This window comes from Dipodomys spectabilis, unplaced genomic scaffold, assembly GCF_019054845.1.
Source record: "Dipodomys spectabilis isolate Male_0828 unplaced genomic scaffold, ASM1905484v1 ptg000295l, whole genome shotgun sequence".
NCBI classification, from domain to species: Eukaryota; Metazoa; Chordata; class Mammalia; order Rodentia; family Heteromyidae; genus Dipodomys; species Dipodomys spectabilis.
The window spans coordinates 5,054,710-5,126,798 of record NW_024870972.1 but is presented as its reverse complement, the minus strand read 5'-3'; the positions used below and the strand labels follow the sequence as shown (position 1 = coordinate 5,126,798).

Here is a 72,089-nt window from a genome sequence, read left to right as displayed (position 1 = left end):
TGACAAGTTTCTAATGAACTTCTTTTTCAAGAGAAGGCTGTTTTAATTTTTGACTTGTACTTAGCAGCGGTCTGGAATTTACAAGATAAATGGAGTGCCTAATGCCAGCCTTTGGATTTCCCTATCTTGTCTTACAGCTAACATTTCAAATATGTGTTCGACAGTAATAATGACTTGCAGGGAAACCTACGCTCACATCCGACACGCACTGTATCACATCCTTGCGCTCAGGGGAGCTCCAGATGGACCCTTACACTAGATTGGACAGCATGGACTGATGGACTTGTTCCAAAGCACTTAAGCCACCATCTGCAGCCTTCTGTTAATTCCCTCCATCTCATCTGTCCCATTCTTAAATCTTTTTATATACCCATTGCACCAATAACCAAGATTTGTCCTGCACCTAGCTCCTTCCCATAAGGCAGAAATAAATATAATATTAACTTATTCTCAACTAAACGATGTTTTCACATTATTCTTTAAATCCTAAAACATTACTCTGTATTTAACAGCAAAAGTACCATGCAAGGCACTTTAGAGTACAATACTCAGTCACTAATAACACAGGAACTTGTCATGAAACGGTGAGAAAATTATCATTTTAGGCCATCTTTGTTCTGCTGCTAGGCTTGGCTCTCTCCTGGTTCTATTCCCAATTCAAGCCACGATCTGTTGTGTGAGCTGTACATTAAACCCAAATTATTTCTAACATCTTTTCTGTCTCTTACTGTCTGCCGGACTCCAGAATGTGCTGGAGTTGCCTGTACACAATAAAGAGCATTCAACGTCAAGTGAGAGTCCAGCAATGATGTCACTGTATGAGCAACCCCAGAGCTGGGGGCAGAGATGGGATGTAGGGCTACTCAGTCCATCAGGACAACCTCAAGTTTTCAAAGACTGCCTAGGCTACACCATAAGATACTGTTTCAGATAAAATCAATCAATAAATATATACAACCTGCAGTTCCTTGTGGTTTTTGTTGTTTTTCTGTGTATGCATGTGCACACCAGCACATACAAGCACACATGTGCATTATCAATACTGGGGCTTGAACTCAGGGGCTCACAACTGGCGTTCTAACACTTGAGACAAACCTCCACTTTCGGCTTTTTGCCTATTATATGGAAATAGAACTCTAACAGATTAGTCTGCCTGGGCTGACTTGGAACCATAATCCTCAGATCTCAGCCTGCTGAGTAGCTAGGATTATAGGCAGGCATGAGTCACCAGGGCCCAGCTATTGCTTCTTGCTTTGAGACAAGGTCTCATTACATGGACTAGAATTCACTATGTAGTATACTAGGTGAAGCTCATACTCACCACCCTCCTGCCTCAACTTCCCTAGTAACTGCTGGGATCACAGACATATACCTACACCCACAGTGATCACAGCTCTGCTTTTAGGAAATTATTTCTTTCACTTTTTCATTCATTCATTCAGTCAGTCAGTAAATATTTTCTGAGTCAACGTACAGAGAAGATGACAGACAGATCCTGTGGATATAAGTGTGAAGGAGATAAGATCCCTGCTGATAGGACCCATATTATTAGAGAACCATTTTCGAGAGAAAACAGACAAACTGAAGAGAAAAAGCAGGAAGAAATGAGTTGGCAAAACAGGGCGAAGGTGACATGTGAATGTTATTTTAAGCCTGGTGACCATAAATAAGAGATATCAGTAATGACTGAAGCTTACAGGTGGGAAATACTATTCTCTTCATTTACTTATAATTTTTTATGGTGATGGGAGTAGGGATTGAATTCAAAGGCCTCATGCTTGCCAGGCAGGTATACTAGCTTCCACATCTCAGTCTTTTTTCATTTGTGCTAGTTATATCTGGTTCTTGCTTGCTGCCTGGTTTTGTACCTGGGCCCCAATAGTACTGCACTAACTGGGAGATGATGTGTACCACCAACACACAGCTTCTTCAGGTGAATTAAGAAAGCTGGGTTGGATTCCTCAGCACCACACACACAGAAAAAGTGGGACGTGGCACTGTGGCTCAAGTGGTAGAGAGCTAGCCTTGAGCAAAAGCAGCTCAGGGACAGTGCTTAGGCCCTGAGTTCAAGCCCCAGGACTGATGATTATGATGATGGTGATGATGATGATGATGATGATGATGATGATGATGATGATGATGATGATAATGCAATTAGATTGTATAAATTGCTTGGAGCAGTTCTAGAGATTCACATTCTAACCAAACTCCAGACAGGAGTATTGTAGAACAGGGTTTCTCAAGCTCATCACTGCTGCCATTTGAGTCAGAGTTCTAAGTTTTGGAGGGCTGCCTTATGGACTGTAAGATATCTGGCACTACCCCTGGCCTCTGTTATCAGCACACACAGACTTTTCCAGAGTGAGAAAAATACTCCTGCCTCTAGACGGTGCCAGTCACCTTTTGTCTGTACTTCTGTCAGAAGAGACCTGGCTTCTCTGTATCTTGATAGCCCATCTATATGAAACAAAGGCTGGCTGATTTTATGGCAAGGTCATCTTACACCCAGACAACTTCCATTCTCAAAGCCCAGCCCAGATTTTGCTCAGCACATTATCTGTGCCTTTTACAGCTTAGGGCCTTTCCCTTTCATCAATTACTAGCACCTGAAGGACTGTATGCAGTTTTACGTTTGTATTATTTGTGGACTTATATTTCCTATGATGCTTCCCTTTAAACCATATGAAACATCCCCCACATACACACAGCAGCAACCAGCTAGGAAAGGGCACACAGTTCTGTACTTGTTTGTATGCCCAGTCCTTGGGCTTGAATTCAAGGCCTGTTGTCCTTCAGCTATTTTTTGTTTTTGTTTTTGTTTTTGTTTTTTGGTCGGCCATGGGGCTTGAACTCTGGGCCTGGGCATTGCCCCTCAGCTCTTCAACTCAAGGCTAGCGCTCTACCACTTGAGCCACAGTGCCACTTGTGGCTTTTTCTGTGTATGTGGTACTGAGGGATCAAACCTGGAGCTTCATTCATGCTAAGCAAGCACTCTACCACTAGGTCACATTCCCAGCCCTGTCCTTGAGCTTTTTGTGCTCAAGGCTAGTGCTGCTCTACCACTTGAGCCACAGCTCCTCTCTTGGCTTGTTCTGGTAGTTAACTGGAGATAAGAGTCTCATGGATTTTCCTGCCCCGGCTGGCTTCAGGAAGGGGACCCTACAATTGAACTCTTCAGTCTGCCAAAATGCTAACTACGTAGGAAATGGAACAAATGGTTTTTTGGGAAAAGAAAAAGTTGAACACCCTCCCAAACTTGCTCCCAGAGTGAGTTCTTTCCAAAGAGAAGTTTTAGCCCTCCCCTCCTTTCCTCTGGTGCCACAGTGACTCAAATACCCTTCTGCAAGTCATCTTTGACCCCTCAATGCCCAATGGCTGTTTTCCACTGTCTTTCTCCTGTGTCTCTCTTATTACTCAGCAATACCAATCCTGTGATGGGGAGCAGAATCACTTTTTTTTTTTTGGTTGGTCGTGGGGCTTGAACTCTGGTCCTGGGCGCTGTCCCTACGTTTTTCAGCTCAAGGCGAGCACTCTACCGCTTGAGCCACAGCACCACTTCCAGTTTTCCAGTGGTTTATTGGAGATGAGAGTCTCACGGACTTTCCTGCCGGGCCGTGATCCTCAGATCTCAGCCTCCTGAGTAACTAGGATTACAGGCATGAGACACCGGAGCCCAGCAGAATTGCTCTTATCTGAATACTAACTGACTTCCATCACTGAGCCGCCACACCTACCAGGAGCTTAGGGATAGAGGAGAATCTGCAGTGATTACTGACATTATTTGCAGCCAGAAAAATCATACTTAATACAATTCTGAGTTCAATGTGCACAGGGTCAATCATCTAGTTCTACCCAGTGTTTCAATGGCAAATGACCTTTCCTACTATGACGATCTTCTTTCACTCTGTTCCGGCCCAGCAACCAGTGCTAGATTTAACCTACACACAGGGCACATAAGAGTTCTTAGTCTAGAACTTTAAAAGTTTTCCCACTACCTGAAGAAACATGACTAACAGCGAGTTGATATGCAAGGCTTACTACAGCAATGCCTCCATGGTCTCTCTCTCGACCTCTTTTTCTACTGGTTTGTATAAGGAAATAACTCTGATCCAGCCAGCTTTGCTAACTTGAACACCATGAACTCCTGAGTCCCGGAAGCTCTTCACTCATCATCATTGCCTCCCCCTGAGCTTTATAGATATAACATGGGTTTTCTACTATATTGTAACAGACCCTTCTTGATAAATTTCCCAAGGCAACGGTAATAATCCGTACAACTTTAGCATTAATAATGAAAAGAATGGAAAAGAGAAAGATTTTTTTGGGGGGGTCCGGTTGTGGGGCCTGAACTCTGGGCCTGGGCGCTGTCCCTCAGCTCTTCAGCTCAAGGCTAGCGCTCTACCACTTGAGCCACAGTGCCACTTCCGGCTTTTTTCTTTTTGCTTATGTGGTGCTGAAGAATCGAACCCACAGCCTCATGCATTGTAAGGCAAGCGCTCTACCACTGAGCCACCTTCCCAGCCCAAGAGAAAGATTTTTTAATTCCATTTTTACTTTAAAAAGCTGCATATTGGCTGGGAAGGTGGCTCAGTGGTTAGAGTGTTTGCCTAGCATGCATGAAGCCTGGGGTTTGATTCCTCAGTACCACATACACAGAAAAAGCTGGAAGTGGTGCCATGGCTCAAGTGGTAGAGTGTTAGCCTTGAGCAAAAAAAAAAAAAAAAAAAAAAAGCTCAGGGACAGTGCCCAGGCCCTCAAGTCAAGCCCCAGAACTGATCCCCCCTTCCCCCCCCCAAAAAAAAGTTGCATATTACAGAAATGGAAGTACAGCAATAAAGATGGTATCTGTCCATCACTAATGTGAAAAATCCAGTCAGGAGGCTGTCAAGTATATCCTTTTCCCTCCTGATCCCAGCATGATGCAAGCTGGTCTGTGTGCTCTTTGTAACACACGGGGATTGAGAAGAAAGGTCCGAAACAATAGATAAAAATCAGTACATGTGTAAGATACTCACTCAAATCAATACCAGTCTAGGAGTGGGAAACTTCTCATTATGGCAACCTGAGAAATCTTCTTTGAACACCTTTCCCTCCGTAAAGGTGTACCAAACGACTCCAGGAAATAAAAAAATTCTTACCCATAAGTAGGATTATTTACAATCTTTCGGGAAAAGAGAACACACAATGGAAATGGAAGAAAGGATTTAAAGTAGATCTGTTAATTTAACAGACTTTGTCAAGCAAATCCACCATCCCTAATGTGCTATTTATTGTGCCTAATAGAACCAACACTCAGGGAAAAGGTAGTCATTAAAAAGGACTGGTCAGAAGGGGAAAAACACAGCAAACAAGCCAGCTTTAAAAGTTTCTCAATTTTAAGTGAGTTACTCTAAAGGAATTATCTGGAGGTGACTTTAAAGTGTAACATTAAAATATGAAGAAAGGATCATCATGGCCCCATGACTCCCCTATTTTCACTTTTTTTGGGTGTGGGGGGATGTTATGGATGGTCGGAGGGGCATGAAAGACCAGGCGCAGTCTGCTATCACATTAGGTTCAGGTTACCTACTGCCAAGTCACACAATTACTCCAGAAAACCTGCCTAAGGAATGCGGGCTGCCTGTCAAGGTTACAAGCTGTCCACTGCAGTGTAAGATTTACAAGAAAGTGACATCATGTAAACCTCATAAAGGTCGCATGGTGTCAGGAACTTTAAACGAGAAAATAAATACTATCCTCCATCTAGTTTTGTATACTAATTTCAGGTCAGCATACATAAATACCACACAGCACACAAGAGCATTACCTTAAGGGGTCACTTGCTCTGTGAAGAAAACACTGCTTTTGGCTGTGAAAGTAACTGATTTTACAAGAGGCTATTTACACAAATTCTAGGATTTTAGCACCTTAATGCAGGCCAGAACTCTACCCCTCCTCCACCAACCCCAGAGCAAGTCCCAGGACTTCAGAAGAAGAACACAACAATGGAGTGAAGAGAAAACAAAGGCAGGGGGTTCAGGACTTAACCCCAGCTGAGAGAGAGAGAACAGCATTGTGGCTCAGAGGGCGAATGCTTGCCTGGCAGTTGCAAGACCCTGGATTCAATACTCAGCACCAAGCCTTTGGCCTTCATCTGTAAGGACCAAATGAAATAGCCCAGACAAGACTTGGTGATAAAGACAAGAGCCACAGGTAAGAGGAAAACACTGCCTTGATGTTCTGTCCCTCAAGAATCTCAAACTCTTCGCACAAGTACACTAGGCTGCCTAGGTCGCCACCACAATGCCATCCTCTCTAGAAACCATCTACCCAGGGTAGATACCACCTTGGTATCTTTGCCTGGAAACCCAACGACATTCAAGAAATCATGAACGATTATTAGAGTTCTGTCATTTTGAAACTGATGGGAAAAGGAATGCGTTATGTGTCCGGAACACATATTATCACCACCACCACATGTGCGCACGCTTGCGCACGCGCACGCACACACGCACGCACACACACACACACTCCAACTCAAGTCCTGAACTTTTGACCTGGTTGCAGCTCAGCTGAGCCTCCTCCCAGGTCCACCAAGGCACCCGCTCCAGGGCTGACAAGAGTGCTGGCGGGCAATGGCCGCAAGGCCACAACAGCACAAAGCAGCCAGCCTGCCATGGAGGCCTTTATAGAAAGAGCCAGGCAGCTTCACATCTCCCTCCCTACTGCTCCTAAACATGCTTCTTTAATGATTCCCCAAGAAAGGAATAAAACCTAACATCTGTTTCCCAGGTTTACTGAACTGTACAACCGCTGACAGCATGCAAATCTGGAAGCCTCACAACTTCCTTCAATTTCTCTAAATGTGAATACTGAAGAGTTTGAATGGGGGGGGGGGTGGAAATCACTGTTTTGTAGTGTAGAGCCAGGAACACTCCTCGGTGTGCACCAGTCCCCTACCCCCGAGGACATCTCATGTTGGCATCTGGCTTGCTTTTACACAGATGTGAATTCTGTCTTGCTTAATTTTGTGGAACACTATCAGGACAGCCTAAAATACAACTGGGCGGCTCAGTACAAGCCACCATCTGCCCTGTGACCAGGTGAGGCTCAGGGCTAGATTCCTGGTGTGCTAAGGGTCCAGAATGAGGACTGGCCAAGCATAAGAAACACGCATGTGCAGCACAGAGACGCGGGGGAGGGAGGGGGGGCCCGCTGCCAGCCACCTCTGGCGGTGCTGCCAACTGGGTTTCCATCTAGCTGGTGACACACACCCTTTCTTTCAGGGCTCCCATCGCATATGCACCATTCTGCCACATGCCCTGTCCCTGAGCTCACTCTGAAAAGGAACCACAACTGGACTGCAGGTCATCTCTCTGCCACTGAGTCTGGGTTTCAGATGGCTCATTCGTGCAAGAATTTTATGTTAGATGAACTCTAGGTATTTCACAGACCCAAAATTCTGTGATTTTAGGAGTGTTTTTGAGCATGCATAACAAGCATGGTGGAGAACCCTGGTCAGGATCCGTACCACCAAGTAACGTTCTACCAAATGAAACCTACAAATCCATCCTCGGCGCGTCTGAACTAGGGATTTTTCTTCTTTCTGTTCAATGTCCAAATTACTTTTAAAATAGCTTCCGAGGCTTAAAGATTAACCTTTTCCTCAGACCTAAAATTGTGAGGAATTCTGGAGGACAAATGTCTTAAAACTATCTTTTGCCCTTCTTCACTCCTCTTTGTTCTGTTGTATTTGAGATCCTCGTACATAGAACCATGAATAAAACCCAGGTCTAGTTTGTGGCTTGCCTGTCCTCCATGCTGCAACCTCATGTATGAAACTGGGACCTCTCCAGAGAGCGGTGTCACCCACCCTCGTATTTTCATTTTTCACTGGGTGCTGTTCATTGCTTTTTTGTTGTTCTGTCTTCATATTAGCCTCTAGCAAACACTAGTCCACATCTGTCGAAAACATGGGCTCAGTGTCTTTCTCAGTAGTTCTTACTGTTAAATGAGCAATGGTCTAGGCCGAGGAGGTGGCTCAGTGGTAGAGTGCCTGCCTAGCATGCACGAAGCCCTGGGTTTCTCAGTACCACATACACAGAAAAGGCCAAAAATGGCTCTGTGTCTCAAGTAGCAGACAGCAGCTCAGGGACAGAGCCCAGGCCCTGAGTTCAAATCCTAGGACTGGCAAAAAAAATAAATAAATAAAAGGAACAGGCCCAGTATCTTTGTGATTTTTTCCTCAGCAATGCTAGTTTGGGCCAGATACACCTTTTAGTGAGGAGCAGCACCATAAATTAAACTACAGTGACTAAGGGATGGGCCTTGCTCCGTGTGCCCCACTGGGCTTTATTTCTTACAACCCATTGACAGACTTCATCCAGGACTTACTGATTTGCTTATTATCATTCCATGAAAAAGAAGGCAGTTATTTTTGTGTTGTGTTTACAAGTTTCACACCAGCACCTACTCAGCATGCCTAACACACAAAGGATGCTTTATAAATATTTGCTGAAAGAAACATCAACTCTCCCTGCTGTAATCCTAGCTACTCAGGAGTCAGAGGTCTGAAGATCACGGTTCAAAACCAGCCCAGGCAGGGAAGTCCATGAGACTTTTATTTTTACCAATCCTGGGACTTGAACTCAGGGACTGGACACTGTCCCTGAACTTCTTTGGCACAAGGCTAGCGCTCTACCACTTAAGCCACAGAGCCACTTCCAGCTTTTCTGTGTGTGGTACTGAGGAGGTGAACCAGGGCTTCATGCATGCTGGGCGAGCACTGTACCACTAAGCCACATTCCCAGCCCCCCCAAGAAACTCTGATCTCCAAGGAACCACCAGAAAACCTGGAAGTGGTGCTGTGGCTCAAGTGGTAAAATGCTCACCTTGAGCTGAAGATCTGAGACAGTGCCCCTGGCCCTGAGTTCAAGCCCCAAGACCAACCACAACAACAACCACCACCAAAGAAATAAGAACTCAGCTGGATGCTGGTGACTCATGCTTATCATCCTAGTTATTCAGAAATCTAAGACCTGAGGGTGGCAGTTCAAAGCTAGCCTCAGGCAGGAGAGTCCAGGAGACTTTTTTTTTTTTAATCAATTGTGAAGCTTCTTAACTCAGGGCCTCGGATACTGTCACGATCTTTTTTGCTCAAGGCTAGAGCTCTACCATTTTGAGCCACAGCACCTCTTCTGGTTTTCTGGTGGTTCACTGGAGGTAAGAGTCTCCCAGACTTTCCTGCCTAGGCTGGTTTCAAACCTTGATCCTCAGATCTCAACCTCCTGAGTATTACAGGTGTGAGCCACTAGCACCTTATGGAAGACAGCTAGCCTTGAGCAAAAGAGCTCACGATAGGGGGACAGGAGAGAGGGGAGGGGTCAGGGACATGAGGGGAGGGAGAGAGGAGGAGAGGGGAGGGAGGAAGAGAATGAGAATGAGAAAGAGAGGGAGAGAGAGAGAGAGAGAGAGAGAGAGAGCAGGAGCGCGAGGAAGCAAAAGAGAGAGAAGAAACATGATCTTGCTCCTGTACTCAGTTTCAAAAGAAGGCTTAAAAAAGATCTTCTGGCAAGGTACTGGTGGCTCATGCCTATAATCCTAGCTACCCATGAGGGTAAGGGCTGAGAATAATAGTTCAAAGCCAGCCAGGACAGGGAAGTCTGTGAGACCTATCTCCAATTAACTACCAAAAACCATGAAGTAGAGCTGTGCTCAAGTGGTAGAGTGCCAGCTGTGGCCAAAGACTAAGGGACAGTGCTCAAGCTCCAGTACCAGCATACACAAAAGAAAAAATGAAAGAAAGGGAGGAGAGGGGGAGAGAGGAAGGAAGGGAAGGAGGGAGGGAAGGAAGAGAGAGGGAGGGAAAAGAGGAAAGAGGAAAGAAAGGAGAAAGACAGAGACAAGACAGGACAGGACACCTGGGCTCTGGTAGCTCATGCCTGCAATCCTAGCTACAAAGCAGGCTGAGATCTGAGGATCATAGTTCAAAGTCAGCCCAGGCAGGAAAGTCTGTGAGGCTCAGGTGGTAGAGCACCGGCCTTGAGCAAGAAAAGCTCAGAGACAGCACCCAGCACCAGTACAAAAACAAAGGCCAGTATGTTTCAATTAAAATAGTTTCCTGGGAGTGCAGTTCAACAGTACAGCACCTGCCTGTCTAGTACACTAGAGACCTTCTTTCTTGATCCCTAGTCCTGCCAGGAAAAAAAAATACATGTTTCCTCGCTCAGTCCACTACATCTAGTCATCATGAAATGAATACCCTAATCAGGGCTAACTTATTATTTCCTGTAGTTGAGGCCTCTTAAACCTTTGATTGAAGAACCTCCTTCAGAATTAATTAAAATGTTAAACCACAAACACACTGCCAGCAGATTGTGTATAAGTATACGAACTCAAAAATCTACCGCCCATCCTTTGGCACCATGTTTAGGTACTGTTGATTGTATTTTTAAGTTCCTCTTAACTTTTAGTCTTTTTTTTGGAGGGGGCAAAAAGGGAGGAACCAGTCTTGGGGCTTGAACTCAAGAGCCTGAGCACTGTCCCTGAGCTGCTTTTGCTCTCTACCACTTGAGCCACAACACCACTTCTGGCTTTTTCTGTGTATGTGGAACTGAGGAGTGGAACCTAGAACTTCATGCACACTAGGCAAGCACTCTAACACTGAGCCACATTCAGTACTTATTTTAATGTGCAAATTCATGGCTTGTGCTCCCAGTAAGGAGTTAATCCAAGGAAACACCAAGTATAACATTCAAGACTCAGCATATTATGCCCAGGTGATCATGCAGGTTAGGTAAGGGACTTTAAACCACATAAAACCACAACCAGAGCCCAACACCAACCAGTGGCTCACAAATATAACCCTAGTTACTCAAAAAGCTGCCGGCTGAGAATCAAGGTTACAAGCTAACCAGATATACCAGCAGAAAAGTTCAAGAGACTTTTATCTCCAATTCACCAGCTCCACTGATAGAGAGCCAGCCATGAACAAAAAAGCCTAGTAAGATTCAAGGCCCAGACTTCAAGCCACAGTACTAACCAAAAAAGAAGAAAGAACTAGAAAGAGACACAGCAAAGCTAAAGATTAGGTTCTCAAAGGCAAGAAGCTCATTAAAAGATACAAGAAAGCAATCAATTAATTTTCATTATCCAGCTACCATAAGAACTACATAAATGATTCTACATGAACATTTCCAGTTCCCTTGGATCAGACCACTGAAAAATCTCCCTTATCAAGTAAGGCACTAGTTTCTGAGAAGACCACTTGGTTAGGGGAAAGCGCTAAATCTCTGAAGAAGAGACCAATTAACTTTTCTCTTTGGAGTCAACAAAAGTTAGCCAACCTAACCACTAAAATATCAAGCAATTACATAATGCTAGATTAAATAGTATACAAGCTGGGCAACATGCCGGGTGGCTCACGCCTATAATCCTAGCTCCTCAGAAGAATGAGATTTGAGGATCACAGTTTGAAGCCAGCCTAAGCAGAAAAGTCCATGCGACTCTAATCACCAATTAACCACCCCAAAATCAGAAGTAGAGCTGTGGCTCAAAGTGGTAGAGCACTAGCTTTGAGCACAAAAGCTCAGGGATATCACCCAAGTCCCATGAACAAAAAATAAACAAACAAACAATTGTGGCTCTGAGCTACTTTTTTCTTTTTCTGGTCGGCCTTGGGGCTTGAATTCTGGGTATGGGCGCTGTCCCTCAGCTCTTTAGCTCAAGCCAGCACTCTACCACTTGTTCTACAGCTCCACCTCCGGTTTTCTGGTGGTACACTGAAGGTAAGAGTCTCAGGGACTATCATGCCGGGACTGTCTTTGAATCGAGATCCACAGATCTCAGCCTCCAGAGTAGCTAGGATTATAGACATGAACCACCGGCATCCTGCTCTGAGCTACTTATTAACTGCCAATCTTCTGACAGGACAGTTATGAGCCTAACTGATACTATCTACTTCTATATAAAGCACATAGTAGGTACTTAATGATGCCAACGATTTAATTCTGTGTCACTAATCCACTGTCTTAACCACCCACATACTTCAGTCTCCTCTGAAAAAATCCCTACTATATGACACAAATACATTGTGAATATATTTAGAAACTTATAAATATGCAATAGGCTACAATGTTACAAGTTCTTAATCTCATGGGTGATAGTGGGTTATTTCCAATTTTTACGTTTTTTTGCTATAATGTTCAAGCTTTATATAATTTTATGCATTTGTATGTGTGCCCATACTGGGACTTGAACTCAAGGCCCAGGCAATTATCACTAACCTTCTTTTGCTTGAGGTCAGGACTCTTATTACTTGAGTCGAAGCTCTACTTCTAGCCTCTGCTCCCCTTTTCTAAAATAGTTTATTGGAGATAAGAGTTGCACGGACTTTCTACCCCAGCTGGCTTTGAATCACTATCCTCAGATCTCGGCCTCTTGAGTAGCTAGGATTACAGGCGTGAGCCACTACCACCTGGCAATTTTATGTTATTATTTTTTAAACCACAATTAAACAATGTAAAGGATCATTAACCGTACACTCACAGATTTCTGGACTGATGATTACAAACACTTTATTTAGGGCACAGAAACATTGAAGTCCTTAGATATATCTCCAAGATCTCCAAGCCAGGTGCTGGTGGCTCACGCCTGTAATCTTAGCTATTTAGGAGGCTGAGATCTGAGGATCACAGTTCAAAGCCAGCCTGAGCAGAAAAGTCTCTGAAACTCTTATCTCCAATTAACCACCAGAAAACAGGAAGTGGCGCTGTGGCTCAATGTGGTAGAGCGCTAGGCTTTAGCTCAGGGGCAGCACCCAGGCCCACAGTTCAAATCCCCATGATCTACCAAAAAAAAAATCTCCAAATGATAAGAGGCTAAGGAGTTTAATGGTAGAAGCCTTGCTAGCGTGAGACCATGTGTCCAATCTCCCAGCTCCCAGCACCAGGAAAAAAAAAGTATGTTGCCTTTGCTGAAGAAATCCTCTATATTCAAAGCTGCTAACGAAGTAAAAATATTTTTAGCATGCCAATATAAAAACATCAGCCCTTCAGGGCTGGGAAGGTGGCTCAGTGGTAGAGCGCTTGTCTTGCATGCCTGAGGCCCTGGGTTCTATTCCTCAGCACCACATAAGCAAAAAGAAAAAGGCCGGAAGTGGTGCTGTGGCTCAAGTGGTAGAGCGCTAGCCTTGAGCTGAAGAGCTGAGGGACAGCGCCTAGGCCCAGAGTTCAGGCCCCACGACTGGACCCCCCAAAAAAAGAAAAAAAAAGCTAATCAGGGCATGAAAGTCTGTAGGACTCTTACCTCCAATTAACCACCAAAAATCCTGAAGGGGAGCCTTGACTCGAGTGGCAGACTGCTAGCCTTGAGCACAAAAGTTCAGGGACAGCACCCAGGCCCTGAATTCAAACCACAAGAATGACACCAAAAAAAAATTTTAAAGCCAAGCTGGAGGCAGAGCTCAAATGTTAGAGCTCCAGCAGTGAACAAAGAAATTGAGAGGCTGTGAGTTCAAGCCCCCATTAGAGAAGAAATGATATCCAACTTCTACCTGGTATTATTCACCATTTCTATCTTTTTTTTGGGGGGGTCTGGTCATGGGGCCTGAACTCTGGGCCTGGGTGCTGTCCCTCAGCTCTTCAGCTCAAGGCTAGCGCTCTACCACTTGAGCCACAGCACCACTTCGGCTTTTTTCTTTTTGCTTATGTGGTGCTGAGGAATCGAACCCAGGGCCTCAAGCATGCAAGTCAAGTGCTCTACCTTGAGCCACCTTCCCAGCCCACCATTTCTATCTTTTCAAGTTGCGGTACATTACCACTGTAGGGCCTAGGACCTAACCTAGGAATCTTTTCTTTCTTTTTTTTTCTTTCCAGTTCTGGGGCTTGAACTCAGGGCCTGGGCACTGTCCCTGAGCTTCTTTTTGCTCAAGACTTAGCACTGTACCATTTGAGCCAAAGCACCACTTCCGGCTTTTTCTGTTTTATGTGGTGCTGAGGAATCTAACACAGGACTTCATGTATTCTAGGCAAGCACTCTACTACTAAGCCACATTTCCCAGCCAGATTTTTTTCTTAAACAGTCAGGCCAATAAACTATTTGATATTTTTTAATTACCTAAGAAAAATGAAAATCAATTATACTGAATCAAAACTGATTAGTGTCCTCAGTTCTTCACAGTTGAGTCAAGTTTGGTAGACAACTAATTCAACATTTCTCAATTTTTGAAAAAAATCTCTACTTAAAACATAGCCATATCACCCATCATCCTAGCTCCTCAGGTGGCTGAGATCTGAGGATCATGGTTTGAAGCAGCCTGGTCAGAAAAGTCTGTGAGAAGACTCTTATTTCCAATAAATACCAAAGTCAGAAATGGAGCTGTGGCTTAAGGGGTAGAATACAAGCCTTGAGCCAAAAAAAAAAAAAAGCAGCAGCTCAGGGGTGTGTGTGCACACGCACACATGCACACACGTACACGCACACACACAAAGGGGGGGGCATATCAAAATAAATACACATGATCTACGATAGAGATACAAGAACCAGAGCGTTAAGTAAGTAGGTTACCTAACTTCTCCAAAGAAAAAGAAGTGTGAAGAATACTTACAGGGCATACATGTTGGAATCTAAATAGGTATCTGAGGTGTTTTTCAAATTGCATATATTTTAAGTGAAAAGAAAAAAGTTACTCCCAAGGAAGACTAGAATTAGAAGACGGTCACTTCCGGTGTCTGCAACAGTCACTGTGTAAGCTACAATCACTTCTCATTTCTCCTTTAAATATATTTGACCTCTTCAAACAATCTGCATTTCTCTTTAGGAAGTGAGCCCGCTAACACTCAGAAGCCACACACGTGTAGGACCCAGGACAAATCATTCCCAGGCTGCTGGGAGCATGGCTGTCTTCAGGCTGAAATGAGCCAACCTCTCCTTTTCTATCTAAAAAACGGGCGCACGGGGGACCCGGGAACCCGGGCCGGTTCCCCCCAAAGGCTCTCCTGACCCAGCGTCCTCTCCAAGGTCCCTTGGAGCCCAAGGAGGGGGTATGGGGTGCGGGGCCTGGCGGCCACCATGGAGAGACGCAGCCCTGACTCGCTGGCCGTCGTCGGGGTGTTTTTTTCTGCTGACCCACTAAGAAAATTCAGAACATCCGGGAGTAACTGTCAGAAAACAAACCAACCATTCAACCATCCATCCATCCAACCATCCATCCATCCAACCAACCCTCCTGCGGACTTCAGGCTCGCGAGCCTCCGCTGCCCGGATTCTAGTGATGGGGCTCCCACCGAGAAGAGGGAAAGTCATTAGAGAAACACCCTGTACCGCAGCCCCTTCCCCTCCCCTCCCCCCCTCCTTCCTCCTCCTCCCTCTCTTCTTCCTCCTCCCCCTCCCCCTCCACCGGAGGCAGCCCACAACTTCCTCGCATTGTCCCATGCTCCATGGGAGCTCAGGCCAGCGCCAGGAGCACGGCTTCCCCACCAGGCCAGGGGGAGGGGGGGGAGGGGAGGGAACATCAACACAACAACATCAACAACACAACAACAACCACAACACAGAAGCCGCGCAAGTTTCCAGCCCCACGCCATCCCCACCGCCACCCCCCGTGTGGGACTGGGCCGGGCACCCCCCCTCCCCCCCCCCCCCCCCCCCCCGCCGGAGTTGGCGGCCGGGCACCGTCCCCTCCTGGGGGAGAGAGGGAGACGAGCTCCTGGCGGCCCCAGCCTGGCCCCAAGGAGGCTCGCGGCGCCACCCGCCCACCCGCCCGCCCGCCCGCCTGCCCGGCTCCCTGGCGGCCATGACAAAAGCAGTCTCGCCCCGGACCGCAAGCGGGCACCGCCGCTAGACATCCCTGCGGCACGCGAAGCGCCGCCAGCACTCGCCGGCGACCCCAGCCCCGGCCCCGGACCCCTCCCTCACGACGCCCTGGCCCCGCTCCCAACCTCTGACCCGGCCCCACTGCTCACCTCGATCTCGAAGTCCGGCAGGCGGAAGGCGGTGTGGAAGAGCAAGCAGAAGTGCGCGATGGCCAGCACCTCCCACCAGGAGCGGAGCTCGCCCAGCCCCGCCCCGCCATGCTCCTCCAGGCAAATCGCCGCGCCTGAGCCCACTCGCTCGCTAGATGGCCAGGTGGGCGCCCCGGCTGGGCCGGTCGAGCCTGCGCGCTGCTGGCTCCTGCTCCGCGGCTGCGCCTCAGCGCCTGGCACAGGCTCCCGCCTTGGCGCCCGCGGCTCCACACGACCTGCGGCTGAGGCGTGCGGCTCCGCCAGGCCGGAACGGACCGCTTCGCGGCGGGCTGGGGGGGTGGGGGGGCTGCGGCAAAGGCGGCGGGGCCGAGGCTCTGAGGCGGCCGCGGCTAAGGCTGTCGGCGGGGTCCTCGCTCGCCCTGTCCCGCGGCGGTGCTGCAGCCGCCCCTGGTCCCACCCCCCAGAATATAATCCACTCAGCGCAGGGGAAAACAGATGGGACAGGGGGCGGGGCCGCCACGTGGAGGGGCGGGGGTCTGCGGGCCACAACAACCCCGCCCACCCCTCCCCCTGCTTAGCTGGCGCTGTGTGTAGCACGCGAGGGAGGGTGGAGGGAAGGGAGGGGTGGGTCTGAGCAGGTCCCCCTCCCTGCTACCTCCCTGGAGGCGACCCCGAGGGTCGTCAGGGTGGGCCGGCTCTCTCGAGGCCCCGCGGGTTCTCCCCACTCCTCCCTCTGTCCCTGGCCACGCATGTGCGGGAGGGAGTGCGCCCAGGTCCGTGCAGGCCCCTGGACAGCGGGGTCCTGCCGAAAAGAGCAAGGCGTCAGACCTGGCCCGGACGCCGGGGGCCACGGCACCCACTGGGCCTGACCGCTGCCAGGCCCTGGCCTCTGCTCTGGCGCGCTTGCACCGCCCTCCTGTGGTGAAGTCCCAACCCCCCCCCCCCCACCATGGGCACTGCTAGCTGCTGTGACCAGCGCTGGGAGGGTGGGGTTTGAACTTAGGACCTCGAGCTTCCTGGGCGGGGCTCTAGATGCACGCACGTGCACCCTCAGGTCCACACAGGGTCCTCCATGTGCCCCAGCATGCGAAGGCAATCCTCCTACAAGCGCCTCCTTCCCTACCTCCGATGGTCCCTCAGTGGTAACAGCCACACCACCAACACACACGTGCGCTCACCACGCACAGATCTGCGTCTGCACATGTGCACAGTGGTAACAGCCACACCACCAACACACGCGTGCACACACCATACACAGATCTGTGTCTGCACATGTGCACAGTGGTAACAGCCACAGCCACACCACCAACACACGCACGCACACACCACACACAGATCTGTGTCAGTACATGTGCACAGTGGTAACAGCCACACCACCAACACATGCATGCACACAACAGGCACAGATCTGTGTCAGCACATGGCACAGTGGTAACAGCCACACCACCAAACACATGCATGCGCACACCACACACAGATCTGGAGTTCACAACTAGATCTTTTAGTGTAGAGAGAGAGGATGATTAACTAGGTCGTGAGCTGGAGTGTCTTTGATCTTCCATGCTTCTGCGGGCAAGAGTGTCACAAAAGGCATTTTGATGAGACTGTATAAGATCGAGAGAAATGAACTTTAAAATTCCCACAGATACTTAAAGTAATTCTTATGAGAAGTTAGAATTGAAGAGATGTAGGTATTAATGCCTACTGTCAGGAACCATCCCTGCTTAGGTGAAAGGCAAAGGAATATATAAAACACAATTATAGTCTCCAAATCTAGAAAATATTCCAGTTCCTCACCTAATGGTTGAGAAGCAAAGCAGCACAATATATAAATTATTTCAAGAAAATTAAAGAACACAAAGCAGCTATTCCCCTATGGTCAAACAAAACAATATTGGAAACAACCCCAAGAATACTAAAGGCAAATTTTAAGTGTTCAGCTTAAAACTTTCACAGTACTTAGTTGAATAATTTGAGTAAATATTTCTTCTCATATAAAAAGAAAACCTGAAACACAGAAAAACATTTTCCATTGCTAAATATCAGTATTATTTTTTAATTAATACATTAGGGAAAAATCATGTATCATAAATTAATTCCTATTTTGATAATTGAAAATCTGTAGCAGAATGGGAGAAAATCTCTTCATCTTTACATTAAGGAATCTTTGGATCTCATTTATGTTTTTGTCTTTTTTTTCTTTGACACATTTTAGATGTCCAAGAAATGGAGGTGGTGATTAAGACCTGCCAGGAAGGTCCAGATGAATGTCTGTGTGAAATAGCAGTCACAAATAGTAACCCAGTGGAAGAAAGAGTGAGATTGATAACAACTTTTAACTTGGGCTCAACTCATAAGCTTGAGCTGATGAGGAATAATGGGAACTCTTTAGGGATGAGCACTGAGGAGTTCATTGAGTGTCAGGACATGCTTCTCTATAGTGAGCCTGATGAGATGCATGCTGCATATACACCTGGTGTGTCTCCTGTAGTTGAACAATCCTTCAGATATTCTGAATATTTTAGTCAAAATTATGCGAGTCCAAATGGGCTGCAGTATTTTGAATTTGGTGGAGAAGGGAAGGTATTAAACTCAGAGACTATATTCTTTAGACATAATTGGGTCTGTATGGGAGAGACCTCTTATAACCACAGTGAATATAGAGAAGACTATGATAAGTCTGCTCTCCTTGCTCAAGAGATACTTCAAGGAGGGAGGAAAACACTTGAATGTACTTTATGTGGAAAAACATTCTACATAAGACGTGTAGTCACTAGACATCAGAAAATGTACAAAGGAGAGAATCCTTGTACATGTAATGAATGTGAGAAGTCTTTCAATAAGGAAATGCACATTAGAAAACCTGAGAGCAAATATCCACAGAAGTCCGATGAGTATAAGCAATATACAAAATCTCTCTCTAAGAAGTCAGACTTGACTTTCCAACCTCAATCACCTATAGATGAGAAACCCTTTGAATATGAGGAATGCAGGAAATTTTCCACCCAGAAGTCAGGTCTCAGCAGGCATCAGAGAACTCCCAAAGATGAGAAACGTCATGAATGCAACAAATATGGAAAATCTTTCATACAGAAGTCATACTTCACTTTGCTTCAGAGAACACATACAGGAGGGAAACCTTATGAATGTAACACATGTGGAAAATCTTTTGCCCGGAAGACACATCTTACTGTCCATCAGAGAACACACTCAGGAGAGAAACCTTATGAAAGTCTGACATGTGAAAAGTCCTTCACCCAGAAGGCAAACCTCCAGAGACACACGAGAATTCACACAGGTGAGAAACCTTTTGAATGTAACAAATGTGGAAAGACTTTCAGACCAAAGTCAGACCTCACTTTGCATGAGAGAAATCACACTGGAGAGAAACCTTATGAATGCAATAAATGTGGTAAGGCTTTCAGAGGGAAGTCACACCTCACTTTGCACCAAAGAACACATACAGGAGAGAAAACTTATGAATGCAACAAATGTGGAAAGACCTTCAAGTTGAGTTCACACTTTGGCACGCATAACAGAATTCACACTGGTGAGAAACCTTATGAATGTAACAAATGTGGAAAAACCTTCACCCAGAGTTCACACCTCAGCAAGCATAAGATAATTCACACAGGTGAGGAACTTTATGAATGTAACAAATATAGATCTTTCAGGCAGAAGTCTTCTTTCACTTTGCATCAGAGAACACACACAGGAGAGAAACTTTATGAATGTAACAAATGTGGAAAGACTTTGAGGCACAAATCAACCCTCACTTTGCATCAGAGAACACACACAGGAGAGAAACCTTATGAATGCAACAAATGTGGAAAGACCTTCAAGTGAAGTTCACACCTCAGTAGGCATAAGAGAATTCACACAGGTGAGAAACCTTATGAATGTAACAAATGTGGAAAGTCTTTCATCCAGAGTTCACATCTCAACAAGAATAAGAGAATTCACACTCATGAAAAATTTTATGAATAAAATAAATGGAAAGTTGTTCACCTGGAAGAAAACTCAGTTTGCATCAGAGAACCCACTCAGGAGAGAAACCTTATGAATGGAGCATATGTGCAGTCTTTCACCCAGAAGGCACAGCTTATGGCTCATCATTGAACACACATAGGAGAGAAATCTCATGAATAAAACAAATGTGGAAAAAATTATCAAGAAGTCACACCTCAATTTGCATTAGAGAACATACACAGGAGAGAAACCACATGAACATAACAAACGTGGAAAATTCTTCACCAAAAAGGCATGGGTTGGTGTTAATAGAACACACAGAAGAGAAATCTTATGAATGTTATAAATGTGGAAAGGTATGCCTTCACCTGGAAAGCATACCTCAGTGTTCATCAGAGAACTGAATCACACAGGAGAAAAGAAAACTAGTGAATACACCAAATGTGCAATGACTTTTAAGCAGGTGTCAGTCCTCAGTGCATCTGAGAACATATAAATAAATGAGAGAAATTCTCAGCATAATAAATGTAGAAAAACATTTAGCTGGAAGTCTTATCTCTACGGGTATCAGAGACCTGGTAAATGTAAACATTAGAGGAAATCTTTCAAGCAGAATTCAGGCTTTAGTAAGCATCAGCACTCACAGCAAAGAAACCCAATGCAGGAAAATACTTTTCAGGAACTGCTGCAAATTATACAGAGAAGCTCTTCATGGCAGAAGTAAGCTAGGTGTAATGGGAAACCATTCTTTCCTTTTTTTGGGGGGGGGTCTGGTTGTGGGGCCTGAACTCTGGGCCTGGGCACTGTCCCTCGTGTCTTCAGCTCAAGGCTAGTGCTCTACCACTTGAGCCACAGCGCCACTTCGGCTTTTTTCTTTTTTCTTATGTGATGCTGAGGAATCGAACTCAGGGCCGCAGGCATGCAAGGCAAGCTCTCTACCACTGAGCCAACTTCCCAGCCCAAAACCATTATTTCCTATTGGGAACTCGCTGAGCCAACATTTCTCATCCTCTTATTGTGATGAGTGTGGATGGTGTCCTTGAATGTTATTCAAAAGATTTGGACACAAGTGATGGGTGTTAATTTCTTCCAGGCTTGAGAAGTAATTAAGAGAGTGAAGTTGTTGACTTGTGTCTTTTATAATACAGAATAATTTGTCAAGGTGATTTTATAAAGTCAGAAATAAGAACTCTGGCCCTTTGAGATTGGACTCAGATCATCCTCCAAGGTGGTTTGGGGAGTCATAGATGGGAAAAGACTGTTATGATTTCAGACAAGGACATAAGAGCTTTGATTTCTCCACTGCTCTACTAAAGTATCCCACTGTATGTGCGCTCAATGCGTTATAACACAAGTGACTTACTATTTCCAGTTCAGTGTTTGAATAGAAGATCTGATGGAAGATGCCACTGTTTATTACAAAATGTGCACAGTTGTGAAATTTTTCTCTTCACCTTTTGTCCTCAAGTACATGAAACATTCAGAAAACATGGAAAGGCACACATTTGGGGATATATTTGCTTTTGGTATGGGTACAAGTCCTGTAGCTTGAGCTCAGAGCCTAGGCACTGTCCTTAAGCATTTTTGCTCAAGGCTAATGCTCTACTATTTGAGTCACAGCTTCATTTCTGGTTTCTTTGGTTGGTAAATAAAGACAAGAGTCTAAACCATTTGGTTTTGGATGAGTAACCCCAAAATAACTTCAGTGCTTCCTTTATATTGAATTCATCACTGGTAATGAGTCACTTGTGATTGATTCACCCTTAGTTCATTCTGTTGTTCTGTTGAGTGAGTTGTTATAATAAACCAGCGTGGATAATATGAAGAGCTTATGTTTTTTCACTTTTCTGGAGGCTGAAAGTGGAGTTCTGAGGATGAGTCTATCATCACTCCAATTTCTTTCTCAAGCTCCATTCAGATAATTGTACCAAAATACAATGAAGACATGGTTTTATTAAACTCAATTCTGGTAGTAAGGAAATAATTGGAAACATGGCAAAAATGAGGAACCAGAAGCTTGTTAGAAGGTGGTTGCCGAAATCCAAGGGATGAGAGAGACAGAGGTAGGACTGTGTTAGATATTCGGTAGGGTAAAATTCAGGTAAAAAGTCATCCTAATCACGTAATTCTCCCTAGGTATAGTCATACAATATATTGAAGCATAATACTATGTACTATGATTTCATTCTGCAGTGTTTCATATCCAACACCAAGAACACATGTATTTCTTTGTGATGAGAAGAATACTGTCATTTGTAATCTCAGGGAGGGCTATGGAAGATAGTATATTAAGTCAAATAACCAGGTATAGAAAGATACTGAGCAATCTCAACACAAAAAAGGAAATTAAGAAAAATAGAGACAAGGAAGTGGTGCTGTGGCTTAAGTGGTAGAGCGCTCGACTTGAGCTGAAGAGCGCCGGGAAAGCACCCAGGCCCAGAGTTCAAGCCCCATGACTGACCAAAAAAAGAAAAAAAAAAAAGAAAAATAGAGACAACTCACAGAGGTGGAGAATAGAATAGGTGACCATGTGACAATTAGTAATAACTTTTTCCCAATCAAACATTTCATTTGATTATACAGTGTGTTGTTCCGTGTTTCATTGAGCAATGGTTGCATATCCAACACCTGGAAAGCTTACATTTCTTTGTGATGAAAAGAAGGCTGTCAGCCGGGCGCTGGTGGCTCACACCTGTAATACTAGCTACTCAGGAGGCTGAGATCTTAGAATCGCGGTTCAAAGCCAGCCCGGGCAGGAGAGACCGTGAGACTCCTATCTCCAATAAACCATCAGAAAACCGGAAGTGGCACTGTAGCTCAAGTGGTAGAGCACTCGCCTTGAGCTGAAGAGCTGAGGGACAGCACCCAGGCCCAGAGTTCAAGCCCCATGACCGACCAAAAAAAAAAAAAAAAGAAGGCTGTCGTTTGTAATCTCATAAAGGGCTATGGGAGGTAATGTATTAAATGAAAGAACCACGCAGAGAAAGACACTGAGCAATCTCACACAAAAATGGAAGCTAACAAAAATAGAACCAACTTCTCACAGTTGAGAGTAGAATATTTGTTTCCAGAGGTATGGAGAGATTGGTCCATATTTTCAGGATCCTCTGTTCAAGATTTTGTCCTTTAATCAAATTGGTCTGACTCAGCATGGGCTTTTGAGGATTTTCCATTGTGTCATGTGCTTAAACATCCAAGAGTGATTATGTGGGCAAATGCCTTCAGTAAAAGGAGTTCACATAGGAAGAACAGATCAGACAGAAGATGGGGACAGAAATCACTGGCTGTAGCCTGATATCCTTGGTTTCTAATTGAATGTGGAATCTATGCAATATATAGATTACTCTGCCAAAGTTCCATATTTGGAGTTGTAGAAATGTTACCTATGTTCTTCAAATTGGCAAACCATGGGGAAAGAAAGTTGCACCTCAATTCTATTTCCTTTATGTGGTTAAATAATTTGTAGCTCAGATAAAATCTGCTGTTTCCTGTGATCTCAGTCCAGTCTTGAGGGAAGTACAGAGCAAGAATGGAAAGTTAGGGATTTTTTTGGAACACTTTCTCAGATTCCCAACACTGCTGAGTGATGGTAATGAGAAAAGAGTCTAATTGGGTGCTGGAGACAGAGCTCCCTCAACTCTTGATTCCCCTGCATGATGTCATGGAATCTAGATTCAAGAGCAAGTCTTAATCCTTTTTTTCTTTTTTTCTTAATCCCTTTCTTAAATACTTCTGCAACAAAGGGATGCTGGGAAGACTGATGCTCTAGGAGATAGCCTGAGCCAGGGGAAAGCTCATGAACCCATTCCTACTGCCTTACATTTCAGTTTTTGACCAAAAATAGGATATTTTCTAAATAGAATTTCTCTGAAGGACAAGAGGAAGAGCACATTTGTATAATCTTCTCTCAGTATCTTTTCATTGACCAAGGCCTCTCCAGAGCCTTCATGATCTGTAGGTGACACTCCCCCCCCCCCACCGCCGTGACCAGTGTTCTACTTGGCTCCTTAGATGGCTCAGAGTTCAGAACATCCTGAACCACTTGGCCTTGTGTCCTACTGAACTGATTCTTGGAGGATGGTGACAACTTTTTGCTGAGTACTGATCTGAGCCACAGAGTGAGCAAGGCAACAAAGTCAACTGAGATCATGTACTCTCCTGGTCAGGTCATACTTACCAAACATGGGTCTCAGTCAGCCTTAGCCTCACTAAGTGCTTCAGGACAAGATTCCCAGTCACTGCTCCAATCCCTAACTCACACAAACCACTCACTGAGGACCACCCAAGCCATTTTCCCTCCATCACCCAGTGTCCACTCCACTGTCCTGATGACACTACTTGTGAGCACTTCTGTAGCGCCCTAATACCAGGGGTTAACAGTATTCTCACAGCCACTATACCCTGAAAACCTACCTAAAATGTCTGGATTTCCATTTCTAGTATTCTTTATTTGGACATAAGAAGAAGATGATTTGTTTCATGAAACTCTATTACTATATTTACCTTTTTCTTTTGTTTTTGCCAGTAGTTAGCTTTAAGCTCATGGCATGTTAGTCTCCTTTGGCTTTTAAGGTCAAGCTTGGCATTCCTTGTGCCACATCTGTCATTGTTCTATTTCAGATCCCAAGTCCCCTCATCTGATGAAGGCAGTGAAGGTGTGGTCTCTTATTTTCTCTCTTCCAAGATGTTTTACAAAAACATTAGAAAAACTAGAATATTTTAAATTAGGGAAATATAAAGTTTCATAGCAAAATTTCTAATGAAAATTGAGTAGTTTAAAGGAATTTGGTAACATTTAAAAATATGTGAAGATGTTGCAGAATTTTTAAAAAGGTGAGGAATATAGATGAACACTGAGCAGTTCCATATGTAAAAGCAACATTCAGAAGCTCCATATGAATGTATCTCCAGAGCAACAGCACAGATTTCCCATTTCTCAGGACTTTAGATAGAAATATTCTGAGAATATTCCACCTATTCATACACATAAACCTCTTGGCTCTGGTGAAAGTGTGGAAAGCAAGACTGAATCATCTCATCATGTTGGTAAGAGGTCATCAGAATGTTCACATTGAAGACCTGCCATCACACTGTTTGCCATGGACACTATTGTTTCAAAAAACTACATGTTATACTAATATGTATGAAATAATTTTGAAATGACAAAAATTGAGCAGCATTTGAAAAGTACTTTCACTGATCATGAAAATTTCAGTGTGAATTGAGGATAAAGGTGATGTAAGAAAAATTAAAATCTACCTCAATTGCAACATCAACCTTACCAATTTCTACTTTTGTTGAGTTTTTAGTTTTTAGTTTTGTTGAGTTTATAGTTCTAACATAAAAATTTGCAATTATTTCAAAGACGTGTGTATACATATACATTATATATATATATATATATATATATATATACACATAATATACATACACTTTGGAATAAGTATATATACTGCTTTGGAATAAGCAGATTACATTTCATTCATTAGAAATGTTAAATCAGTGCTATTTGTAAATCAGTACAAACTTCTCCAGTCATTTGAATCCACCCAAACTCCTCCATAACACATTTCAACTTAGCAGATCTTTAGCACAATCATTGTCTCTCCCGAGGAAACCTATCTAAGGAGGAGCCATTGTGCAACAGGGCACAAGACCCATATCAGGCCCTTAAAAACAGGCACACAAATGAGGAAACCATTTACTGTGTGATCAATTCTCAAAGAATTTGTTATCTGTAAGATTAAATTATTTGGAATTGAAAACCAAAGAAATGAAGATCTCTACAAAGAAGGGGACTAAAAAGACAGGAATTTAGTTCATTCAAAAAAGCAGCTGGGCACCAGTGGCTCACACCTGTAATCCTAGCTACTCAGGAGGCTGAGGTCTGAGGATCCCGGTTCAAAGCCAGCCCGTGTAGGAAACTCCATGAAACTCTTATCTCCAATAAACCATCAGAAAACTGGAAGTGGCACTGTAGCTCAAATGGTGGAGCACTAGCCTCGAACTGAAGAACTGAGGGACAGCGCTCAGGCCCAGAGTTCAAGCCCACGACTGACAAAAAAAAATAAAAGCATAGTTCAGCTCACTACGAATAGATTTTTTCTGACACATTAGCACTCGAGCAAGGAGTCCTTGCTCAAATGGTGGAGTGCTAGCCTTGAGCTGAAGAGCTGAGGGACAGCGCCCAGGCCCAGAGTTCAAGCCCAACGACCAACCAAAAAAAAAGAAAAGATAGGCACACATTTATATGTGTACATAGCATATACACACATATAGCAAGTTAAATAATCATGTTCTCTTCTGAATCAGTCATTGGCTCACTAACAATGTAACTTTAAGGTTCTCCTGTTCCTTATTCTCACATTTAACTATGTAATTTTCTTAGAAAATCCTTTGGCTATACTAGGCCAAAACAAGAGAATCATAGAATAAGATTATTACATTATCTTGCAAACTCATTTATCACAGCTGTTAAGACCCAGCCAATATTTTTAGAACATTTCTTCTCATCACCTAATACTTTCTTTATACAAGTACTTAAAAATAGAAATATAAATAATTTTTTTTATTGTCACAATTAGTTTCTGAGTTGGCAGATAGTGAAATGGTCAGCCTAGAGGTTTCACTGAGCTACATAGAGCACACTATACAGGGCCAAGTAGCTCATTTCCCTTTCAGTGCATGCAGACCTTTCCAAGATAGATCTGATATGTTCACTTGTGTCCAAGCAAACATACACTATGTTGTTACCTGGTGGAAATGATCCATTGATCAATATCTATTATCTCTAAGATTAATATTCCAAAATTCATAGGAAACTGCGCAAGACACCCAGAATGACCAAAGCAAGCCAGATGTGGGGGGCAGTATTGGAAGTATCACAATTCTAGACTTACAATTTTGCTATCACTCTATAGTGACAGAAACAGCTTGGTAATGGCACAAAAATAGGCCTGGAGAACAATGGAACAGTCTAGAACACCCAGAGGTAACCTATATACTTACAGCCATCTAATACTTGACAAGGGATACAAAAATGTAAGTTGACAAAAAGATCATCTGTTCAAAAAATCAGACCAGGGAAATTGGATATCCATATGCAGAACTGAATGCCTCTGTCATTTTTTACTACTATCAATTCAAAAGGTATCAAAAACCTCAATGTAAGACCTGAAATCTTGAAATTACCTTACAAGGAGTAGGAGGAATATTTGAATTCATGGACATAGTGGAGAAATTTTTGAGTAGAAGTCAGGGGTTCAGGAAATCAGAGAGAGAAATGACACATAGGGTTACATCAAGCTAAAATGTTTCTGCACAAGAAAGGATGCACTTACTAAACTAAATGTTAGCCTATGGAATAGAAGAACTGTGTTAACTGTACAGCTGACAAGGACTTAATATTGAGAATATACAGAAAGGGCAAGAAATTAAACCCTCAAAAAAGAAATTATCTGATCCAATAAGTAAATGGGCAAACAAGCTAAATAGTTATCAGAAGTAACAATGGACAATAAATGTGTGAAAAAATGCTCAATATCTCTGGCTACAAAGGAAATGAAAACCAAAGCATCACTGAGATTCTGTCTCACCTCAATGGCAATTATGAAAAATAAAAACAACAACAGTTGCTTCTGGGGATGTAGGAGAAGAGAAACCCTATTACATTGTTGGTGAGAATTTAAACAGGTAAAGCTTTCTCTGGAAGTTTTTAGATTTTTCAAAAAACTAAACCTAGGGGCTGGGAATGTGGCTTAGTGGTAGAGTGCTTGCTTTGCATGCATGAAACCCTCGGCTCGATTCCTCAGAACCACATAAACAGAAAAAGATGGAAGTGGGTCTGTGGCTCAAGTGATGGAGTGCTAGCCTTGAGCAAAAAGAAGCTCAGGGACAGTGCCCAGGCCCCGAGTTCAAGCTCCAGGACTGGCAAAAAACAAAACAAAACAAAACAAAAGACAAAACCCTAAACCTAGAACTGCATTATGATCCAAATATCCCACTCTTGGGCATTTATCCAAAAATTACAAATCAGGGTACAGGAAAGTTATTTGCATACCTATTTCATTGCTAAACTATTCATCACAGACAAGTTATAGAAACTTCCCAGATGCCTCCAATGGACAAATGGATCAGAAATGTACTCATTATCTTGCCCATGTAATTGTACAGTATGTTCACAATAAAAAAAATAAAAAAAAGAAAATAGAACTTTTGGGAAATACATATTTCACACATATTTGCAGGGAAATGTGTGAACCTGGAAAAATATAGGTTTAGTGAAGTCAGTAAGGCACAGGAAGACAGCAAGGCTTAAATTACACACACACACCTACACACACACACACACACAAAATGAAGTATTGTATGTGCAGGGAAGGATTCTAATACTGCAACTCCACTGAACAACTAACAGTTTAACATAATGACAACTAGGAAGCTGCAATATGCCTTGGTAAGGGAAGGGACTGACATCAAGGGGAAAGGGTGAGACAAAGAGAGGAAGGGTGGGTTAATGAAGTCAATATTCAGTGAATGTAAATGATCAAGGTGAATTGGAATTGTTGTGGTTGGGAGAGATAGGGAGAATGATAAAAGGCGTGACACTGATGAAGATGCACTGTACTCACAAACTGACCTGTAGAATGGAAACCCTTCATACAAATTCTTAAGATAGTAAAAGGAAATGCTTTTGGATAAAACGATTTTGTAGGGTAAGCATTGTCCCAAAGGATTTTCCCTAAACAAAAGGATGACTGAGCACCAGTGGCTCATGTTTGTAATCTGAGCAACTCAGGAGGCTGAGAGCTGAGGATCTCGGTTTAAAGGCAGCCTAGGCAGGATGGATTTGGGCCTTTTATGTCCAATTAACTATCAAACAATCTAGAAGTGGAGCTGTGGAACAAGTGGTATATGGTTAGTGGTGAGCAAAAATGCTCCCCTCCCTCCCCCCCCACAGAGAATAGTATAGAACAAAAAGTTGCAATAAAAGTTACTAAGTTTTTTTTGTTTCTTTTTTTTTTTGGGTCCAGTCGTGGGGCCTGAACTCTGGGCCTGGGCATTGTCCCTCCCTCAGCTCTTCAGCTCAAGAATAGCGCTCTACCACTTGAGCCACAGTGCCACTTCCGGCTTTTTTCTTTTTGCTTATGTGGTGCTGAGGAATCGAACCCTGGGCCTCATGCATGCAAGGCAAGCACTCTACAACTTAGCCACCTTCCCAGCCCAAAAGTTACTAAGTTTTACAGTAAAGTGTAAGGAGCTCATAACATATTTGTGTGTGGTAAGCTATAATGCAAGAGTTATCAAAATGATATTTTAATTAACACCTCATTCTATTTTTCTATATCATAACATATTTGTGTGTGGTAAGCTATAATGCAAGAGTTATCAAAATGATATTTTAATTAACACCTCATTCTATTTTTCTATATCATAACATATTTGTGTGTGGTAAGCTATAATGCAAGAGTTATCAAAATGATATTTTAATTAACACCTCATTCTATTTTTCTATACTAATGAGGCTATCTGAAGAACACTGTTCTGCCATTAATAAATATTTTCTTAAGCAACTGATTTTAAGGAAGAGTTTTTTTACTTAAACAAAATAATTGTATCTTGTAACACGGTGAACAAACAACTATTATTTAAAGTGATTCTAACATACTTTGTGCCCTGTATGTCTGAGAAAAAAAATTGTAGAGTGATGTGCTAAATATTGCTTGCTCTCTTGTATGTTTAATGAATTTCTGTTCCCCAAGTTAATATAAGCCTTGTATGCAGGAATAAGGAAAATTCTTTTTTTTTTTTAATTTAATTTAATTTTATTTGAGAACATACTGTACAGAGGGGTTACAATTACATGGGCAGGATAATGCATACATTTCTTACCAAGCATTGCAGCCTCCTCTTTTGTTTACCCTTCAAAGGAAAATTCTTTATAAATCTACTACCTTCTGAGTTAAAGAGGTTAATGAACCTTGCTTCTTAAATTTCTATGCATTTATTTACTTTTATTAACTTACATATATAGGAGGAAAGGATTCATTGTTACTTTCCATGTAGGCTTATAATGTGTTTCATTAACCTTCCCCTTCCCCAACATGTATTCTTAACTGTAACAACAGGGAGATAAAAAAACCACCTTAAAAACTCTCCCTCTTTGCAGATAACATGATCCTGTATTTAAAGAATCTCATGGACTCCACTCCCAAATTACTCAAGGTGATTTGAAACTTTGGTAAAGTAGCAGGGTTTGAAATTAACCCTCAAGAACTCTACTGCATTGTTGGTGGGAATGTAAACTTGTTCAACCACTTTGGAAAGCAGTATGGAAGTTCCTCAAAAGACTCCACATAGGGCTGGGAAGGTGGCTCAGTGGTAGAGCGCTTGCCTTGCATGCATGAGGCCCTGGGTTCGATTCCTCAGCACCACATAAGCAAAAAGAAAAAAGCTGGAAGTGGTGCTGTGGCTCAAGTGGTAGAGTGCTAGCCTTGAGCTGAAGAGCTGAGGGACAGCGCCCAGGCTCAGAGTTCAGGCCTCACGACCGGACCCTCCCCCGCGCCAAAAAAAAAGAAGACTCCAGCTAGAGCTCCCCTATGACCCAGCAATCCCACTTTGGGGCATTTACCCAAACGATCACAAACAAAGCTATACTAAAGCTACCAGCACAACTATGTTTATCACAGCATTATTACCATAGTTAAGATGTAGAACCAATCCAGATGCCTCTCAGTAGATGAATGGATCAAGAAAATGTGTGTGATACACACACACACACACACACACACACACAATGGAATTCTATGCCTCCATCAGGAAGGACATTGCCCCATTTGTTAGGAAAGGGAAAGACTTAGAAAGAATTATATTAAGTGAAGTAAGTCAGGCCCAAAGAAACATAGGTCCCATGGTTTCCCTTATTTGCAATAAAAAAGTATGTCTAGGACAAGCAGAAAAAGTCAAAAGCTATGTACGTATGACCATATAAGATGATGTTAAGGGAAATGAACCCCAAGACAGGGACACAAAGGGTCTTTTCTTTCTTGCTATTGTTTTTAATGTATGTACGTATGACCATATAAGATGATGTTAAGGGAAATGAACCCCAAGACAGGGACACAAAGGGTCTTTTCTTTCTTGCTATTGTTTTTAATGTATTTAAAATGTACTTTTTTTTGTTGTTGTTGTTTCTTTGGTATGTTCCTCCCCCATGGTATAATCCCTGTTTTCACTGTATTTGATTCCAGTGACCTACATCTTGTATATACACTTTTCTGATCTGGGTAGGGGAAGGGAAAATAATGCTTAAATAAGGATACAGGTTGAGCCATTGTAACAATGAGATGTACAAGACACTATGTTGAAAATGAACTTTACAACTTCACCCAGCGGGGAGCCATGGTGGGGGGGGGGAGTAATTGTGGAGGTGGAAAGGAACGGATGGTAGAGGAAAAACAAAGAAGGAGTCAACACTGCTTGATAGGAAATGTACTCATTACCTTATTCATGTAACTGTAACCCCTCTGTAGTATTTTTACAATAAAAAAAGTATTTAAAGAAAACTACCCTAATAGACTTCAAGACTAGTATAAGAGACATTCCTTCTAAATTGTTTTTCTCCCAATTAGATCATAAGATGTCTTTTTAGCACCGAGTCCCTTCTAAACTGTCATTTCACTCCAACTTCGGATAAGAACTACTGGGACATCACATCCAGGCAACAAAAAAGGCCTCTAGGGACAAAGCTTATTCCAGTGATGAAGAACCATTCAGATTCTAATAGTATGGAAATAAGCATTGAGACAGGGGATGTTGTCAGATTCCAAATGGAGTCATTTCTGTCATACATTTCAAAAGTAATTAAGCCAAGAGATTGTAAAGAAATGGTTGATAAGCATGGTTTTCTGAAGCTAAAGCTTGTCGACCTTTCAACTAGCCAAAAATCAGAACTTTAGCTTTTTCTATCACCCACTATTTTGATGAGTACCAGATACCCCCACCTAGGTATGGATACACTCTGCTTCTTACGGACAGGATGGTGGTCCTACCTATGTTAATATGCCTAAAGATTGCATAAGGCATAAGGACAGAAATGGAAAATACAAATTTTTCCCATTTGATTTATAAAATCCTGTCACTTCAGGCAATTTGAAGGCAAGTTTTATGTTCTAGAATTAGGAAGTATTTCCATGAGAAGGCTTTGATTTTGAAAAATGGAAAAGAAGCTACAAAGAACATTTTCCACCTGTTTTCTTCAGGCACAATTATCTTGCATAGTCAATATATCAGACTGATATACTTTCAACTTCTTTACAGTAAAAATAAGAAACATTACATCTTTTCAGACAGAGGATGAGGAGGACTGCAACCCACAACTTCATCTTGGGAGTAACAGAGATTAGAAGAGTTATTGCCCATGAAAAGTTTGTTGTTGTTGTTTAGTTTTGGGTCTTAAACTCAAGGCCTAGGCATTGTCCCTGAGCCTATTTGTCCAAGGCTAGCACCCATGAGCATATTTGAATGCTAGTGTCAGGGCCCTGATTCAGTACTAATAAAATTCTGAGTTACAAAATGAGGACACCTGGATACAAATGCCTGAAAATCTTGATTCAGTAATTCTGTTGGGTCTGAGACTGCAGAAGTGGCTCTTATTGACTGGGATCAATTCCTACATTTCCTTCACTCCCAGAGACTTGCCCTCTCATCATTTGGAGGCCGCTGGACAAGGACTGATTTGCAAGATACTTGAGTCAGGCAAGTTCTATGCCTACTGTGTGAGCAGAAGGTACAAATTCAGCTAAGACATGAAGTGGAGCCAGAGGGTTTGCTTGGGATTATGTGCAGAAAGTACACAACTAAGGGCAGAAATAGAGAAGGGACAGGAAGTTTATGTACTGGAGGCCCCTCCTAAGGCACTGGATTTAGCCTCTTGGCAAAGACATGAAGGAGCTATGCAAGCCTGTTGGTTCAATCACTGGAAAAGAGGTTCCACACCTAGTGAGGTAGAATGTCTGAGTTGTGATAGTGGACAGTGTGAGAGATGTGAAGTCCCTTACAGTGCTGAGCAGAAATACTTCTGACAGGTAATGTTGGATTCCTGGATAAGAGAGGTGATTCTGAAGACAGCCTTGTGCATTGTGTGTTCATTGAGCAATACAAGTGTGATGGCCACCAACAGCTAGTTCTATAGGTCATGACCAGGTGAAGGTGCAGGTAAATATGTTTGAAAGAGTCAAGGATGAAAGGACTATGACATGATATAGTACACTGGTGTGGTATAATACAGAAACTATGTGAGTGACAAATGCAAATAGGATCCAGGACAACTTCCATTTGAATGGAGACAAAGTCAATTAATAAAACATAGCAACAACAGGACAAATCATGTCCCCTACTAAGGAGGACTGAATCTGTGTTGAGGTCCAAAGCCAAATCCTATGACTAAGTTTCCTACAGAGACCAATTTGTGCTGTTCAGATGAAAGGCTGCTCAGATGAAAAGCCCTTTGATAAATATCATGAAGAAAAGAAACAATGTTAATGTTTTCCTTTCTAACATTTTATTATTCAACATAAATATATAAGGAATGTAAACTTAAACATTACAAATAAAATTTTATGCCATCCTTATTTACTCATAGTCAATATTACAGTTTCATTATGCTAAACTCTTTTTGACTAGCACTTATGTAAAAAAAATTTTTTTTGGGTCCGGTCATGGGGCTTGAACTCTGGGCCTGGGCGCTGTCCCTCAGCTCTTCAGTTCAAGGCTAGCACTCTACCACTTGAGCCACAGCGCCACTTCCGGCTTTTTTCTTTTTGCTTATGTGGTGCTGAGGAATCGAACCCAGGGCCTCATGCATGCAAGGCAAGCGCTCTACCACTGAGCCACCTTCCCAGCCCACTTATGTAAAATTTCTATTTCTCATGAGAATGTAAAAAGTCAGTAACTTAATATTGATTTGATATAATTGAAAACTACAGTCACTTTCATGAAATGAAAGATCACAAATAATCTTACTAATGTATGACTTGTACCAGGAAATTTGGCTTCTCTAAATGTTGAGAATTTTTAGTGGTATTTCATGACTGTGACAACAATTAGTGAATTTCCTATTTTTAAAATGCGCATTTTATTATACCTTCGACTAAGAATCTGTTGAACACATTTCTAAAATGCATAACTCTCCAAAAATAAGTTTATGGAAGCATGGATACAATTTTCAAAATATTTAATCCTTAGCTAAGTCAATTCTACACAGAAAATTATATATTTTGAAGGAATATTAGATAATATTTTCATATTAAATATTTTGAAATGGTTACCACCATAAAGCTAACACACTTAACAAAGCACATACTTATATGCATGTGACGAGAACTCAGAAAATTCAAGAATGTATTTTAATACATTTTTATTGTAAAAATAGTGTACAGAGGTGTTATAGTTACATGAACAAGGTAATGAGTACATTTCCTATCAAGCATTGTTACCTCCTCCTTTGTTTTTCTCCTACCATCCCTTCCCTCCCACTTCCACAACTACCTCCACCCCCTACCCCCACCCACTTCCCTACTAAAATTGTAAAGTTCATTTTCAACATAGTATCTTGTACATCTCATTGTTACAATGGGTCAACTGTATCCCTATTTAAGCATTTTGGTTTTTCCCTTCTCCTCCCCAAATTAGAGAAGTGTATATACAAGATGCAAATACAGTGCAAATACAAATACAAATACAGTGAAAACAGAGGTTATACCATGGGGGAGGAACATACAAAGAAACAAAAAAAAATCACATGGTACATTATAAATATGTTAGAAACGATAGCAAGAAAGAAAAAACCACTTGTGTCCCTGTCTTGGGGTTCATTTAACTTAGCATCATCTTATATGGTCATATGTACATAGCTTTTGACCTTTTCAAGAATGCATTTTTGATGCCTTACTAAACAAATCAGTTGGGGAAAAGGAAATAAAAACAAATTATAAATTCTTGACAGTAGGTTAGACCATGCAGAAGATCTAATTTTGGGGACTGAAGATAGCCTAGATATTATAGCGAAAGAACATACCACTATCCAAGATATGATAGATCTATTCAACATTTGGAAGACACCATCAGAAGGCCTAATCTGAGGATAATTGGTGTAGGTGAGCATCTAGAGACAGAAGTTAATGGTCTAGGAAATTTATTTAACAGGATCCTAGCAGAGAACTTCCCAAACATGCAAAAAGATAAGCCTATACATATACAAGAAGCTTTTAGAACACAAAATAGACCAGAAAAGGACATCCTACCACATTAGAATCCACACAGGATAAATTCAGATAAAAAAGATTCTTAAAGGTGTCAAGGAGAAAAGATCAATGACATATAAAGGGAAACCAATTAGAATATCCTCAGATTTCTCAGCAGAGACAAAGTAAGAAGAGTGTGGAATAATGTATGTCATGCCTTAAAGACAAGCAACTATCAACCAAGAATGCTGTACCCAGCTAAACTCTCCTCATAACAGGAGGTCAGATGAAAATCTTCCATAGCAAAGAAAAACTGAAACTATATCTCCACCAATCCAGCCCTAAAAAAGCTACTTAAAAATGGTCTACACAGAGCCGGGTGCTGGTGGCTCACGCTTGTAATCCTAGCTACTCAGGAGGCTGAGATCTGAGGATCACGGTTCAAAGCCAGCCCGGGCAGGAGAGATCGTGAGACTCCTATCTCCAATAAACCACCAGAAAACCGGAAGTGGCACTGTAGCTCAAGTGGTAGAGCGCTCGCTTTGAGCTGAAGAGCTGAGGGACAGTGCCCAGGCCCAGAGTTCAAGCCCCATGGCCGACAAAAAAAAAAAAAATGTACTACACATAGAAAACCAACAAGACCACAATAAAGGCCAAGAAACCACACCCAAACACAGAATCCAAGAAATATAGGAAGAACCCAACTTTTATTTTTAAATTTTATTTTATTTTATTTGTGAACATACTGTACAGAGGGGTTACAATTACATGGGCAGGATAATGCATACATTTCTTAACAAGCATTGCAGCCTCCTCCTTTGTTTACCCTTCACATCCCTTTCCAGCCTTCCCCCTTCCAATCCCAATTCCAATCCCAAACCTTCCAATCCCCCCCACCCCTCCCACCCCCGCACCAACGTTGTAAAGCTCGTTTTGGACATGACAACTTGTACTTCTCATTGTTGCAACAGGTCCACCTGTATCCTTAAACGACTTGTTTTTCCCCATCTCCTCCACAAGTTATACTGACATCAAATATAGTGAAAGCAGGGGTTATACTGTGGGGGAGGGACATACAAAGCAACAAGGAAGTAATCTTATAAATGCGTTAGAAACACATGCATGAAAGAAAAAAAAAACATTAAAATACATATCTAAGGGTTCATTCTCTTAACATCACATTATCTGACCTTTTCCGCTTGACTCACAGATATACTAGATATTGCAAATAAGGGAAACCATGGGACCTATGTTTCTTTGGGCCTGGCTTACTTCACTTAATATAATTTTTTCCAAGTTTTTCCATTTCCTAACAAATGGGGCAATGTCATTCTTTCTGATGGAGGCATAGAATTCCATTGTGTATATATACCACATTTTCTTGATCCAGTCATCTGCTGAGGGGCATCTGGGTTGGTTCCATATCTTAGCTATGGTAAATAAGGCTGCAATAAACATAGTTGTGCTGGTAGCTTTAGTGTGGTCTTGTTTGTAAACATTTGGGTAAATGCCCAAAAGTGGGATTGCTGGGTCATAGGGGAGCTCTATGTGAAGTCTTTTGAGGAACCTCCATACTGCTTTCCAAAGTGGTTGAACAAGTTTACATTCCCACCAACAATGAAGTAAGGTTCCCTTCTGTCCACATCCCCTCCAGCATCTGTTGTTGTTAGAGTTCTTGATTTTTGCCATTCTAACTGGAGTGAGGTGGTATCTCGATGTTGTTTTGATTTGCATTTCTTTTATGGCTAGGGATGTTGAGCATTTCTTCATGTGTCTATTGGCCATCCTTCTTTCTTCTTCAGAGAAGTTTCTCTTTAAGTCTTTTGCCCACTTATTTATTGGGCAGTTGTTTCTTTGAGGATTTGTTGTTGGGTGGTTTAATTTTTTGAGTTCCAAGTATATTTTAGATATGAGACCCTTGTCTGTTGTATGGCTAGTGAAGATCTTCTCCCAATCCGTGGGCTTTCTATTGATCTTGTTAGCTATGTCCTTTGCCATGCAGAAGCTCTGCAACTTTATGCAATCCCATTTGTCCAACCTTTCTTTGATTTGTTGTGTTTCCAGGTCTCTATTCAGAAAATTTCGGCCTGAGCCAAGGAGACCTAGGGTTTCTCCTATTCCATCTTGTAATGTTTTCAGGGTGTCTGCTTTGACTTCAAGGCCTTTGATCCATTTGGAGTTGATTCTGATGCAGGGTGAGGAAGATCCCAACTTTTGCATCCCCCAAGAAGGTGGATAACATGTCAGGAACTCCCAAATATCACTCAGTCCTAACTCTCAACATTAATGGACTAAACTGTTGGTGGGGGGGGGGGGCTGGGGGGAGGGAGGAAGGAGAAGGATTGGGATTAGGGGGGGAGGGGGGAGGCTGGGAAGGGATGTGAAGGATAAACAAAGGAGGAGGCTGCAATGCTTGGTAAGAAATGTACACATTATCCTGCCCATGTAACTGTAACTCCTCTGTACAGTATGTTCACAAATAAAATTAAATTAAATTAAAAAAAAAAAAAAAACAACAAAAAAAAAAATTAGTGAGAAGAGATAAAGAAGGTCGCTACATACTAATTAAGGAATCTCTCCTTCAGGAAGATATTACAACTCTAAATATCTATTCACCAAACAATGGAGCACCCAAATTTATCCAAGAAACATACTTTCCCTCAAATCTCACATAAATCCAAAGACATTAATTGTTGGGGACTTTAACACACCATTATCCCCACTAGGGGATAAAACTCAACAGAGAAACTACAAATCTAAACAACTGTACAGATCAACTAGATTTAACAGGAATCTACCGAATATTTCTCCCAGTCCCATCAGAATACATGTTTTTCTTAGCAGCACATGGAACATTTTCCAAAATAGACCACATTTTAGGTCACAAAGCAAACCTGTCCAAATTTAGAAACATTGAAGTTATGCCCTGCATTCTCACAATGGAATAAAAGTAGAACTCAACACCAAAAGCCACCAAAGAAAACCTTGTAACACATGGAGGCTAAACAACACACTGTTGAATCACCAGTGGGTAACGGAAGAGATTAGAAAGGAAATTCAAATGTTCATGATATTCATCAAAATGAACACACAATTTACCAGCTCCTCTGGGACACAGCAAAGGCAGTACTCAGAGGCAAGTTTATAGCTCTGAGTTCCTACGTCAACAAATTGGAGAATCTGAAACCAACAATTTAATGAAACATCTGAACCTCCTTGAAAAAGAACAGCAAGAAAAAGGAAATCAAAACAGAACTTAGAGTGGAAAAACCTCCCATGCTCCTGGATTGGAAGGATCAACATCGTGAAAATGGCAATACTTCTCAAGGCTATCTACAAATTCAATGCGATACCTATCAATATTCCAACCTCATTCTTCAAGGAAATAGAAGAGGCAATTCAAAAATTCATATGGAACAACAAAAGACCCCAATAGCAAAAACGATCCTTAATAGAAAGAATGGTGCTGGAGGAATATCAATACCAAATTTCAAACTCTCCTACAAAGCCATAGTAATCAAAACAGCTTGGTACTGGCAAAAGAACAGATCTCAGGACCAATGGAATAGAATTGAAAACCCAGAAATGAAACCACAGAGCTATAGCCATCTAATCTTTGATAAGAGAGCTAAAAAAAATAGAATGGAAGAAAGACAGCCTCTTCAGTGCTGGCAAAATTGTTTAATCGCTTGCAGAAAACTAAAGCTAGATCCTTCCATATCACCCTGCACCAGAATCAACTCCAAATGGATCAAAGACCTCCAAGTCAAAGCAGACACCCTGAAAACATTACAGGATGGAGCAGAAGAAACCCTAGGTCTCCTTGGCACAGGCCAAATTTTCTTAAAAGAGACTCAGAAACACAGCAAATCAAAGAAAGGTTGGACAAATGGGATAGCATGAAATTGCAGAGCTTCTACATGGCAAAGGACGTAGCTAGCGAGATCAATAGAAAGCCCAAGGATTGGGAGAAGATCTTCACTAGTCATACAATGGACAAGGGTCTCATATCTAAAATATACCTGGAACTCAAAAAATTAAATCCCCCAACATCAAATCTTCAAAGAAACAACTGCCCGATAAATAAGTGGGCTAAAGTCTTAAAGAGAAACTTCTCTGAAGAGAAAAGAAGGATGGCCAATAGACACATGAAGAAATGCTCAATCTTCCTAGCCATAAAAGAAATGTAAATCAAAACAACATTGAGATACGACCTCACCCAATTAGAATGGCTATAATCAAGAACTCTAATAACAACAGATGCTGGAGTGGATGTGGACAGAAGGGAACCTTACTGAATTCTTGATTGGAGTGTAAACTTGTTCAACCACTTTGGAAAGTAGTATGGAGGTTCCTCAAAAGACTCCACATAGAGCTCCCTATGACCCAGTAATCCCACTTTTGGGCATTTACCCAAATGATCACAAACATGACCATCCTAAAGGTACCAGCGCAACTATGTTTATTGCAGCATTATTTACCATAGCTAAGATATGGAACCAATCCAGAAAAAATGATTAAAAAATAAAAAAATTAAAAAAGAGGGAATAAATTAAATCTGTAAAAAAAACTCATTGTTTCTTCTGAAAATATCTAAATATCTCAACCCCACACCTAGTGGACATTCTTAAAACAGACATGAAAATATTCAAGAATTACCTCCTAAAGGGTGAGATGACTTATGTGCAAAATCCCTTAGACCAGATTTTCTTTCAGTTTTGCCTTTTGATGTGTACACATGATGATATCCATGTTGGGTAGGGACAATATCTTTGGACTTTACAAACATTCACCTTCTGAAACTGTGTCTTGGGTAAAATTACCAATTCTGTGACTGAAAAAAATAAAAATCTTGGAAATAAATTGAGTATCTCTTGGGAATGTGATTCTTTAGAATGATACTAATTATAGAATTATATTTTCAAAATTAGAACATGGAGAAAAGAAAAACCTCATATACATAAGTACAATATTAAATGAGTATTTTAAATATCATTTATCTACCGATAACTAATAAGATCATATTTTCTATAATCTTCTATCATTTTCTTTAATTGGTATGTATTAGCAGTACACTATGTTTTTGTTGTACTGTCTTTATGCATACATAGAACATATCATTGCTGTTTAACCACTTTATTACTCTTTCCTATGTCATGTTCAGCTTTCTGTTTACAATTTTAATTGGCTTCATTTGTATACTTAGATATAGTATACTTTGTTCATATGTGTTTTCAACACTGTCTCCTTCCTCTTTCCTTGTATTAACCACCCTCAAATAGTCTTTTTATATTTGTATCATATATTTATCTCTCTAGTTCCACATATAAGAGGAAATATATTTATTTGGAATCTTGATCTATAGCTTTATATAATCAGACTCAAGTTTTATTTTCAAGAGTGATTATGTTCTGAACGGTGTGATATAAGACCACAAAAATAGAAACATGACATAAATACAGTTCATCAATTCTTGTCAAGGTTGTCTTACCAGTCAGTTTAGATGAAGTGACTTAAGTATACCACTATATACTAACTGCAAGAGATACTGACCAATATGTGTTAAATATTAAATTGGGTAACTTATCTTTACTGGTTGCCCTAGCATACATTTCCACTATTATTATTTTATGATGTCTTTTACTATATACTGTCCAGCATGTGTTGTAACTTCTTTTCTTTTTTTTTTTTTTTTGTCCAGTCGTGGGGCCTGAACTCTGGGCCTGAGTGCTGTCCCTCAGCTCTTCAGCTCAAGGCGAGGGCTCTACCACTTGAGCCACAACACCACTTCCGGCTTTTCTTTTTTTTTTTTTGCTTATGTGGTGCTGAGGAATCGAACCCAGGGCCTCAGGCATGCAAGGCAAGCGCTCTACCACTGAGCCACCTTCCCAGCCCGTAACTTATTTTCTTAATGCTTGCCAGTCTGATTGGGACTTAATGGAACCTTACTTTTAATATTTATTTAATTTACATTAATGTCTGTAATATGTTGTCAATTTCTTCACGTATTCACTATTTGTATTTTCTGAAACCTATCAACTCATTTACAAAACTCATTTACACATTTATGAATTACAATAGCTTTTAATTTGAGATCTATTTTTGAGCTTTGTGTGTTTTACATAAAATACTGAATAGCTACTGAATAGTTCTAATTTGATGCAGTCCTATTTTTAATTCTTGCTCTTATTTTTACTCAGTTAAACTTTTATATAATAAGTAGATACAAATGTCAATAACTTTCAAAGAGTTTCCTATGAGTTTTTTTTTTACCTCTAAAGCTATGCAGTTTAAAATTTTTGATATTGGCTTGAATTTTGTAGAGCCTAGGAGATTATGTCCTACTTTGTCTTCTTCATATAGAAAACCAGTTCAGTTTTTCCACCACCAATTTTTGAAAAGATTGTCTTGTCCATTGTATAATTTCCTCTCTTTTTTTTGGCGGGGGGGGGGGGGGTCTGGTCATGGGGCTTGAACTCTGGACCTGGGCACTGTCCCTCAGCTGTTCAGTTCAAGGTTAGCGCTCTACCACTTAAGCCACAGCACCACTTCTGGCTTTTTCTTTTTGCTTATGTGGTGCTGAGGAATCGAACCCAGGGCCTTATGCATGCAAGGCAAGCACTCTGCCACTGAGCCACCTTCCCAGCCCCAATTTTCTCTCTTTTTTCAAAGGTATATCTTGTCAAAAATATTTGTAATCTTTATATTATTTCTATTTTAAATATATGTGTTAAAAATTCACATCTGTGGTTCGTTTCTAGCTCTCTGCTCTCTCTCTTCTATTCTAGCTCTTTCTCTGTTCTTTTCTGCTCTCTCTCCTCTCTCTCCTCCCTCTCTTGCTGTTCTTTTCTAGCTCTCTCTGCTTTCTCTCTGCTCTAGCTCTTTCCTCTCTTTCCCAGCTTTCTCTCATTCCCAGGCCTTTCCCAGCAGCGTGGAGTGCCAACCTTGCCTGGTCCAGCAGGTCTATTGAATAAACCTACCCCTTACCTGAATACCACGTAAGTGCTGGTGCTGTTTTTACCAGGCTACCTCTTTTTAAAAACCTAACATAAATGGTGCCGAAACCCGGGATTTCTCTCTTTTTCCCCCTCTTTTTTCTTTTGTTTGTTCTTCCCTTTTTGCTCTGAGGAATACCCACAGTTCTGACGGTCTTCTGCGAACCAGTCTGTCTGCGGCGGAATCAGGGCATCGATACCAGTGCTCGCCTTCACATCCACGTCCACACCACTTCTCTACTCTGGTGAGTGAAACTATTCTCTACGGCTCTCTGTTGCTCAGTCTCTGTTCAGATGTGGTGCCATGCCAGAGAGCTCCTATGGCCTTTAGCTGAAAGGTCAGTCACCTCTGAAGCCGAGGACGCTTGGCTTTGGGGGCTTGGCCATTTCTCTCTAGAGGACTCTGGGGGAAGTCGGGATGCTGCTTCTGCCTGGTCAGCTCTCCTTCACTCACCAGACTGAATCTACTCATTTAATGGGGTGCTATGAATCACGCCTGAGCCGTGAAACCCCTTTGAAATGCCTCCTGCGCTCCCTGGAAAGCCAGAGAGCCTAATTTTATGCCATTCTCAGAAATACACAGTTTTTGCTACTGCAATGGTAAATGGTCAGAAGTCTGTTTAATTTCAGGCTCTCTTTGCTCTCTCTCTGCCATTCATGTCCAACTTTCTGTCCTTTTTTCTACAACTTTTTGGCTTGTGCCTTGAAGAGTGCGACGCAGGCTGGGTCCCAGGGACCCCCTCTAGGTTCCCTCTCAAAGGCTAGCCAATGTAGGCTTGATCTATTTGTTCAGTGTTTCTTTGCATTCATTCAGAAATTCGCCATCTTGAATTCGCCATCTTGGCCACGTGGTGGGTTAAGAGTTTGGCCCCATCTGACCCTTAACCTTCCACTAAGTTTACTACTCCATCTATTCCAAGGTGCCTTGCTAACAAGTAGCTCTTTTCACAGGCCCTGGTAACGGAGGCCCAACCATCTGATATGCTTTGTTAGCAAAGATGTCTAAACGTTGTTGAAATTTTAGGTTTTGAGTTTTGCCTTTTTTGTTTTGTGTTGTGTATTCTACTGACTACATGGTTCTAAAATACTGGGCATATCTGTGGTAAAATTCTCATCACATCTAATGAGTTTTGTCATTGCAGAATATTTGTCGGTCAATTCTTGATAAGAACCAGGTAAGCTCTACTTATTCTACTTGATCTCCTTGTTGCCTTAATTGGAAATAATAAAGGGCTTTTGTGGCAAAGATTGCAGTTCAAAGCCCGCCCGGGCTGAAAAATCCCTAAGACTCCATCTCCCAGCTGAACTCTGCAAGTGGTACTATAACTCAAAGTGGTTCAGTGCTAGCCTTGAGCAGAAGTGCTCAGGGACAGTGCCCAGGCCTTGAGTTCAAACCTCCTTGAATACTAGTGGAACTATAACTCAAAGTGGTTCAGTGCTAGCCTTGAGCAGAAGTGCTCAGGGACAGTGCCCAGGCCTTGAGTTCAAATCTTGAATACCAACTGGGACAAGCCATCCCAGCAATGAGCACCTAGACTCAGCCAGTCTGGGGAACAAGGGAACATGGAGAAGAGTAAGAGGAGATAATGTCACATCAGCTACTTTATGCCTGCCCTTTCAAAATTAACCAGAGCCAGGAGGTCAGTGGAAGTAAGAAGCCTACCCAGCCAATGTCTATACCTGTCTTCCTATTAACTGAACAGGAATTTATATTCTTGCTTTTGTCACCTGGTTTCTCTACCTAGTTGCCAGATGTCAGAAGTAGCTAGGGACATTTCTACCAACATTTTCAGCCCAAGTCCTTCCTCTTGCCATTTATTTGCTCTCTAGTATTTTTTTTCCAGCCCCTCAATGCTCATGAGACTTCTCCTGACTTCATCTAAGGATTCAACGCCACCAAGGGACAGCTGCTGCTCACTGCCTTCTCTGGGAGGAGACCAAATTCCAGCCTTTTACCCCTTTTGTCGACATCCCTTGTCAGCAGGAAGTAGCCAGAGAGAATCCTCACCCTATTTCATGATTATTAAAAGTCTGGAATGTAAGGTCCGCTCCTGGATGGCTAGCAGGCTCCACCATCCTCGCAGCAAAGTCTCCACCCAGTACCTGCCTTACCTAGGCAACTGGGACACCTGGAAGAGGTCACATCTGCATCCACTGAGGTCACATCTGAATTTGATGTGGCCACACCTTTTCCCCGCCCATACCCTAGATAAGGGCTAGCCCAGGCCGAGACTCTCTCTCTGTTGGTTTCTAGCTCTCTGCTCTCTCTGTTCTATTCTAGCTATTTTTCTGTTCTTTTCTGCTCTCTCTCTCTCCTCTCTCTCTCTCCCCTCTCTTGCTGTTCTTTTCTAGCTCTCTCTGCTTTCTCTCTGCTCTAGCTCTTTCCTCTCTCTTTCCCCTCTTTCCCAGCTTTCTCTCATTCCCAGACCTTTCCCAGCCACGTGGAGTGCCAACCTTGCCTGGTCCAGCAGGTCTACTGAATAAACCTACCCCCTTACCTGAAAAAAAAAATTCACATCTGTTTCAAAAAAGTATGAGTATATGATATTGAAAATGATTGTATCTTTGAAGATGAGCCCTAAATGGATTATGGCATATCCATAAAATGGAACTCTGAATAGGATTAAACTAAATAAAATAAAACTACAAATTTACAAAGATAAAAATTTAAAACATAAAACTGAATAATAAATTTAGGATAAAACAGGTATAAAAGTATATTTACAATAAAATTTAAAACTATGAAAAATAATAATCCATTTCACAATATATAGTAACAACAAATAATATAGGCAACAACTATATGTGGCCTATCCAATAGACACATGAAGAAATGCTCAACTTCTCTAACCATAAAAGAAATGCAAATCAAAACCACATTGAAATTCTACCTCACCCCAGTTAGAATGGCTATAATCAAGAAATCTAGTAACAACAGATGCTGGAAGGGGATGTGACAAAGGGGAACCCTACTACATTGTTGGTGGGAGTGCAAACTTGTTCACCCACTTTGGAAAGCAGTATGGGGGTTCCTCAAAAGACTCCACATAGAGCTATGACCCAGCAATCCCACTTTTGGGCATTTACCCAAACGATCACAAACAAGGTCATACCAAAGCCACCAGCACAGCTATGTTTATCGCAGCATTATTCATTATAACGAAGATATGGAACCAATCCAGATGCCCTTAGTAGATATATATATGTATACACACACACACACACACATAATGGAATTCTATGCCTCCATCAGAAAGAATGACACTGCATCATTTGTTAGGAAATGGAAAGACTTGGAAAAAGTTATATTAACTGAACTAAGTCAGGCCCAAAGAAACATAGGTCCCATGGTTTCCCTTGTTTGCAATGACTAGTACATGTTTAGGACAAGTAGAGAAAGTCAAAGGCTGTGTACATTTGACCATATAAGATGACGTTAAATGAAATATACACCAAGACAGAGACACAAGTGGTTTTGACTTTCTTGCTATTGTTTTTTAATGTACTTATAATGCACTATATGATTCTTTTGTTTATTTTTTATGTTCTTCCTCCACAATATAACACTTTTTTTTTTTTTGGCGGTTGTGGGGCTTGAACTCTGGGCCTGGGCGCTGTCCCTCAGCTCTTCAGCTCAAAGTGAGAACTCTACCACTTGAGCTACAACGCCATTTCCGGTTTTCTAGTTTTTTGGAGACAGGAGTCTCACGGTCTTTCCTGCCTAGGCTGGCTTTGAACCGCGATCCTCAGATCTCAGCCTCCTGAGTAGCTAGTATTATCGGCGTGAGCCACCAGCGCCCGGCTTAACACTTGTTTTCACTTTATTTGATTCCTGTGTTCTGTATCGTGTACATACACTTTTTGTAATTTGGGGAGTGGAAGGGATATAACGGAATGCTTAAATGGGGATTCAGGTTGATCCATTGTGAAGCTGAGATGTACAGAACACTATGTTGAAAACGAATTTTAAAATGTCAGGGGGTTGGGGAGGGAAGGGATGATAGGGGAAAAACAAAGGAGGAGGTAACAATGCTTAATAGGAAATGTACTCATTACCTTACTCATGTAACTGTAACCCCTCTGTACAGTATTTTTGCAATAAAAATATATATAAAATTTTAAATTAAAAATAAAAAATCTAGCATATCTATATCATCAAAAAAATAAGAATATGACCTATGTAGTTGGTAAATGTTCTGAAATGTAAATAGTTGTACTTGGGGGGCAGGGCAGGTTTTTCTCAAATCTCTAACAATGCACTTTTATAGTAAAAGATAAACTGAAACAAATGTGGGAAACTCTTCCAAGTTATTGAAGTGCTATGGTAGCTTTCATATTTAACTCTCTAATCAACATAGTTCATAGATAATGAATGCAAATGTATCTAGTAATCCTAGAAAACTATTTTCCATGAACCTCAATGTGATATTTGAAAGAAGAACTTAAAGTTTTACATGAACATATGACTAGAAACATACCTTTAAATTTCCTTTAGCTTTAATTAGTGTGGCAGGCACATTGCCTTAGAGGCAGGAAACAATAATGGTGGCTGGAAATCTGCAAGGGCCACCTAGTCATGATGTCCAAGGACCACACATCTAAATTAACATTTAGTACAAGTTAAGCTTTCCTCAATGTAACTTAACTAGCTTACATATTTTCTGTTTTGTTGTGATTTGAATTCAGAAATCCATAGAAGCTACTTTCTATGCAATTCTCATGCATATCAATCACTCATGAATATGATCATTGTCCCAGCTCACTAATAATCTTTCCACATTATCATGTTCAGCATGTAATTGTAATTGTCCATATTTGAGTTTAGAATAATTAACACTTAAAAAAAATTTAACTTTCTAAAAATCTTTAATTGCAAAAATGTGCTTTACTGTGATACTTACAATTTGGATATTATGTTTTTTGATCAAATTTGTTACTCAACCCCCTTTCTTCCTCATTAAAATTATTTTTTCACTAGATTCAATTTGGTATTATATAGATACACATATATTTATGCAGACACATATATATGTATGTGTGTATATGTATATATGTACATATATATATTATATATATATATATATATATATATATCTTCTACAATATTCATCCACCCCTGTCACACCTTTCTTTCTGTTTCCATTCCTACATTTTTCCCATAAAGGAACTACTTTAAAATCCAAAGTTAGATTCATAGTTAAAAATAAACACACACACACACACACACACACACACACACACACACACACCAAACTCATTTTCTATTTCTCTCTTTCTTTCTTTCCCTTTCTCCCTCTCTCCCTTTCTTTTGTTTTGGCCAGTCATGGGCTTGAACTTGGGGTATAGATGTTGTCCCTGAGCTCTCTTGCTCAAGGGTACTGCTCTACCACTTGAGCTATAGCACCATTTCCAGTTTTCTGGTGGTTAATTGGAGATAAGAGTTTAATGGACTGTCCTGCCCAGGCTGGCTTCAAACTGTGATCCTCAGGTTAAAGCCTCACGAATATGTAGGATTACAGGGATGAGCCGTGAGCACCTATTTTTTTAAAAAAAACTATTATTTCTTTTTATTTAAAAAGGATACTTTAAGAAATTTCTAGATTTCTAAATATAAAGAACAATTTCTGTATCCCTCTATCACATTAAAAAAAGTACAAATGAATTTCTGTGAATATAACTTTCAGTTGCACCATGAATGTTATACAAATACAATAAGAATATATACTTGAAAATTTCAGCATACAATATAATTATTTTAAAAAAATCTATAAAACAAAACAAAACAAAGAACTGGCAACCTAATTTCAAATGTAATTTACAGGATTTTTCACTAAAAGTCTTCATCTTCACTCTTCTCTATGAGGTTTGTCTGGAGCTCACATGTCTTGTCCTCAATCTGCTCATGGCTGATTTCATCTCGTGATTCCTCAGAGTGTAAATAACGGGATTTAGTAAGGGAGTGATAACTGAATAAAATACAGAAAGAAATTGGTCCACTAAGAAGCTACTAAATGGCCAAATGTAAATGAAAATGCAGGGCCCAAAGAACAGAGTCACCACTGTGATGTGAGCAGACAGTGTAGACAGAGCCTTGGAGAGTCCTGCTGAGGAGCGATGGCACACAGTTACCAGAATGATAGTGTAGGAAATGAGCAAGAGTATGAAGCAGATGAAAGACAACAGATCGCTGTCAGCAATAACCAGCAACTCCAGAACATAGGTCTCAGTGCAGGCAAGCTTCAATACTAGGGGAAGGTCACACAATATGTCATCCACTACATTGGGGCCACAGAATGGCAAGGTGACAGTGAAGACCATCTGGCTCATTGTATGCACAAAACCAACAACCCAGGACAGCAGCACAGATCCCATCAGCACCCTGTGGTTCATGATGGTTGTATAGTAAAGAGGTTTGCATATCGCAATGTACCTATCAACAGCCATGACTATGAGAAGAGTCATCTCACTTCCCCCTAGGAAGTGGAGGAAGAACATCTGAGTCATACAACCCCAGAAGGAGATAGTTTTAGTCTCCCTGAGGAAATCTGTCACCATCTTAGGGGTTGTTATTGTAGAAAGAGACATGTCAAGAAAGGAGAGATTTCCCAGGAGGAAGTACATTGGTATTGAATGGAGCTGGGAGTCAAAGGTTACAGTGATAACAATGAGTAGATTCCCTGCCATGATTGCTGCATAGGCCACCAAAAATATGCAAAAAAAGAAAATTTCAAGTTTCCAACTGCTGGTGAGCCCTAACAAAACAAACTCTGCTATCATTGAGTTGTTTTTTCTATCCATCTAGATGCTGTTTTTCAAAGAGCCTTTAAAGAAAGAAAATCTGGAAAACAAGATAAGTTAATAAGTAGTAGGTTTCAAACTATGGACATACAGAAAGAGAACATTTTTGCTACAGAAAGAGAAATTGGACATTTATGCAGAATAATACCATTTAATTAGTGAAAATCACATTGGCAGTACTACACTTTTTCTGTCAGAAAGGCATAAAAATGAGAAATTTTTATCAAATTCTGAACATCTGATGTTCAGATATGTATTATATTCCCTTATGTACTTGTCTCTATCATAATTTCATGATCAGAGTCCAGTTTGATCACTGAATAAAGCAAGTCAAACTACTGTTAAGTCTAAGTGAAGAACATAACCATTTAATTTTATGGTTCCTGTTATTCATTCTTCCCTCTTGTATAAAGTGTCTACATAAGCGCATGAGCTAAATTATAAAACACATTTTTTATATTTATTTGTGTGTTGCTGTTAGGGTTTGAACTCAGGTCCAGAGTTCTGTCCCTTAGATTTTTTTGTTCAAGCGTAGCATTCTACTACTTGAGCCACAGCTTCATTTCTGGCTTTTTTGGTAGTTAATCAAAGATAAGGTTCTCACTTACTTTTCTGCAGGAGCTGGCTTTAAACTGCAATCCTGAGATCTCAGCCTTTTGTGTAGCTAGAGGCTACTGGTTCCTGACTTGAACCATTGGTTTCAGACACAACCAAAGATTTTATAAGTGAATTCATTTAGTACTCTTTTATAAGCTAAAGTATATTTCACCTACCTTTTTAAAAAAAGTAATGGTAGTAATTTCATTTAATCCTAAAGATTTAGTTATTGTATATTTATACTGGGTCCTTTTCAGATAATTTAATTGCCATTTTAGGAATTCTTGAGCAAGGAAATAAATCTTTCTTAAGGTTGAGGTTTTTGTTTCTTCTGGAATAAAGTTGTAATTAATCTGAGAAACACTCCTGGACTCTTCTATTCAGTCTCTGGCTTCTTTTAATGTCCCTTTGGATGCTTTACTAATATAGGCCTTCTACAACCACCGAGACTTTGGTACTAGTATTTAGGTTTGCTTGACACTTAAATGTGGATCATCCCTTCTTTGTTCCCAGTATACACCTCAGATGCATTGAAACTGTGCACAGGGACTTAAACTTACATCCAAGTTCATTCATCCTAATGTTTGTACTCCATACTTTCCCACAGTAACTTGAAACAATTAGATCACTTATGGATCATGTAATAGTTTTTATGTGGATATTTTGTTATTTGATTTTTCTCTTTAGAAGTCTTACTTATGGATATCAAACCATACTAGACTGACTTTTCATTGTTTGGCTTAAGAGTTTATCAATTATGAGAAGGCTTTCTTTAATAAATTTAATAAATTCTTTAATAAAATTATCTAAAAACTAAAGTTCTAATCAGGGTTTAAGAATTTATAAAGAAAATTTGGTAACTCCTCAGAATATTGAATTTTTTTGTAATAATAAAATAAATCCAGTATTTAATCATGTGGATTATAAAAAGGCTTTAAGTGATAGAATATATCAAATAAACTGTATATTTTGTTGAATATATATTTGGTGTGTGTATTTACATTTATTAAATTTTGTTTTTTAATTAATCTCATTTTTCTTGATTGTAAGATGTGTTAATAGTGATTAAACTATGGTGCTCTGTTTAATATGCTTTGTGTAATGACACAGTTTTTAATCCTAAAAAATTATTTTCATCTCTGGAATCTCCATCCTTGCAGTAATGCATCTGCACACTACATATGAAATTATTTCAAAACCATGTAATTTTCACCATAAGATTAATAGGAGAAAAATCACAAGACTGCTTTCTTCATTGGCCTGTAAGATAAAGTAAATGGTTAGCTTAATATTTAAAACTTGTAATACAACATCAGAAAAGAATATTTAAACCTGTAAGATTTTAGTTTTTCATAATCATACTTGCATATTTTAAAGCAAATAATAACATTGATTAGCATTTCTAAGAGTGTTTTTTGTTTTTTTTGGGTCCGGTCGTGGGGCCTGAACTCTGGACCTGGGCGCTGTCCCTCAGCTCTTTAGCTCAAGGCTAGTGCTCTACCACTTGAGCCACAGTGCCACTTCTGGCTTTTTTCTTTTTGCTTATATGGTGCTGAGGAATCGAACCCAGGGCCTCAGGCATGCAAGGCAAGCGCTCTACCACTGAGCCACCTTCTCAGCCCCTCTAAGAATGTTTTATAACAGTATTAAATATTTCCAAAATTTTGTATCTTTCCATTTCTATTTATAAAGACTGAAAATTGTTGAGGTTGATAAAATTACTCATAACTGCAATTATATATGATAAAATACTAAATATTTTCAAAAGATGTTCTTTTATTCAGACCTGTAAATAAGAAAACTGGAATGGAAAAATAGAAGTAGTTTAAACCTCAATGGAAAAATAGAAGTAGATTTATATAATTGAACCAGAAAGACATAAAATGACATATTGTAACTTCTTAAAATTGGATCAGTAGTGATTGGCTTTGTTCTAGAACAAATTTTGTTTGAGAATGTAATGAATGATCTTTGCTGTGGGAAAAGCATACCAAGGTTTTCAAGTGATACTTTAAATGAAAAAATGATAATATTCCTTTCAATTATAATTTCTTGCTTAGGAAAAGGAAGCTAAAATGTCAACCATGTGTGTCTATGTTAACTAGGCAATGTATTTCCAAATGATCACTGAGCTACCCAAGTTACTGTATGTGGAAAAGTATAACAGCTTTTTTAATGTATAAACAGAACGCTCATATTTTTATAAATCACGAGAATTGTTATGTTTTTTATGAAACTTTATCACTGAGCAATATGAAAAGTGAAAAGTCAAAAAACTGGAAAATGAGTGCAGATATTTTTTGTATTAAAATAATATACTAAATTTAAAATAATGCACCAAAATTTTGTTCTCACATAATAAAACATTCATAATCACAATAATATATTTTAATCTATATAAAAATACTAGAGGATTTAGAATAATAAGACTAGTATGTTGAAAGATTAACAAAAGGAGGATGTTAGTAGTAACAATCAAAAGGTAAGTAGATTGGTATTGTTAAAAATATATACAAATGACTTTAAATCAATCACTTATCACTCATGACATTCCATAACCATCCCCTGAAGAAAAGAAAAACATAAATTACCAAAAGTAATACTAAATTAAAATAACTGAGTACATTCCAAGTTTTATTGAATACCAGATTTGTCACAAATGTTAATTTAACTAAGGAAGAAAATAATGTTAAATTATTTTATCATGCTCAAGTAATCTTTTTCTTATGTATCATGTGGATTAAACTAATTCAGGTTTCTATCTCCAAAACTCAAGCTCAAACTGTAAAACTAATACTTCAGACTATAGGTTTTTACTCATCATAGGTTTGTGCTGCCATTAAATATTATTTTCCATATTCATTTTGGTCAAACCTATCTTTTAATATTGGCTTTGTGATCAGAAAATTATATTCCATTCAATTATATAACCCATGTAAAATGTCTTTTCTTTTATTAAAGCATGTAAGCATAATGTGTTCTTAGCATTGCTACTTAAACCTTCCAGTTAGGGCTGAGGAATAGCTTCTTCAAAGAAATGTAGACACAGTGAAACTCTGAATATAAATTGGAATAGTTTTAACCTGACAGTTTTTTAACCTGTCATAAGGACATGAAAATAGACTTTGGGTTAGTAAATGTAACAAGAGGGACACAGAGGACACTTACATAAGATTCAGGCTGGAGATCTTAATCTCCAGTGGAATTATTAAGATAAATATGTTTGTTTTCCATGAGTTCAGAAGAGAACTTATCTCATTTAAGTGGAATCATGAGTTCTCAAACTGTAATAGTCATGTAAACTTTCTACTAATTGAAGTTGTGGTTGGTGTATAATTGAGAATACTTACAGAAAAGGATGATTGATTTCTAACAACATAATCATTTTAATATTATTTGATAAATATGAAGTTATAATTAGTTTAATAATTATAGAAGGAAAATTAATTTACAGTCTTTACACTGAGCAAGTTAGAATTGATAATTAACTTTAATTTTTAAAAATATGAATGTGTTGCTAGTATTAAGATGTTGTACAAAGGGTTACCCTTTCATAAATCAGTTAAGGAATACAATTTTTTATTCAAAGATTATTTATTTAGATTAACAATTAAATGAACTTTTAAAAAATAATCATTATAGAGTTAATATCCACAGGGTTATAGTTGCATAAATCAGATAATGAGTAATGAATACAATTCCACTTGTACAATGTCACTCCTTCCTTCACTTAATTCCAGTTTCCCCTTTCTGTCCCTGCCTACAAGTTGTATACTTCATTTTTCACAGTGTATAGTGAATACCATAACTACATTTGTTGAATTTCCTCCATCCATTTTTGTGTCCTTCTGCCCTTACTTGTAGAAAGACAAAAAGAAAAAAAGAGCAAAAACAAACACCACCACCAACAACAAAAACAACAACAAAACCCGGAATGTTTTCATTTCCCAGAATTCATTTTAATAAATAGTATTTTAAATGTTCACACAAATGCCTTTGTATTCCTTCCTTTAGACTATCCTCCTTTAGTATGACTGTTAGTGTATGAATGCCTGTAGTCCCATATACATATATATATATATATATATATATATATATATATATACGTATATATATATATATATATATATATATATACGTATATATATATATATATCTCACCCCATTTTTAGATTTAGCTTCCACATATTAGGGAAAACCTACGTCCTTTGTCTCTCTGAGCTTGGCTTACTTCACTTAACATGATTTGTTCTAGGTCTATTTATTTCCCTGCAAATGACATACTAGTATTCTTTCTAATGGTTGAGTAAAATTCTATGGTGTATATGTACTACATAATTTTGATCCATGCATCTATTATAGCATATCTGGGCTTTTTCCACAACATGACTATTGTGAATAGTTCAGCAGTGAACATGAATGTGCAAGTGCCTTTGCCATATCCTGACTTGTAATGTTCTGGACATATGCCCAAGAGTGGTATAGTTGTGTCATAGAGAAATTATATGTATAGTTTTGTGAGGAACCTCCCTGTTCCAAGTTGTACTAATTTACATTCCCACCAACATTGAATAGGGTTCCTTTATCCTCACATACTTGGCATTTGTTGTTCAAATTTTCAATGTTGGCAAATCTAAACTGGGGTGTTTTGATTTGCATTTCCTTCATGGATGGATGAGCATTTCCTCATGTTTCTTTGACATTCTTATTTCTTCAAAGTCTCTCTTTGGCTCCTTTGTCCACATATTGATTAGTTAATTAGTTGGGGAGGGATTAATATCTTGAGCTCCTTGTATATTAGACCTGTATGAGATATAATGTTGGTAAACATTTTCTCTCAGTCTGTTGGCTATCTTTCTAGTTTAGTAACTATGTCATTTGCTGTGAAAAAACTTTATTTTAATGTAACCCTATTTGATAAATCTCTCTCCCATTTGCTGTGTCCTATTTAAGAAGTTCCTACCTACTCCTATAATGTTTCCCAATGTTTCTCCTATTCCATTCAAAGTGTCAGGTCTGATATTGAGGTCTTTGATTCACCTTGAGTTGATATTGGTGCATGGTAATGAAAAGGGATCAAATTTTAGTTTTGTACATATGAATGTCCCATTTTTCCAACATCAATTAGTGAAGAGGCCATCTCTTTTCCAACATATATACTTGTCAAATATGATGACTCTAAGTACATGGCTTTATTCTAGTCTCTAGTGTTGATCTTTTGGCCAGTTTTTGTGCTGGTACAAAGCTGATTTTGTTATTATAGCTATAGTTTTTGATATATAGATAGAATATATATCTATCTATATAAATATAGATATATATCTATATATAATATATATATATATATATGTATATATATATGTATATATTATGGCTATAGATATTAAAGGCCTGGGATTGTGATACTGCCAGTATTGCCTTTTTTTGCCCAGAATTGCTTTAGCTTTTTGAGGTTATTTTGTTGTTCCATATGAATTTTTGGATGATTTTCTCCATCATGGGAATGACTTTGAGATTTTGAAGGAGAATACATTGAAGTCATAGATCATGTTTGGCAGTATGGCTATTTTCATGGTATTAACTCTACCTATTCATGAACATGGGAAGTCTTTCATTTTTCCATTTCTTGTTGTCATCTTCAATTCATTTCTTTTATTTTTATTATTTTTTACTTTTGGTATATATTTTTATTGTAAAGATACTGTACAAAGAGCTGACAGTAATATGTGTAAGGTAATGAGTACATTTTTTATGGAGCATTGCTACCTCCTCTGTTTTTCCCCTACCATCCCTTCACTCCCCACCTCCCCAACTCCTCCCTCCCCACGCCCCTGAAATTGTAAGGTTGGTTTTCAACATAGTGTCTTGTACATCTCATTGGTACAATGGGTCAACCTGTGTCCTTATTTCAGCATTTTGTTATTTCCCTTCCCCTCCCCAAATTAGAAAAATGTATAAACAAGATGCAGGGCACCAGAATCAAATATAGTGAAAGCAGGGGTTAAACCATGGGGAAAGAACATAAAAAAGAAACAAAAAATCACATAGTACATTATAAATACATTAAAGACAACAGCAAGAAAGATAAAAACCTCTTGTGTCCCTATCTTGGGGTTCATTTCACTTAGCATCATCTTATATGGTCATGTGTACATAGCTTTTGACCTCTTCTACTTTTCCTAGACATATAGTAATTATTGCAAATATGGGAAACCATGGGACCTATGTTTCTTTGGGCCTGGCTAACTTCACTTAATATAATTTTTCCAAGTCTTCCCATTTCATAATAAATGGAGCAGTGTCAATCTTTCTGATGGAGCCATAGAATTCATATATATATATATCACATTTTCTTGATCCATTCATCTACTCAAAGGCATCTAGGTTGGTTCTGTATCTTAGCTATGGTAATAATGCTGTGATAAACATAGTTGTGCTGGTAGCTTTAGAATAGCCTTGTTTGTGATCATTGGGGTAAATGCCTAAAAGTATGATTGCTGGGTCATAGGGGAACCCTATGTGTAGGTTTTTGAGAAAACTCTAAACTGCTTTCCAAAGTGTTTGAACAAGTTTACTTTGGCCACATCCCCTCTAGCATTTTTAGAGTTCTTGATTATAGCCATCATAACTGGGGTGAGGTGGAATCTCAATGTGGTTTTGATGGCTAGAGAATTGAGCATTTCTTCATGTGTCTATTGGCCATTCTTATTTCCTCTTCAGAGAAGTTTCTCAAGTCTTTAGCCCACTTATTTATTGGGCAGTTGTTTCTTTAAGGATTTGTTGTTGAGGGATTCAATGTTTTGAGTTCCAAATATATATTAGATATGAGACCCTTGTTGGTTGTATGGCTAGTGAAGATCTCCCAATCCGTGGTCTTTCTATTGATCTTGCTGGCTATATCCTTTGCCATGCAGAAGCTCTGCAGTTTCATGCAATCCCATTTGTCTAACCTTTCTTTGATTTGTTTTGTTTCTGAGTCTCTATTAAGAAACTTTTGCCCTGTGCCAAGGAGCCTTAGAGTTTCTCCTATTCCTTCCTGTAATATTTTCAGGGTGACTTCAAGGTCTTTAATCCATTTGGAGCTGATTCTGGTGCAGGGTGATTTATAAGGATTTAGCTTTAGTTTTCTATAGGTGTTTAGCCATTTTTTCTAGCACCATTTACTGAAGAAGCTGTCTCTTCCATTCTATTTTTTTTTAGCTCCCTTATTGAAGATTAGGTGGCTATAGGTCTGTGGGTTCATTTCTGGGTTTTCAGTTCTATTACATTGGTCTTGATGTCTGTTCTTGTGCCAGTACCAAGCTGCTTTGATTATTATGGCTTTGTAGTAGAGTTTGAAGTTTGGTATTGATATTCTTCCAGCACTGTTTTTTCTATTAACTACTGTTTTTGCTATTTGGGGTCTTTTATTGTTCCATATTAATTTTTGGATTGCTTCTAATATTTCTTTGTAGAATGAGGTTGGGATATTGATAGGAACTGCATTGAATTTGTAGATAGCCTTTGACAATATTGCCATTTTCATAATGTTGATCCTCCAAATTCAGAAACATGGGAGGTTTCCCACTTCCTTCATTCTGCTTTAATTTCCTTTTTCAGGTTTTTAAAGTCTTCATCATAGAGGTCCTTTACTTCTTTAGTTAAGTTAACGCCTATGTGTTTTATTGTTTTGTGGGGCTAATACAAAGAAGTTGCTTTCTTGATTTCAGCCATGCTCTTCTCATTATTAGCATACTGAAAAGCCATTGTTTTTTGTTTTTTAATTTTATTTTATTTGTGAACATACTGTACAGAGGGGTTACAATTACATGGGCAAGATAATGCATACATTTCTTACCAAGCATTGCAGCCTCCTCCTTTGTTTACCCTTCATCTCCCTTCACAACCTCTCCCCTCCCCCAATCCTTCCCCCCCCTCCCCTCCCACCGACATTGTAAAGCTCCATTTTGACATGACAATTTGTACTTCTCATTGTTGCAACAGGTCCACCTGAATCCTTAAATGACTTGTTTTTCCCCATCTCCTCCATAAGTTATACTGACATCAAATATATTGAAAGCAGGAGTTATACTGTGGGGGAGGGACATACAAAGCAACAAAGAAATAAAGTTATAAATGCGTGAGGTTGGGATATTGATGGGAACTACATTGAATTTGTAGATAGCCTTTGACAGTATTGCCATTTTCATGATGTTGATCCTCCAATTTCAGAAACATGGGAGGTTGCTTTCTTGATTTCAGCCATGCTCTTCTCATTATTAGCATACTGGAAAGCCATTGTTTTTTGTTTTTTGTTTTTTTTTTGTCAGTCTTGCGGCCTGAACTCTGGGTATGGGTGTTGTACCTCAGCAATTCAACTCACTGTTAGGGCTTTACCACTTGAGCTATATCTCCACTTCTGGCTTTTTCTGCTTATGTGGTGTTGAGGAATCAAACGCAGGGTCTCATGCATTCAAGGCAAGCACTAACACTGAGCCACCTTTCCAGCCGAAGGCATTGATTTTTGAGGGTTAATTTTATACCCTGCTACTTTGCCAAAGTTTCAAATCAGCTCGGGTAACTTGGGAGTGGAGTCCATGAGATTTTTAAATACAAGACCATGACATCTGCAAAGAGGGAGAGTTTTGCTTCATCTTTCCCTACTTGGATTCCCTTTATGTTTGCATCATGTCTTATTGCTCTACCTAGGCATTCTAATATTAATTGAAGACGAGTGGAGAAAGAAGAAATCCTTGACTTGTTCCTGAATTTAGAGGAAATGACTTTAGCTTTTCGCCATTAAGTATAATGCTGGCTGTAGGTTTGTCATATACAGCCTTTATTATATTGAAGAATGTTCCATGGATTCCTAGTTTTCCCAGAGCCTTCATCATAAAGGGGTGTTGGATCTTGTCAAATGCTTTTTCTGCATCTATTGAGATAACCACATGGTTCTTATCCTTGCTCTTGTTGATGTGATAAATTATATTAATTGATTTGCATATATTGAATGATTTTGGCATTTTATATTTATTACTTATGGGCACATGTAATATTATAATTGTAAATACTTTTGCTAGATATAGTATAGAAGTGGAGTCATGCGGACTTCATAAGTAAAATAATGATACAGCTCAAATTCCTTCCTCTTTTATTTTTGCCTTCGGACTTGCAAAAGACAGACATATATCACTCATCATTAATCTCTTAATAAGTATCATAAAGAACAGCTTTATTTAGTTTGGCAAAATTCCTCAGACTAGCAGTTAAAATTCAATGGGTATTTTTTTTTTTTGAGTCTGGTCGTGGGGCCTGAACTCTGGGCCTGGGCGCTGTCCCTCAGCTCTTCAGCTCAAGGTTAGTGCTCTACCACTTGAGCCACAGCGCCACTTCCAGCCTTTTTCTTTTTGCTTGTGTGGTGCTGAGGAATCGAACCCAGGGCCTCAGGCATGCAAGGCAAGCACTCTACCACTGAGCCAACCTTCCCAGCCCTCGATGGGTATTTTTAAAGTAGATCATCTTAACTTAGAGTTTAGGCAGAGGTTAGGAAATAAGACGACTGAAGGTTATATTTTTTTTTTGATAATATATTCAAGTTGAAAAAACGACTAATTTTATCAATACCAACAGATTTGAGTCCATTATGTGTAGAAACAAAAAGATGCAAATCCCTACTTTTTTAATATTCTTGTAAAATATCTTTATTAAATGCTTAAAATGATGTTCTTATAAAATGCATAATTATAAACACTTGAGACCAAACTTTAAATTTTTTCGTGCTCTATTTCCAGGTTTTCATATTAAACTAAAGATTTACTTTATTAGTTCCTACAGATCTTCTCCTGATATTGAGAACAGTACAGATTTGAAATTTGAAGATATTTTATGCTTACTCTCATGTACAAAATCTAGATGAAAAGACTGGAAGTTAGAAAGCAAATTACTATGGCATAGAAATGGATTCAGATGGGAGATGTGGTTAGGGAAAAAGAGCATGATACTAAATATCATGAATGCATATTCTAGCACATATAAAAATGTGACAATGGAACCCATCATTTTGTTCAGGTAATAGCAAAAAGAATCATTGTAGACAAAGCAGTAGATTACTTGTGTGTTTGCAGAACTTATTGCTATAACTTCTTAGATTGGGGGAGTATACCAATCAAGTAGAGCAAAACATTAGAATTCTGTTTATTTTCCTTTTATTTAATACAACACAGGGTACTAGGATTCTACGTATAATTTTACTTGTATCAAAACCCTGTCCACCACTTAAAATTAGCAAAAGCTATACGTTTCACCAATATTATGTGCTTCAGTGAGTGTTCTAGCATATAGCAATTATAAATTTATAAAAAATAAGTGCTACTAAGGATATGCATACATTGTTACATAACTAGATACAGATAAACACAGGATGTAAATTCAACTAAGGAACTATTTAGGAAGAGTTAGGAACAGAGATAGAGACAAATAGAAGGGGAGAAATTTTGAAATATATTCTGAAAGACTGTAAGTATAGACAAAATAGATTTTGTGGAAATATGAAAATATGATAAAGACACTTGCTGAATTGTTTCAATAAAGGAGGTAAACAGGAGAGTTGCAGAAAGAGAGAAATTGATTAAAATATATTGGCAATATGTGTACAGTTGTAAAAACAAAAAAATATTCCTGTATATACCTAATGTAATCTAATAAATATGCGAAAATATAGACAAGGATATAAGGTATATTTAATGTTGTTTACATTATCTGAGTTATAACCAGAAAAATATCCTTTACATTATCTGAATTATATAATAATTAAATAATCCTTTACATTATCTAAATTATAACCAGAAAAAAGAATCCTAATTTAGAAATAATCATTTTATGTTTTCAGAATACATTATTATAGTTCTTTTTGCTAAACAAAGAAAATATTTAAACTCAGCTCCTCATTTACAATTTAAAATTATCTGTAATAATTGCACAAAGAGCTTCTAACTCAACATTTCCACTGGTGTACAGAGTGTATCTTGATCAGTATCACCCTTTCCTCATTCTCCCCACTCTGCATATGAGGTTTTCCTCCTCTCACTACTCTAATTTCCAGATATACAATTGAAATCATACTTAACAATGAAGTCCCAAGAGATGTCCAGAGTCAATTACTGATATGATTCTAGTTCTGTTAGCTGGGAGAAAAATTAACCCCAAAGGACATCTTCATGTGGTGAATATATGTTAGGCTGAGAGACAAATCTCCACAGAGAGTGCCACCAAATATCACAGAAGCCATCTCAATTTCACACCTGAAGGAAAAACTAAACAAGAATCTGATCGAGTTATAGGACAGAGATAAGTGTTATAATATTTCTGTGTTTGTGTTAACATTTGCCCACTGTGCATGAACATGAGAGCTGGTTAGCTTCTGACATTTTCAGAAAATTACTCACAGGTCTTGTTTCACGTTTCTTCCTACTAGAAAGTCTATGGTACACACCCTGATGCCCTGCCTTAGAGCTGCTCTCAGGTCTCTGTGACATCATATTCTTTGGATTGCAAGTCAGTGAGAGACTTCCATATAACTTTAGTTAAATCATCTTTCCCATTGAAGATAATAATGTGTTTTTTGTCGGCTGAGTATTATATACAAGAGAGCAACTACAACAGACTCAGAAACAATATGAGTAACAAATTGATTGAGAAGAGATATTATTACATGATATCTGGTAATGAAGGAAGGTATTGTATTTTATAATAGGTGTGTATGTTTTTTTTAACCCTTTTTTTCTTTTCTTGTTTGGTCTTTTTTTTTTCTTTACTTGGCTTAATTGCTATTTTGCTCATTCCCAGATATATACCCATCATCAATTATTAGACGTTATCCTTCATTGTGTGAATACTTAATTCAGAAATTGATAACTCAATTCACAACCTCTTAGGCTTAAATCCTTTAAGACAGTGTTATTTCTTTATACTCATAAAATATTTAAGTGTTTTATTTTAAAATTTTTAAATATTTTCCTTTTTATCTCTCTCCTCCTCTCCTTCTATCCTTTTCTTCTATCTGAATTATGTTTTTATCCTTATATCATTTTGTTTCATTTTTTAAATTTAAATTTTTATTTTTTTGTTTCTTTATCTCTCTCCTCCTTTTGTTCTATCCGTTTCCTCTCTGAAATTAGGGGTTGGTTAAATTTCCTCTTTCCTTTTACCTCTCCACATTCTTCTAATCTTATTTTCTTCTCTTAATTCTCTCTAAACCTATTAATTTCTGATCTGCTGACTCCCTCTTTGACATTCTTAGTCCATTAATCCATAGTTGTTTAATGTTGAATTAGATTGTATCTGTTGAACTAGATTGTATCTATACTTATTTTGACTGCATCAATTATCTGTGCAACTAAAGGATTCTGATTGATGCTGCTTAAACTAATGTTCTAGCATGAACTTCGTTTTGCTCTCATACCAAATGGGCAGAACAAGCTGGAGAAACACAAGAAAATGTCATGTTCAGGTATCTCAACTCCCACTCATGACAGAGCAGGTAATGAATAATTCAGAGGAGAGTTCCCAAAAATCTCTACAAACACTACTGGTAAACATGGTGAATGAAAAGATTGAAAAACTGCAAAGGACTCTGTGAGCATGATAGGGAGAGAGATTAGGCTAACCAAAGATTAGTACAGGAATCTCACGGGAGTGAGTTAGCTAATCAAAGTTAGCTAATCAAAGATACAGGATTTGCATGAGTAAGGGGAGAATAGACTAAGATTAATAGAGGAATTTCGTCAGCGTGAGGAAGTTAATCAAAGATTAATACAAGCATTGTGTGAGCATGATGAGAATAGAAAAAGATCAATGGAGGCATTCATAGAATCCACAAAGAGAGAGCTGAAGAGAATCCAGGGAGGCCACAAAGGGAATGCTGAATGGAGCCCTTCAGAAGGAAAGGGAGTCCAGGGAAACCATAACCAATCAACTAAGGGATTTGAGAATGAACACTGAAAACCAAATTAAGGAAGAAGTCCACACAGATCTAAAACAAAGCTCCAACAAAGAATCTGAAGCCATCAAAGCTGACCAAATAGAAGGAAAGGAAATAAAAAAGAAAGTAGAAAGTCTTGACAGTAGGTTAGACCATGCAGAAGATCGAATCATGGGGACTGAAGACAGCCTACATATATAGAGAAAGAACATACAACTATCCAATACAAATCCAAAAAATATGATAGATCTATTCAACATTTAGAAGACACCATCAGAAGGCCTAATCTAAGGATAATGAGTGTAGAAGAACATCTAGGAAATTTATTTAACAGGATCCTAGCAGAGAACTCCCCAAACATGAAAAAGATAGGCCTATTCAGGTACAAGAAGCTTTTAGAACCCCAAATAGACCAGACAAGAACAGAACATCCCACCGTCACATTATAATCCACACAAGATCAATTGAGACCAAGGAAATGATCCTTAAAGCTATCAAGGAGAAAGATCAATCAACTATAAAAGGAAGGAGGCTGCAATGCTTGATAAGAAATGTACACATTATCCTGCCCATGTAATTGTAACCCTTCTGTACAGTATGTTCACAAAAAATAAAAAAAAGGACACCAATAAGATTATCCTCAGATTTCTTAGCAGAGACAATTAAAGCAAGAGGAGCCTGGAATGATGTATGCCATGCCCTAAAGACAAACAACTATCAACCAAGAGTATTCTACCCAGGCAAACTGTCTTTCATAATGGAAGGTCAAATAGAAACCTTCCATATCTCCACCAAACCAGTCCTATAAAAGATACTTAGAGATATCCTACACATAGAAAACCAACAAGACCACAATAAAGGCCAAGAAACTGCACCCAAACAGAGAACCCAACTATCACAGGAAAAACCCAGTTGTCACAGCCCCCAAGAAGGCAGATAACATGGCAGGAAGTACCAAACACCTCTCAGTCCTAACTCTCACTATCAATGGACTTAACTCTCCAATGAGATGACATAGACTTTCTAGTTGGATTAGAAAGCAAGATCCTTCTATCTGCTGCCTTTCCCATAAAAACAAACATATACTGAAAAAAAAGGCTGGAATAAAATCTTCCAAGAAAACGGCAGCCATAAACAGGCAGGAGTTGGAATCCTAATATCAGATTAAATAGACTTCAAATTAAAATTAGTGACAAGAGATAAAGAAGGTCGCTACATACTAATTAAGGGATCTCTCCTTCAGGAGGATATTACAATTCTAAATATCTATTCACCAACAACAAAGTACCCAAATTTATCCAAGAAACACTACTTTCCCTCAAATTGCACATAGATCCAAAGACATTAATTGTTGCAGACTGTAACACACCACTATCCCCACTACATAGATCAACTCGGCAAAAACTCAACAGAGAAACTGCAGAGTGAAACAACTGCATAGATCAGCAAGATTTAACAGACATCTACTGAATATTTCATCCAGCAGCATCAGAATACACGTTTCTCTCAGAAGCACATGGAACATTCTCCAAAATAGACCACATTTTAGATCACAAAGCAAATTTTTCCAAATTCAGAAACATTGAAATTATGCACTGCATTCTCTCAGACCACAAGGGAATAAAATTAGAACTCAACACCAAAAGCCACCAAAGAAAGTCCTGTAACACATGGAGGCTGAACAACACACTGTTGAATCACCAATGGGTCATGGAAAAGATTAGAAAGGAAATTCAAATGTTCATGATATTTAACAAAAATGAACACACAAATTAGCACCTCCTCTGGAACACAGCAAAGGCAGCACTCAGAGGCAAGTTTATAGCTCTGAGTTCTTACATCAGCAAATTGGAGAGATCAGAAACCAACAACTTAATGAGACATCTGAACCTCCTTGAAAAAGAGCAGCAAGCTAAACTCCTAGCAAATATCAACATGCCGAAACTAAACCAAGATGAGTTAAACGAACTTCACAAAACCATATCAAGCATCAAAATAGAAACAGATATAAGAGGCCTCCCATCTAAGGAAAGCCCAGCATCAGGTGGATTTACAGCAGAATTCTACAAGGCCTTCAAAGCAGAACTCAGACCAATACTCCTCCAACTGTTCAATGAAATTGAAAGAGAAAGGTCACTATCAAACTCTCTAGGAAGCCATTGTAACCCTCATCCCAAAATGAGGCAGGGACTCACCAAAGAAAGAGAACTTTAGACCCATTTCTTTGATGAACATTGATGCAAAACTTCTCAACAAAATTTTAGCTGATCGACTTCAACAATTCATCAAAAAAAATCATACAACATGGTCAAACTGGATTCACTTCAGGGATGCAAACCTGGTTCAATATACACAAATCAATTAATATCATTCATCACATCAACAAGAGCAAGGATTAGAACCACGTGATTATCTCAATAGATGCAGACAAAGCATTTGACAAGATCCAACACCTCTTTATGATGAAGTCTCTGGAAAAACTAGGAATCCATGGAACATACCTCAATATAATAAAGGCTATATATAACTAACTTACAACCAACATTATACTTAATGGCGAAAAGCTAAAATCATTTCCTCTAAACTCAAGAACGAGATAAGGATGCCAACTGTCTCCACTCCTCTTTAGCCTAGTATTAGAATGCCTAGCTACAGGAATAAAACAAGATGCAAACATAAAGGGAACTCAAATAGGGAAAGATGAATAAAACTCTCTCTCTTTGCATATAACAGGATCCGGTATTTAAAGAATCCCATGGACTCCTCTCCCAAATTACTCGAGCTGATTTGAAATTTTGGCAAGAAGCAGGATATAAAATTAACCCTCAGCAATCAATGGTTTTCTGTATGACAACAATGAGAAGAGCTCAGCTGAAATTAGGCAAGCAACTCCTTTTGTTATAGCCCCACAAAAATTAAAATACCTAGGAGTTAACAAGTCAAGAAGTGAAGGACTTCTATGATGAAAACTTAAAAAACCTAAAAAAGGAAATTAAAGCAGAACGTAGGAAGTTCTCCCATGTTCCTGGATTGGGAAGATCAACATTGTGAAATTGGCAATGCTTCCAAAGGCTATCTACAAATTCAATGCAATACCTATCAATATTCCAACCTCATTCTTCAATGAAATAGAAGAAGCAATCTAAAAATTCATATGGAACAATAACAGACCATGAATATAAAAAATGATCCTTAACAGAAAGAACAGTGCTGGAGGAATATCAATACCAAATTTCAAGCTCTACTACAAAGTGACAGTAATCAGAACAGCTTGGTACTGACAAAAGAACAGACGTCAAGACCAATGTAATAAAACTGAAGACCCAGAAATGCACCCACAGACCTATAGCCACCTAATCTTCAATAAATGAGCTAAAAAACAGAATGGAAGAAAGACATATTCTTTAATAAATGATGCTGGCAAAATTAGTCATCTGTAGAAAACTAAAGCTAGATCCTTATATATCACCCTGCACCAGAATCAACTCCAAATGGATCAAAGACTTTGAAGTCAAAGCAGACACCATGAAAACATTACAGGAAGGAATAGGAGAAACTCTAAGGCTCCTTGGCATAGGGCAAAAGTTTCTTAATAGAGACCCAGAAACAAAACAAATCAAAGAAAGGTTGGACAAATGGGATTGCATGAAACTGCAGAGCTTCTACATAGTGAAGGACATAGCTAGCAAGATCAATAGAAAGCCCACGGATTGGGAGAAGATCTTCACTAGCCATACAACGGACAAGGGCCTCATATATATATATATATATATATATATAACAATATGTTATATATAATATACTTAGAATTTAATAAACTAAATCCACCACCACCAAATCCTCAAAGGAACAACTTTCCTATAAATAAGTGGGCTAAAGACTTAAAGAGAAACTCCTCTGAAGAGGAAATAAGAATGGCCAATAGACACATGAAGAAATGCTCAACTTCTCTAGCCATTAAAGAAATGCAAATCAAAACAATATTGAGATTCCACCTCACCCCAGTTAGAATGGCTATAATCAGGAAATCTTATAACAACAGATACTGGAGGGGATGTAACCAGAAGGGAACCCTACTGCATTGTTGGTGGGAGTGTAAACTTGTTCAACCATTTTGGAAACAGTATGAGGATTCCTCCAAAGGCTCCACATAGAGCTCCCCTATGACCCACAATCCACTTTTGGGCATTTATCCAAATAATCACAAACAAGGGTATACTAAAACTACCAGCACAACTATGTTTATCACAGCATTATTTACCATAGCTAAGATATGGAACCAACCCAAATACTCCTCAGTAGTTGAATGGATCATGAAATGTGATTTATATATATATATATATATATATATATATATATATATATATATACATACACACACACATATATATACATATATATGTATATATATGCGTATATATATACACACATATATATACATATATATGTATATATATGCATACAATGGAATTCTATGCCTCCATCAGAAAGAATGACATTGCCACATTAGGAAATGGAAAGACTTGGAAAAAAGTATATTAAGTGAAGTTAGCCAGGCCCAAAGAAACGTAAGTCCCATGGTTTTCCTTGTTTGCAATAACTAGTATATGTCTAGGACAAGCAGAAAAGGTCAAGAGCTATGTACATATGACCAGATAAAATGATGTTAAGCGAAATGAACCCCAAGACAGGGACACAAGTGGTTTTTCCTTTCTTGATATTCTTTTTAACGTGTTTATAATGGACTATGTGATTTTTTTTTTTGTTTCTTTGATATGGTCCTCCCCCTTGGTATAACCCTTGTTTTCACTGTATTTGATTCCGGTGCCCTGCATCTTGCATATACACTTTTCTAATTTGGGAGGTTAAGGGAGAAAACAAAATGCTTAATTAGTGATACAGGTTGACCCATTGTAGCAATGAGATGTAGAAGACAGTATGTTTAAAACGAACTTTTTAACTTCGGTGGAGGGATGGGGTGGGGGATAACAGTTAAGGAGATGGGATGGAAGGGATGGTAGGAGAAAAATAAAGGAGGAGGCAACAATGCTCCATAGCAAATGTATTCCTTAGCTTACTCATGTAACTAACTCCTCAGTATAGTATTTTTACTATATAAAAGTATAAAAACTATACAAAGCTTTATTGTAAGGTCACAGATCTCAAATTAGGCAAAATATGACTAAGTAAAGGTCAATCAAAAGTCAGTTAAATCCACTCTTTTAACAATTGTGATTGAGTAATATTTGCTCAGTTACACATATATTAACAACCAACTTATTTTCTTAGGAACCGTGTGTTTTTTAATTGAATTATCTCCTACGGAAGTTCACATTTATCTTTTAGCAAATTTTCTCTAATGTACAGTAAGAATGCTGGTTTTGCTACTAATTATTTCATCTGTCACCTATTCAACAAGTGCAGAACTAGTTATTCAAATTTTCTCTTATAAAGTTTGTATTGTTAATTTTCTCTTCCAAAAGTGTTAAAGTTTCCTTGACTGAATCTGTTGGAGGATATATCAAGATACTATTTTTAGAAATTAAATAAATCCTTTGCATTATGGAAATATGTATTTATTTGTATGTTGCTGAGACCATTATCATCTATGTCTAAACTAATTCTTTTTGGGACAATTTCCTTTGCTCCAAGTCAATGGTTCTAAATTCTCCCTATATAAGGTACTGTTCACAGTAAGTAAGGATTTTCATTTACACTAGCTTTCTTTGATGCCATCTGAAGATTGCACACAGCAAAAAGGATGTGAGTCACATAAATAAACATTTCCAAGTAAGAAATAATAAAACAAAAAATACTGTAGCACTCATCTTTCTACCATTTGTGTTGAGAATTTTGAATTTATATAGCACTTACTGTAAACAATGTCATTGTCATCTTTAAAGGGGAATAATAAGTAATCATTGACAATTTAATCTCATGTTTAATTCAGCACGGTCAATGATATACTTTGCTTGCACATGCATATAATTCACTTTTGTCTTAGAAGCATACATGAGAAATACACGGACAAATAAACTGATTGAGAATGTCAGCAAATTTGCTGATCGGGGGATGTTATATAAACTACACATATCTCAGCATATATTTATATAGAGAATTTTTTCAAAGGTCTTAATATAAGAAGTTTCACTTCGCCTTTCAGTTTGATGAATATGCTTCTCCATAGTATTCCTCTGGCCTTATCTTAGTTAATTTAGTTTACTATTAGGGTTTATTACATTTTATAGATTTTCATTTTAATATATGATGAATTGTGTACCTTTTTTTCTTCCAAACCATTATGCTAAAATATGTATTGTCATCGACATACTATCTCTACTAAAGATTATCTCATTGGTTAAACATTTAGTTGTGATATTTGATAAAAATGTTCAACCTATGGTTAAAGATATTTACATGCATTTGAGAGAAAGTGTAAAGCTCTATCATGTTATTTGAACTAGATTATAATATCTGTACTGAGTTTTGAACTCACTGTCTCATGCTATCTCTTGGCTTTTTTGTTCAAAACTGGTGCTCTACTGCTTGAGCCACACCTCTACTTCTTTCTGGCTTATTAGAGATAAGAATTTCAGTCTTTTCTGCCTAGGCAAGTTTTGAACCAAAATTCTCTGTTCTCAGCCTCTCAAATAGCGAGGACAGTTATGAGCCACTAGCACTCGTTATATACACTTCTTAAGAATGAAATACATGATATTGATCAAGGTGAATTTTAGTCATAATCTGACAAGTTGAATTATACTGCTTTGTACAATTACTTTTCAAAATAACACACATATAATTTTAAAAATTAATTGTATCCATTTGTCTGCACAAGATGCATTCCAAATTCCCTGTGGATGCCTGAACAGCATTATGTTATGTTTATTTTTCTAATAAATTCATACTTATGATAGGGTTTAACATAAATTTGGCTAAGAGGTTATGTATAACATCATAAAATAGAACAAGAAATACTGTAAAAATTATTTTGAAAGCTCTTCTTGAAAGCGTCAAGAAAATTCTAACACATTTGATAAGAAATTGATGCCAAACAACTCAAATAGTGTCAAGCAGAACTCTGGATGGGAAGGATTACTTCTATCACCAAATTATGGTCATTTAATGCAATAGTTATGGGTCCACTCAGAGCATTTTATAGGAGTTGGTGAGAAGTGCTAACTTCCAGATGACACCAAAATAAATTCATATCCTTGCTCCATGAGTTCCACCTTCCCATACTTCCTTCTGTACTGATAGTGTACTGACAGCGTTCTCTCGATAAATTTTGTGCAGAGCTCTCCCATCACAAGCTGTGCTCCTAAAAGCCAGTCTTGAGGAATTAGTTTCTTTTGGATATATAATACCATATATACTGACAGTTTTTCTCAGGATTACATGTAGCTGCTAAATTTTGATATAAATAATAAATTTAAAAAATACCTACCCCTTTTCATCCCAATAATTGATTATTTTCCATATCTCTAGTTACTCTGTGGTGTCCAAATTTGTGCTTCTGGTACTTGAACACTCACACAATATTCAGGTTTTACTCTTCTTAATATTTTCTACTCTTTACCTGATCATTGTATCTTGTAATATTGTAATTATTACCTTAATAATCTCTGATCTGCATCACCACACCCCCATGCACTTCCTGTTGGCCAACATGCTTTTCATTGATATGTGGCTTTCTCCAAACACCACTACCAATATGAGTGCAGACTTTTTCAGGGAGAAAAAGAAAATTTACTTTGTGGGCTGCATGTAACAAATTATTTTCCCAATTCATTGCAGCACTTGAGAAGGTACTTCTGGTGGTAATGGCCTATGACCACTATGTGGCCATTTGAAAACTTTTTCATTATTTCACTAGTATGAGCATACAAAGATGCATTTGGCTAGTGATAGATAATTGCTATTGTTCGTGCTGTATGTCAACTTGTTTTGATTGTGTCACTGCCTTTTTGTGGCCCCAGGAATAGACAGATTTTTTTGTGACAGACCACTGACAGTTAAGCTAGGCTGAATGAATCTCCATAATATGGAAATTTTAGTGGATGTCAGTGGTGAAGTTGTAGCTGTTATCCCTTTTATTCTATTGGTAACTACCAATATACACATTATTCTCACTGTCTCCAAAAGCTCTAAAACAAGTGCATCCAAGGCCCTCTTTACATGAACTACACATATCACAGTGGTAGTTCATTTCTTTGAACCCTGCATCTTATTTTGTGTGTGACCAGTCAGCATCACCTAGTTGAACAATTTTCTCACTCTTTTACTGTTTTTACACCTCTTCTAAATGCAGCCAATTAAACACTGATTCTAATTCATTGTTCACAGTTCACAAATACAAGGAAATTGAAGTATTGCACTGTATTCTGTTTGAACACAATGAACTTCTCTGTACCTCACTTTTACAATTAAAACAAGAGAAAAACAAAAGATGCAAATTATTCCACAAAAAAAGAAGAATAAAAGTAGAACACAAAATGTTTTTTTTTTTAAACTACAGAAAACAGTCAAACTCATGGAGATGAAAAACATACTGGTGAATGATCAATTGGTCCTTCTAGAAAGAAGTGTGAAAATCAAAATTGAACAGAATCTAATGAAAATATATGCACAAAATTGTGGCAAGTGTCGACATAATAAATACCGTGTTAAACAATTGTATAGCAATAAATGGCTAAATTAAAAAAAAGAAATATCAAATAGGTGAATGATATATCTCAAGCTCTGAGAGACACAGGGCCAAAGAAGCCCTATCTTTGCAGAAAAATAAAATAGAATAAAAATTAGGGCAGAAATTAATTAATAATATAGACAAGACAGAAATTACAATTTTAAAATTTATTTCTTAAAAATATAAATTTGACAGCCTCACTAATTCTAACTAAAAGAGGGAAAAATGACATAAATAAAAGTAGTCATGAAAAATGTATATCAAAACAAATGCCAATTAAATAAAAAAATGAGGAAATAATTTGAAAACCTCTATTGAAACATACTGGAAAACAACTTAGAGAATATAAACCACTTGAGCAAATAAAATACTAAGCAGTAATTGAACATGAATTGATATCCCAACAAAGGAAAGCCAAGTAACTTATGGTTTTGTTGCCTAATTGTATCAATTCTAAAAGAACAACTTTATAAACTCAAAATTTTCCATGAAGTAAAATGAAAAGAAATGCTACAATACCTCTTTTATAAAACCAATATAATACTCATTCCAAAACTGAATGATGATAAAACACATAAGAATTATAGAGGAATCAATTCGATGAACATAGACACAAAATTTCCCAATGAAATTCTTTCAAATAAAATTTAATAACACATTCCAAAGATGATGCATAACAATCAAGTTAGTTTTATTCCAGCTACACCAATAAGTTTTCATAAACAAATCAATTAATGTAATACCACACACAGAATAATGGCAAATATTATGTGATAATCTGCTTTTCTGTATCAAAAATTCATCAATCAGAATTCAACATATTTGTATGATAAATATTTTTGAAGATACTAGGCATGGAAAAAAAATCTCATTGTGATAAAGGCTGTTTGACAAACATAG

At 39.1% G+C, this 72,089-nt stretch overlaps 1 protein-coding gene and 1 long non-coding RNA gene across 2 annotated transcripts; both read right to left on the bottom strand.

Annotated features, from left to right (window-relative positions):
- Positions 1-19,785: 19,785 nt before the first annotated feature.
- Positions 19,786-40,545, bottom strand: LOC122126970. The gene is made up of 4 exons (XR_006151052.1): positions 40,534-40,545; positions 27,210-27,215; positions 21,365-21,372; positions 19,786-19,860 (listed from the first exon to the last, which is right to left on the bottom strand). It is a non-coding gene; the product is annotated as an uncharacterized LOC122126970 (long non-coding RNA).
- A 7,458-nt stretch (positions 40,546-48,003) lies between these two features.
- Positions 48,004-48,945, bottom strand: LOC122126982 (olfactory receptor 4L1-like). The gene has a single exon (XM_042701517.1). The coding sequence runs from the start codon at positions 48,943-48,945 to the stop codon at positions 48,004-48,006; it is 942 nt and encodes a 313-aa protein (XP_042557451.1).
- Positions 48,946-72,089: the final 23,144 nt, after the last annotated feature.

What these genes read in the sequence shown, in the direction of transcription:
- LOC122126982 (XM_042701517.1), bottom strand. Translation starts at nt 48,945, where the DNA reads ATGGATAGAAAAAACAACTCAATGATAGCAGAGTTTGTTTTGTTAGGG.